Source organism: Eschrichtius robustus, chromosome 18, assembly GCF_028021215.1.
Source record: "Eschrichtius robustus isolate mEscRob2 chromosome 18, mEscRob2.pri, whole genome shotgun sequence".
NCBI lineage: Eukaryota > Metazoa > Chordata > Mammalia > Artiodactyla > Eschrichtiidae > Eschrichtius > Eschrichtius robustus.
In genome coordinates this window covers 541,470-604,676 of record NC_090841.1, presented here as the reverse complement: position 1 = coordinate 604,676, position 63,207 = coordinate 541,470, and the positions used below count along the sequence as shown (strand labels likewise).

The 63,207-nt window shown below is 47.7% G+C and overlaps 1 protein-coding gene across 1 annotated transcript; it reads right to left on the bottom strand.

Moving 5' to 3' along the window:
- Window positions 1–2,464: 2,464 nt before the first annotated feature.
- Window positions 2,465–24,197, bottom strand: ATP12A (ATPase H+/K+ transporting non-gastric alpha2 subunit). Its single transcript, XM_068526319.1, has 20 exons — window positions 24,081–24,197; window positions 23,201–23,314; window positions 22,113–22,247; window positions 21,869–21,986; window positions 21,339–21,607; window positions 19,986–20,184; window positions 19,742–19,851; window positions 17,977–18,111; window positions 14,445–14,637; window positions 12,620–12,795; window positions 11,774–11,910; window positions 8,941–9,091; window positions 5,771–5,939; window positions 5,522–5,676; window positions 4,251–4,374; window positions 3,975–4,120; window positions 3,434–3,567; window positions 3,204–3,305; window positions 2,707–2,798; window positions 2,465–2,622 (listed from the first exon to the last, which is right to left on the bottom strand). Exons 1-20 carry the CDS (start codon window positions 24,180–24,182, stop codon window positions 2,594–2,596), a joined length of 2,790 nt encoding a protein of 929 aa, XP_068382420.1. The 5' UTR covers window positions 24,183–24,197; the 3' UTR covers window positions 2,465–2,593.
- Between the last annotated feature and the right edge of the window lie 39,010 nt (window positions 24,198–63,207).

The window sequence follows — 63,207 nt, the reverse complement described above, 5'->3', positions numbered from 1 at the left end:
CCCTGCTCGCCACAACTAGAGAAGCCTGTGTGTAGCAACGAGGACCCAACACAGCCAAAAATCATAAACAAAAATAAATTTATGGAAAAAAAAGAGAGATGTGGTATAAGATTTAGTGACAAGATGCAACCTTAAAAAAAAAAAAAGGATGACCAGTAGGAAATAGATGAGCCATCCTACAGTGGGGATATGGTAAAAGCACTCTCAACGTGGAATAATGTGTAGTCATTAGAACCATATCCCCTCCACGTTAAATAAAAAGGCAGAATGGAAAACTTTATATTTCAATTCTGCCTAAAAATAAATATATGTATAGAAAAACCCTAAAGAAATAACTACTCTTGTTTAGGTATATAACTAGGTAGTGAGATTCTCGGTGGTTTTAATTTTCTTTTTACTCTTGGATATTCCAAATTTTCTAAAATGAGTTACAGTTTTATAATCAGAATAAAACAGATTGTTTTAAAAAATGCTCTATAAATCCAGCCTCATCTCTGTATCTCTGAGTTACTCTGCCACACCAATTAGATTAAAATTAACTGTTATTTTTTCTAAAAAGTGTCTAGGCCTTAGTGGGTCAATGAAGCAGTCTCTCTAAAACAACACAAAACAAAAACCCTCTGATATGAGATTTTATTGCCTCTTTTCTGTCTAAAACTTAATCAAGCTACTTGATATAATTTCTGTGGTTCCTTAAATTTGTTATTTATTCATTTTACAAACATTTGAGTGTCAGCTTTTTGTGAGGGTAGGTACGTACAATATGAAAGTTATTACAGACAGGGTTCCTGCTGTGAAGAGACTTCTACTTCAAATTTAACTCCTCTCAAGTGTAATCCAACCCACCATAAACCCCTTACAGCTTTGTGCTCTATTTACAGCCTTCTCCCACTGGCTCTGGCAGGGCCATGAGCTGCCAGCCATCACAGCTAGGGGCACTTGGACAGCCTGGCAGGGAAAAGAGTGAGGACAGATTATGCTTAGTTGAAGTTTAGGAAGCATTACTGCCCTGCCAGGACTGGAATGAGAAGGCCGTCATGACGCTGCCTGGAAAGGGTTCCGGTTCACTGAATTACTAACGTCAGATTAGTCTAGTGATAATTGTGGCTGAAGACAGAGATTAAAACCCTCGAGATTAAATACATTATTTTAACTTAAATATACACAGTGACACAGTACATTAAAATCTATTTACATGAAGTTACACTGATGGCCCCGAGAACACGGCAGAGAACCATGGCTCCCAGACTCCCTTTTCCTGCTCCAGAGACACCACCTAGCGCCGTGAGCAGCGGAATGTCCTTGCCTGCGTGAACGATGGAGAAGAGGTGGAGGGGCAGCTACTGAATGGGAAAAGCTTACCAAGTGTCATCCTGTCAAATCAGTTTGTGCTGGGCGTGCAGCTGACGACAGAAAGGCTGTGAAAACAGCTTTCTCTCGCGCGCTGCTGCTGACAGACCCTTCCACAGACCCTTCCACAGAAATTCTGCCTTAAAAGTGTGCGCATGTCAGAGAGGGGACAAAGCAGCGATGTTGGTGAGGGAAGAGTTCAGACCTTCCATGGAAAAGTAAAATGACCAGAAGAAGTAAAAAAAAAAGAAAATTGAAATCACATCTCATTTTTTTCTGTCCTATGCTGTGCATTTTAGACAAACTCAAATTAGTTAGAACACCACTCTCAGGCCTAGTTTTATAAAACATCTTTTACTTAAAAACGAGGCCACTCTGGGGTGTCAATATGGGTGTGAGCACACATGTTACACATGAATAAACCTAAGTTAAAGCATGAAACATAAAATTAGTGCTGCAGAGTGCTTTGCGACTGTCTTACAAGAAATAAATATTACGTGTTAAGTCACCATGGTCCTCCACCGAGGATGAGTCCTGGTAAATGCAAACCCCTTTGGGCCAGGGGAGCACCTGGAGCTAGCCTATGCCAACGCCCCGGGAGCTCCCTTTTGGAGCTGGTGGTCAGGGTGGGCAGCTCGGGAGGAGGGAGGGCATCAAAGGACCGCCAGGAGCTGAGAGGTGGGACGCGGACCTTTCAGCATGCCTCAGGGTCAAACTGAGGTCGTCCAAGTTGCTGTGATGTAAACGTGCCATCGCTTCATCCCTTGCAAACCTCTAGCTGAATTAGCCTTTTCTGAGCAAGGTGACTGTGAAGTAATAAATTCCCTGGGAATTCACAGGAATCTTAGGGAGGTCGCTGGACTTTTAATAGAGTGAGGAATGGAGGTTTGAGCAGTCCTGTCTAGAATTAAGGGACAGCGAGACCCCAGCAGATGTCTGGATTACCGGAGATTATCTAACACGACTGACCTTTACATACATATAAACATGCCATGCTTCCCTACACCGTTACCTTGAAATTCACATATTTTAAAATAAGGAGACAGATATATAAATTAAAATCATGTATAAACAGTTAAATCTCTGCTTTACATTACAAAACATTAGTGAGTATCTTTCCTACAGTTCTGTCATTTCTTAAACGCGTTCTGACGATGTCCCCACGGCTGCAATCGCCCAGCTGGCGGCCGGAAGATGAAGAACATTCTGACGTGCAGCTGGGGGCTCGGGAAGTAAGGTGGTCTTAATAGTACATGTTCTTATCCCACCAGCCTGTAGAGGTAGAAAACAGTAAGCTAGAAACGGAGGGGATTCTGTTGCACTAGGCAGAGTCCCCCAAATCATACTACTACTTACTTCCAGGGTAGAGTCTGATGGCAAGTTTCCGTACCTCGTCATACACCCAGATCAGAACAGCGTGTGGTACAGCCACGAACCAGTACTGAGGCCTGGGAGGGGGCAGAGGGAGGGAGGTGAGACCCGCGCACCGAGAGGGGGGCCCGCCCCACAGGCGGCCGAGCTTCCCGTTCACTTCCCTGCCTCACTGGGGAGAACGACTCCACTGTGTCACACAACGTGAAACCGCACTGGACTGTGGCCACTAGAAACAACGCCTGCCTGGGAAGTGATCCGCCGGACGAGGGTAGAGATGGGATGGTGAGGGATGGAAAACCCACCTCCTCTTCTGGAAAAAACTAGCAGGTCAAAGACTCAGACTGAATATAAAACCGGTTCCATTTTACCTCCTTCGAAAGACTTGAGGGGAAAGAGCCTCTGGAACCCTAGTGATTATTTAGGCCGTGACAGCAGGTCGGGGCTCGCTCCTCCCTCCCCACTGTTGAAGGGAACCTCACCGGAGCATCGTGAAGTTCAGGGCCACGATACTCCCGAGGCCGTAGGAGAGGATTAACGCGATGATAACCTGCGAGGCAATCCCCACCCAGATGACTTTATTTCTGTAAGACACAAAGGCGAACAGATTCTGAACTCCCGGGCTCAGCCCCACGCACCCAGCGCAGTCAACGCCTCACCATCCCGGCAGCAGAGGCCCGGGCTGAAGCACGAGGGTGGATGCCGGCAGTACCTGAAGAGACCCTGCTGGAAGATGGAATTCCTCCGGGTTTTCCTGATGATCAGATCTGCTATTTGCTGGATCATGATGCCAACAAAGAATGCTGTGTAGCCCGTCCATTCTAGGTATCTCCTCTGGTAGCTTGTCTGTCAACGGCCAGAGAAAGAGAAGACCATGAGGCCCCAGATGGAAACTTTAGGGAGGCATCAGCCCATTTCTGTAAGCCTCTACTCTCTTTCCCCCTCACCAAGACTGAGGGAGGATCACCTCCTTGTGTTTGGAAAGAAACCCTTCTTTCCTTTAACCTGGTGAGTAGGAAAAGACGCTAACTTAATGAATTTGGCCCAACTGTGGCACTGTCGGCTGGTCACTCTTACACACCTATCGCAAAGCTAATGTGAAAAGGTGAGCTCTAGGCACCTAACTCGAGAGATGAGCTGAGCCCCGACAGAGGCAAACCGCTGTGACCAAGGGGCCCGCAAGCCCTGTCAACCGAGAAAGCTGTCACCTGCTCTGTCCCCTTGCGGCCTTCCTGGGAGGGCCCCGCCCTTACCCACTCTTGTCCGTAGCTGTCTTCCAAGTCGTTGACGTAGCCCTTTTCCCACTCCACCCGGAGGTTAAGGAGAGTGCTGGGTCGAAAGCCCTCCTGTGCGTACACGGTGAAATATACAACAAAAGCTCCCAGGGCCTGCATGAGGCCTGAAAGAACAGAAGAGGTTCTGTAATGACTTCAGAATTGCCCCGACCTCATTCTCCTCTGGGTGCCTCCTCACGTCCCAACCCCGCCCCACAAGGCAAAAAGAATTCTCTGGGAGGCCCCTCCTCGCACCAATGTGCAGGTAGGAGTACACGGCAAGTGGCTTGTTCACCAGTCTGTCCTTCTTCTTGTGGCGAGGCTTCCTGTTCATAATGTCACTTTCAGCTTTCTCATAAGCCAGGGCGATGGAGGGAATCTAGAGGGAGAGAGACCCCGTGAGGCCCGGCCCTGAAACACTATGACAGAAGGGAACGTGGGCAGCACAGCCAGGGGCCGGGGCGTGGCAGTGGGGTTAGGGAACTGGTCTCTCCAGGGTGCAGGCCACGGGGTGCGGCGTCCGTAGAGAATTTCAGAATCAGTCTGCTTCTGATCATTGCCTTGCGCTTCCAGCTCTAAACAATGCTAGTTATAAAGCACTTTCCTCTGCTTCTGTCCTCTCCCGCTTCGCCCCGCCACTGACCAGTGGTTCTCTCACAGGTCCTACCCCCTGGAGGGCAGAGAATCTGCATTTCTAACCAGTTCCCCGGTGATGCCTGGAAGAACCACTAGAGTGGAGAAAATGAGCAAAGTTCAACGGCCTGGAAAGTGATCTGACTGCAGGCTCTGGGGCCTCAGCTCCCCACTAAGGTAAAGATACCCCCAGCGCCCTGCAGCGTGGAGGTGCCCTGCAGGTGTCCTATGAGACGAGGGAGGAGGCGGCAACTTGCAGGGCTATGAGTTCTGCTCACGGCCTGTCCCCTGTGTAAGCCAGAGCCACGGGAATAACCGCCACGAAGCTTTCTTAAAGGGATTCGTCCTAGAAGGGGAGAGGGTTTAGGTGACGTGACTGTAGGTCAGTGTGCAGCTTTACAGAGTGTTAATCATGGCTACTTCTTACTGTGTTTGGTGAGGGGCTTCCAGGTCACAGATTCCTTTACTTAACAAGGGGCGGCTGTGGGTTATCACTTCAGCCACTGGGCACCCCCAGCAGTACAGGGACTACTTTGGTGACATCTGCATCTTCTCAAAAGAAAAGGGAGGCGTGTGAGCCGAAACTGACCAGTGGCATGCTTTTTTGGAATGGTGAAGAACTTATGTCTTGAAAAGTTCTTATATGGAGTGCAGTGGTTTTAATTTTCAAACATATGACAGATCTCTCTAGTCTTTTGCTTTGAAGTGTGGTTGGTGGACCTGCAGACTCGGCATCACTTAAGAGCTTGTCAGAAAGGCAGAACTTCAGGCCCCATCACGTCGAGGTTTGAGACGCACTGATTTAGTGCATCTCTTGCTCTTGAAGGTAATGACTCTGAAGTTTCCATCACCTGGGGAAGTTATCAGACGCTGTTCCCTTTAGGGCTACTTACTATGTCTGTGCCCAAGTCGATGAACAAGATAGTAATGGTGCCAATGGGCAGGGGAAGCCCAGCAATGATGTAGATCAGAAAGGGGCAGAGCTCAGCGATGTTCTTGGTCAGGGTGTACGCGATAGTCTTCTTTAGGTTGTCAAAGATCAGGCGACCTAGGCAAAGACGTTACGTTTCTCCTTATAGGACTCGCTTCTGATTTCGCAGGTGGCCCCAGCCCTCGCTAAGACCCCTTGAGACCCCACTCACCTTCCTCCACCCCTGTGACGATGGACGCGAAGTTGTCATCCAGCAAGACCATGTCGGCTGCACTTTTGGCTGCATCAGAACCCGTTATCCCCATGGCGATCCCGATGTCTGCCTTCTTTAGAGCCGGGGAGTCGTTAACTCCGTCCCCTGTCACAGCGACAATAGCATCCTGTGGGGACACCAAGAGGAGGTGAGTGAGCAGCCTGGGCAGGGGCCACCCACTCCCTTTGTCTTGAGGCTGCGAGGTCAGCCAGAGCCAAAATGAAGGCCCGCTTTGGGTTTGGGGGGAAAGATTAAGGCAGGAAATCCCAGAAGCAAGAGCAACAAGCTCCAAACAAGATGTGTGTGAATAATTAAAACCAATGTGAATCCAAATTGGAAAGGAAGAAGTGAAACTGTCACTGTTTGCAGATGACCTGAGACTAAGCAAAGAAAATCCTAGACTCCACCAGAAAACTATTAGAACTAATAAATACAAAATTAGTAAATAGAAATCTGTTGCATTTCTATACACTAACAACAAGCTCTCAGGAGAAACGAAGAAAACAATCCCACATACAATCGCATCAAAAAGAATAAAATACCTAGGAATAAATTTAACTGAGGAGGTAAAAGACCTGTACTCGGAAAACTATAAGACACTGATGAAAGATACTGAAGATGACACAAACAGATAAAAAGATATACTGTGTTCCTGGATTGGAATAATATTGTTAAAATGACCATACTACCCAAGGCAATCTACAGACTCAATGCCATCTCTATCAAAATATCAATGGCATTTTTCACAGAAGTAGAATAAGTAATTATAAAATTTGTATGGAACCACAAAAGACCCCAAATAGGCAAAACCATCTTGAGAAAAAACACCAAAGCTGGAGGTATCACACTTCCTGATTTCAAACGATACCACAAAGCTACAGTAATCAAAACAGTATGGTACTGGCACAAAAAACAGACACATGGATCAATGGAACAGAACAGAGAGCCCAGAAACAAACCCACACTAATGTGGGCAATTAATCTACAACAAATGAGGCAAGAATATACAATGGAGGAAAGACAGCCTCTTTAATATATGATGTTGGGAAAACTGGACCACTTTCTCACACCATATACAAAAATAAACTCAAAATGGATTAAAGACTTAAATGTAAATATAAGACATGAAACCGTAAAACTCCTAGAAGGATACATAGGCAGTACACCTTTGATATCAGTCTTAGCAATATTTTTTTGGATCTCTCTTCTCAGGCAGGGGAAATAAGAGCAAAAGTGAACAAGTGGGACTATATCAAACCAGAAAGATTTTGCACAGCAAAGGCAGTTATCGACAAAACAAAAAGGCAACCTACTGAGTGGGAGAAGATATTTGCAAATGATATATCCAACAAGGGGTTAATATCCGAACTATACTAAGAGCTCATACAACCTGACGTTACAAAAATAAATAATCCAATTAAAAAATGGACAGAGAACCTGAATGGACATTTCTCCAAAGAAGATATACAGGTGGGCAACAGGCACATGAAAAGATGCTCCTATACCACTAACCATAAGGAAAATGCAAATTAAAGCCACAGTGATGTACCATCTCACACCTGTGAGAATGGCTGTTATCAAAATGACAACCAGGGATGTCCCTGGCGGTCCAGTGGTTAAGACTTCGCCTTCCAGTGCACGATCCCTGGTTGGGGAAGTAAGAGCCCACGTGTCTCGTGGCCAAAAAACCAAAACATAAAACAGAAGCAATGTTGTAACAAATTCAATAAAGACTTAAAAAAAGAGACGACCAATAGCAAGTGTTGGCGAGGATATGGAAGAAAGGGAACCCTTGTGCACGGTTGATGGGACTGTAAATTGGTGCAGACACTGTGGAAACCAGTATGGAGGTTCCTCAGAAATTTAAAGATAGAACTACCAGTGGATCCAGCAATTCCACTTCTGGGTATTTTTCTGAAGAAAACAAAAGCACCAACTAGATAAGATACATGCACCCCAATGCTCATTGCAGTATTATTTACAATAGTCAAGATATGGGAGGAACCCAAATGCCCATGAACAGGTGAATGGATAAAGAGGATGTGGTGTGTAAATATGCTGGCCATAAAAAAAAGGAATGAAATCTTGTCAGTTGCAACAACGTGGATGGACCTAGAGGGTGTTATGCTCAGTGACATAAGTCAGAGAAAGACAGATAGAGTATGATCTTACTTATATTCGGAATCTACAAAACAAAACAAATGAACCAACATGACAAAACAGAAACAGTCATAGATACAGAGAACAGGTGGTTGCCAGAGGGGAGGGTGGGGGGGTTGAGTGAAACAAGCATGCGGGATGAAGACACACTTTCAGTTACAAAATAAATGAGTCGCAGGGGTGAAATGTACATCATGGGAGACACAGTCAATATGTAACATCTTTGTAAGGTGACAGGTGGTAATCGAATAAATTGTTGTGATCATTTTGAATTGTAAAGAAATATCAAATCATTATGTTGCACACCAGGAACTAACAGTGTTGTAGGTCAATTATACATAAAAACAAACAAACAAACACATAAAAAAAGAGATCAGATTTGTGGTTACCAGAGGTGGGGGGGTGAGGGGAGGTGGAACTGGAGGAAGGGGGTCAAAGGTACGAACTCCCAGTTACAAGGAGTGCTGGCGATGTAACATACAACATTACAGGAAAGCTGTTGAGAATTCATCCTAAGAGTCCCCATCACAGGAAAAATTTTTTTTTTTCTTTTTAATTTTGTATCTATATGAGACGGCTGTTCATTAAACTTACTGTGATAATCACTTCATGACATACGCAAGTCAGATCACTATGCTGCACCCCTTAAACTTATACAGTGCTGTGTGTTGATTAGATCTCGACAAAACTGGAAGGAAACAACCCAGTGTGTGTGCAGGCGACAGTGGGCACCCTGTCTTACGGCTTTGAGCTTTCTGTCCTGCGTCCACTCACATCCCCCATAGCTCCAAACTTCCCTGTCGCAAGGCCCTTGGGGAGCCTGCAGCAAGGCCCCAAAGTGAGCAGACAGCCAGCCCCGACGGGTGGAGATGTGGGGTGGTGAGGATGGGGGCCCAGTGCTCAGCGCTGCATGCCCCCGCGGGATGGTGACAGACCTGGAAGGTTCCCCCCGCGCTGCGTCCACCCACCTGCCTCTGACAGCCCTCCACGATGATCAGCTTCTGCTGGGGGGACGTCCGGGCAAAGACGATCTCCGAGTGGTTGGCTAAGAGCTCGTCCAGCTGCGCCGGGCTCATGTCCTTCAGCTCCATGCCGGTCACCACAGCGGCCTTAGCGTCCCTAGAAGGGCAGCAGGAACTGGCTGAGGCCCAAGGTTGAAACACTGTTCTGGGCGGGAGGTGGGCTGAACCTCTTTGATTTTACCTGGAACCCAAAGTCCTGACACCCAGTCCTCTGGTGGGATAACCGGGCGTGTGGGTACTGGGGATACTTTGGTCTTATTTCAAGACAGTGAACTAAGGCTGACAAATAAGGCATTTCCTTGCGTCACTCAACAGTAGGAAAAAGCCAATTAGCCATTTCCTTCCAGGAATGTGTGAGAGGTGGTACTTCCTGGGGCAATGCTTTACTCAACAAGTAAAAGGAGGGTAAAAAAAAACTGCCTGTTTGTATGTTTTGGGTCCTGGAATCCAGCGTATGCCTAAACACATGGGTAACAATTCTTTATTGTTGTTTATTTCCTATTTATAGTGTCTGCTATGCCATGAGCTATGCAGGGAGAAAAGTTTACTGAGGTCTTCTTTGAGGAAAGCTTTTATCTGCTGACTATAAAAGTGAGGTTCTAGAAACTATTGAGTGTGCAGATCTGACTGTGCTGTCCCCTGTGAACACTCTCCCGAGGCTTCCGCTGTGCTTTGAGCAGACCCCGGAATCCCTACTCGGTCTGCAGTGCTTTGAGCAGACCCCGGAATCCCCACTCGGTCTGCAGGGCTGGGTGCAGCCCGTGCTGTCTGTCCCCTCTGACTCTTGCCCGCAGCCCACTGGGCTTCTCAGTTCTGAGCCCCCCGACTCTCCATGCAAAGGCCTCACATGTCCTGCTACATCGACTTCCCTTCCCTTGGCGAACACTCCACATTTCAGCCTTCTAATCTCAGCTTAAATATCCTTAAGTACAAAACACTGCATGCCTTTTTCATTCTTAAAGTTCTGAGCTTTTCTTCTTTTTTTTTAGGTCTGTTCTTTCCTATCGGTGCTAAATATTGGAATTCTAGCACTTGACTCAAACTACAGGTCTTCCTATATTCTGGTAAGAAAACGTGTATATATGGGGCTTCCCTGGTGGCACAGTGGTTAAGAATCCGCCTGCCAGTGCAGGGGACACAGGTTCGAGCCCTGGTACGGGAAGATCCCACATGCCGCGGAGCAACTAAGCCCGCGAGCCACAATTACTGAGCCTGCGCTCTAGAGCCTGCAAGCCACAACTACTGAGCTCGTGTGCCACAACTACTGAAGCCCGCACCGCTAGAGCCCGTGCTCTGCAACAAGAGAAGCCACCGCAATGAGAAGCCCATGCACCGCAACAAAGAGTAGCCCCTGCTCGCCACAACTAGAGAAAGCCCGCGCACAGCAATGAAGACCTGATGCAGCCAAAAATAAATAAATAAAAAAGTAAATAAATAAGTTTATTAAAAAAAAAAAAAATATATATATATATAAATAAAAGTAAGTTAAGAAAGAAAGGGTGTTTCCTTTCCCCCCAGAGCTGCAAAAAGAGTTATTCTATGATCATGAAGCTGGAGTTGATAAAGTGGACAATTGAAAACATTCACAAAGCATACACCCCTCTCTCCTGTGTGGTAACTTGTAGGAAAAAGTATAATCCTACTATTTAAAAAATCCAAACAGATAAACAAAAGCTCCAAACCTGTCTTCATAGATGAATGCTATTTACACAAAGGAGCAGTGGAAGACCCTTAGACTTCAGATATTGCTGCTGTGCCCAGAGGCTGTTCAACTGTTTGGTTGTCTTAACTGGTAATTTGTTGCCCTGGTAGTAACTCACTACCTGACAGCTCTGTGTTCCTAAAAGGCATAAATGCTTGGGTAAACTAGAAGAGGTTCTTTGGTTTTTCCCTTTTTTCCCCACATGCATGAAAGTATAATAAAGCCAATGACACTAATTTTCAAACTAAGACTCTGGAGCCTTTGACTCATTTAAATGATCAACAGTCCAGGCTCCCACTGCCAGCTCCTTTGTCCCTGTGCGTCCTTCACTGAACTTACCACATCACAAGTAATTTATTTTTCTTCCCCTCTGGCTCAATGGAAAGCTCCCCAAGTGTGGGGAGAGTGTCTGGTCTGTTTCTGCTATAGCTCCAGTGTCTGGCACAGTGCCTGGTACACGCTAGGCACTCAACAATCATTTGTTGAAAGAATACAGAATAAATGGACAGATGACTGGACTAAAGGATGAACATGATTTAAAGAATTAGGAGACACAAGAAGAACAGTCTTTCCTTACGAAGCTTCCATTCTATTTACTACCAAGTAAAAAGCAAAGAGAAGTATGTTTCCGTAGCTACACATTATGAAGCCAACGGAATAAATACGCAAGATGCAGACTAGGAGGGCACATGGAACGCAAAGGGTTCTCAATATTCCTGATTATACAACTGCATCAATGGCTGGTAGTTTCCTGTAAAGTCTTTGCTCCAGTTTCTTCACGTTAAGTTAGGCACTGAAGTTTTCAGATCTACTTCACTGGGCTGAAATTTCATACAAGACATGCATCCAGGTAACCCTCATGGTATCAGTACCATGCCTGGCACATGTTCGGTGCTCAATCAAATTTTGAGGAAGGAATGGATACATACGTTAGAGAGTAAAGCAGCCTCGCATAACCCTGAGAGGATGTCTGGCAGGAAGGGGGTTTTGCACCCACAGCACAGCTCTTTAGAGGCAACAGGGCCCCGTGGCTAAGAACCTGAGTTCTGCTTGGGGGGGGGGGGGTTCCGAGCTCACCGCCTGTTAACCTGCTCCACAGCAACGTTGAGGCGTTTTGCAATGTCTTCCACTGTCTCACTGTTGGCGGAAATGATACCTACACTCTTGGCAATAGCTTTGGCTGTGATTGGATGATCGCCTGTAACCATGATGATCTAGGACACAAACAACGAGAAGGGCATGTGGACGGTGAGGGACTCAGGTACCCGGGCAGGGACAGCTCGCCATCGCCTGCTCCACCACGGCCCCGTACAGCACGGCTAGGGGTGACTATGGTTTGCCCTAATGAGCCGTCCTTGATCTTTAGGTCAAAGAAACAGCTGTCTTTGAAGGGCACACTGATCCCACTAGATCTACCCTTGCTCCTAAGCTTCTTACATTTCCTCCTCTGACATCCAGCCTTTCCTTTGGACATAACTTTATCTGTGAAAGGGCTGACAGGATGTCTCCTTGGGCAGCTTCACGACGCTCCACAGCCTTGGAATTCACACGGTAATGGAATTCATATTTTGGCTTTTATATCATGAGGGAAATGGAGTATGGAAGCTGGACCTCGAGATTAAGTAATAAAACCTATTACTGTCTATCACAGTCTAGGGCAAGATGTGACCACCTCATGGCACAGGGACACGGCTTTCTGCTCACTGCAGTTACTCTTGTGGTTTATGCCACACAGACACAATCACCTTGCTTTTATGGGACAGTTACTGAAATCTTAGTACAGTGAAAGTGGAGACTAAAAAAAGGGGAATTATGACATTTAGTTGAAGAGACCTAAATACTGACTCTCCCATGACAAATGTTCCTAGAAAGGGATCCAACATCAATGGAGGACTTGTTAATTCAGGAATGTGTAAGTCCCACCTTGATCCCTGCACTCCGGCACTTGGTGACCGCATCAGGGACCGTGGACCGAGGCGGATCGATCATCGATAAGAGGCCCACAAAACAGAAGTTGGAAGTGGGAAAGTTCACTGTGTCTACATCAAATGAATAGGTTGCTGGAAACTCGTCTGCTGGCAGGTAGAGATGACAGAAACCTGAAATGGGTATAAATTTGGGAGTCAATGAAACTAGGATAAGAAATGACACAAGAAAGAAGGAACAAAAAAAAAAAAAAGAAAGAAAGAAGGAACATTTTCATACACTCTCAGTCCTTTGTCCTCAGTCCTCAGTCCTTGTATTTTACCAATACTTTAGAGTTTAACCAGAACTGTTTAATTCCTTCAGTTCCATAACACATGTTGTTTTTAGGAAAGACATGTTTCATCCCCAAATAATTTACTCTGTGCGCATTAGGTTCTCTGTTATGTTCTGGAAACAGAAAGCCCAGAAGCGGACAGCCTTTACTTCTCAAGAGGTTGCAGTTTAGTGGGGGACAGACATAAAGAGATGAAGAGCCCGGAGCGTGGCAAGCATCACAGAGCAGGGCTACACTCAACCACCCGAGAACAGGAAAGACTGCGCCAAGGAGGTCATGTGAGCTCACTCTTGAGCAAGGAGCCGGCTGTTTTCCGGGGAAAGAACGGGGGACGGGCGGTGGGAAGGCCCTTTTCGGCAGAGAAAACAGCGTGTGCTCCTGCACAAACCAGGGAAGGAACTGGGGCATCAGGGGAAGGGCATGGTGTTCAGCCTTCAGTCACGTGTGAGGGAGAGGTCAAACGTGAGGGTCCTAGAGCAACTCAGACGGGCAGCAATCCCGCCTTGAAAGACTACCTGGTGCTGTGGGGCACTCTTCAAGCATTATCAACTCATTTATGTATTTTATTTGCTTTACAGACTCAAATGTCCTGTAGAAACACACATTCCACAGATTCCATCTCTACTGGCAAGAGCTTTCACGATGTTTAATGAGCCTTATCGTCAGTATGAACTTCTGCTGCCTTGAGCCCATCCATCACCCTGTAGTTCAGAGCTGCTGTTTCGTCGGCCCCCGATTCTCCCAGCAGAACATGTCCTGTGATACCCCTTACGTTGCCACTGACAGGCTTCTGCCACGGTGGCTGTGCTTCTAAGGTTCCTTCCACCTCTAACGCCCCCTTCTCTCAGTTACTGGCAGTACTTTTCCCCTAACTGCTCAGTGGGAAACGTCAACATTTTTTTTAAACTTACTTTTCCCCTCTAATTAGCTGCTAAGTCTTACCAATTCTGCCTCCACAAAGTCTCTGTGTGTGACCTTCACGTTCCCATTGTCTGGGATCAAATCGCTTTTCGCCTGAGTGAGGGCAGCACCTCCTGCTGAGACCCACTCCGCTCCTGTCCCCGCCAAGAAGGGCGCTGCAAGCCGACCTCCACACGACCCTTCTAGCCCTGTTTCCCAGGACCGTGGTACCTCGTCCACCTGCAGCCTCGACAAGGCGCGCGCCACTCCATCCGTTCCCACCGCTCTGTTCTGGCCCGCGAGGTTCCCTCTGCGTGAGTGCGCGCCCTACCTCCCTCCAAGTTCCCTCACTCAAGGTCCAGAATGAAATGCAACCCCTCCCACGGTAACTTCCCAGATTTCCCTGATCTGGAAGGGACCGCCCCGCACACTATCCATCACACAGTGTCTCTTGTACGTTGACCATTTCTCCTTTATGACTCAAGTGGACGCCAGAGCTACTCCGCTACATCACAGGCCTGTCTCCTCGTGTGCCAGGGGCCGGCAGAGAGCCGCGGGCCTCACGGGCGGGATCAGGGTTCTGCTCACCCAGCACGCGCTCCCCCAGGCCGCCCAGCTCCATGTACGCCGTGTGGAAGGCCTTGGCCGTGCTCCTGTCCAGAGGCTGCTCCTGGCCGTTGACCATGATGGTGCTGCACTTCTCCAGGACCCGCTCGGGGGCCCCTTTCATCACCACGAGGAAACGCTTGTCACTGGGGTCGTCTGTCTCGTGTATGGAGAGCTGCGGGGGAAAGGGGTCGAGCATGTTCAGTGTGGCGTCGGGCAATGACACCGTCTTTACTACTGAGGGCCTGAACTGGACAGATCTTTAAATGAGCAACACGACAAGATTAAAAACACCCCTTTCTCTGTTGGCTACTGGTCCTTGATCTATAAAGAACGAGTGTTCTCTGCAGGCGCATTCTGTCCTTTCCACTTTGTGCCCAAGCAATATGCAGAGAGCTAGACTCTGTCCCAGCCCAGGGGGACACCCTGAATTTGAATCAGGGTGTCTCGCAGGGGGAAACTCAGTCTGTCTCTCAAACAGAAACTGGCTGCTTTAGGGAGGCCAGATGCGCTGTCATCCTGTGAAACCTTCTGCCTTGAACACCATCTCCTGGGGCGACCGTGGGGTCAGAGGGCTGGGAGCTGCCTTGTCTCACCTCCTGCCTTGACTGCCCTCCCTGCAGACCCGAGCCGTCCTGCACTCAGGCAGGCACGTGGGCAGTGTCACTGCCTGGATGTGACAGAGGACGCGAGGGCTGTGAGGACGGCCTCTCATGCACGGGCCTCCGGGGGGACAGCTAAGTAACAGGAATCACAACTTTATCATCATTACCCTTTGACCTCACAATTCTACTTCTAGATGCGCCCTAATAAGATAATCGGGAAAAATGTGAAAAAATTTATAGACAATAATAAAGTGGCTAAGTCTAGACCTTATTTTATACCAGGTACCCTTCTAAGCCCTGGAAAGAATTTCAGGAAGTTGGAGTGTTTGGGAGAGAATGAGTAAGTTACAAAGGAAAATTCTATCACTTTGGGTCTACCAGTTGATTCTAAACCCGTAGTTTATAGACTTTTGGATATCAGAGATGAGTACAAAAAAAAAAAAAAAAAAAAAAAAACCATAGAGGGCAAACGTAAGGTTGCAGCTTTTTTCACATGGCCAAGTAGCGACATTAAAAAAACCAACTAACCAACCAAACCAAAAACCTCCATCTACTGTCACTATCATTTTCTGAAAGGTAGGGCATTTTAGCATTTAAAGTAGGAATAATAAATACTTTTATTGTGTATACTGTTCTGAGTGCCCAGAAATTAAATGGACTCATTTAATTCTCAAAACTGCCCTCAAAACTATGGCCATGGGTACCATGATTACTGCCTTTTACAAGGAAGGAATCTGAGGTGTAGAGAGTTCAGGGACCACTAGCCGGGGGCTGAGCTGGGACCTGAATTCTGGCCAGCAGGCCCCAGAGTCCCTGCCCTAACCATGCAGGACATAAAGGATAATCTTCTAAATTCAATACTTTCATCTCCATATAAAATTTTATAAAATATTGTCCTAATTTTCCAATTTGCCATAAACTATGGAAAATATTTTAATGGACCAGTCTCAGTTTGGGGAACTGCTATTCTAAGACTGTCTACTTTGTTTCCTTCGGTTGAACGATGCCCCAGAGACCCTCCAAGGTCATGACCCCCAGCCACCTTGCTTAGTGCTGAGTGTTGCTCGTGTGTGGATATAAAATGGCACTAACAGCATCCCAGAGGCTCTCTGGCCGCTTCTGAAGGACCCTCTCCTTCCTAGACCAACTCTCTAGTGGGGAGTCCCCTTCTCCCTCATCATTCTGCACACGAGGCCTCACAGAACCCGCTTTTCCTCACATCTCACACGACGAGGGAGCCTTCCCTGGAGAAGACGGAGCCCCGGGCGACTCTAAGTCTCAGTCACGGTTGGAAGGCCATCCTGCCCAGTCCTAAGAGCATGGTCCCCTGGGTCCGCCTGAGTCCTGGCTCTGGCCCTTGCTGGCTGTGTCCTGTTTCCTCCTTCTCTGCTGCCTAACAGAATTGTTGTGAGAAGTGTGGAAATTAGCACATGATAGCTATTGTTACAATTATTATTTTAGAATTGCTACTCATTCTATTTTCACTATGTTTTGAACAGAGATCGAATTTCCTCTACATTTTACATCATACATTTTGTTAGTTGTCTGTTTTGCTAACCATGATTTTTTACTGGTCAATCATCCACAAAGATGTTTGCTCCACAGTTATTTTCCAGTCCTAAATTCCTTCCAAAGAAAATGTGTGGGTGAGTGGGACTTCCCTGGTGGCTCAGTGGCTAAGAATCCACCTGCCAATGCAGGGGACACGGGTTCGAGCCCTGGTCCGGGGAGATCCCACATGCCGCGGAGCAACTAAGCCTGTGGCCACAACTACTGAGCCTGCACTCTAGAGCCCGCGAGCCACAACTACTCAAGCCCACACGCCTAGGGCCTGTGCTCCACAACAAGAGAAGCCACTGCAATGAGAAGCCCGCGCACCACAACATAGAGTAGCCCCCGCTCACTGCAACTAGAGAAAGCCCGCGAGCAGCAACAAAGACCCAACGCAGCCAAAAATAAATAAATAAATAAATTAAAAAAAAAGAGAAGAAAATGTGTGGGTAATCACCAGAAACTTGTACACAAACATGGTTATCCTATTTATATAATTTACTGTTATGCAAAGACCAAGTCACGATGCCCCACTCTCAGCTTTGGAGTCTACAGGGAATCCCACCTGTGCCAGCACCTTGGGCTAGAAACTGTCCTTTGTCCTAACCTGACTGCTGGGCACCCCTGGCATGAGGGGTGACAACTAGGCAAGGATCGCCCTTCTCTTCCTGAGCCACGGGGGAGAGGAGATGCCTATGCACTGCCCGTGGGGCAGAACGGGAAAGCAGTGTGGCGGGTGCTCAGTGGTCTTCACGAAGGGCAAGGCTTACCAACATGGCCTGAACTGAACTGCCCACACTCTGTGTTGTGGTAGGAAAAGCATAGACTCAGGAGTCAGAGGTGTGAAAACTGCTTGCGCCACTTAGATGCTTGTGTGACTCTGTCGCCTCAGCGCTTTCTAAGGCCTGTTTCCTCACCCTTCAGTTGGGGTTACTTGGTCCCACCTCACAGGCTTATCATGAGGATTAAATGAGACAAAGCACGTAAAGTGCCTGACACAGACGAGGGGCAGCGCCGCTTCTCCCCACGCCCCACCCTTCTCTCGTCCTTTGGGATGTGGCCGCTGCCCCTCCTTGGCCGAAATTACCCAGTGCGGGTGCTGGTGCGTCTGTGCGCACGTGAGTGTGCACGTCACACAGACGGATCACGCATGGGAACGGCAGGACCTTCACCGTTCTTTTTCTGTACTTACTTCAGGGAAACCTGTTCTGGGTTTACCAGACATCCAGGCCCTGCATCTCTGAGGACTATTTTTGAAGTCAAGTGTCATTCACAATACATATTAACTAAAGGATACTTACACAGGTGGAAATGCCGTTCTAGTGATGATAAAGATTCAGTTGTGACGAAACACTCACCTGAAATTTGTTGGTCGAGTTAAAAGGTATTTCAGCTACTTTGCGGTTTCTTTTCCTAATTTCCATCACGTTACCCAAGATGACCTCCGAGAATTTCAAAAGAGCAGTTTCTGAGGCGTCTCCAACCACAGCTTTCTGCGAATCAAGAGATAAATAGTTGCAGCACATAATCTGGTTCTTCTCTGATCATTTGCAACAAACCAACACGTAACCTAAGCTTCCTGTCTACTGGGGAGAGAAAAGTTACCCCACAATTGGTGACTGACTTAGGACTGTTAACTGCAGGGCGCCACCTGCTGGCATTAGGGGAGTTCAGAAAAGTGAGAGCTCTGAGAGCTGGAAGTTTCCATGAGAAAAGCACTTATGAACTAGATCTTGAAAGACAGGCGGGGAGACTTCCCTGGCGGTCCAGTGGTTAGGACTCAGCGCTTTCACTGCCAGGGCCCGGGTTCAATCCCTGGTCGGGGAACTAAGATCCCGCAAGCCACAAAAAAAAAAAAAAAAAAAAAAAAAATGAGAAAGAAAGACAGGTGGGTTACCTACAGAGAGAGGAGCAGAAGAAAGCCTTCTAGAAACCAGAAAGCCATGAAGGAAGGCACGTGTTGGGGAAACTCTATCGCGAGTGCTGAAGCACAGGTGGACATGGAGGATGTGGCAGATGTAAAGAACCCCAAAAGGCAAGCGGAGACCTACACTCGAGAAGCAGAAAATAGAGACGCATGGAAAGTTCTTGAGCAAAGTTAGATGAAGTAGTCCATCTAACTAATGAAGTATTTAAGGAAAATTAGTGGCCCGCAAGAAAGACAGGGGAGGGATAAACCAGAATCATGGAGGCCAATTAAGAGGTTGGTACAATTGTTCCAATGCAAGGTATTAGTGATAACAGAAATGTAAAGTTAGATATTCTGAAACAAGAGTAATAGGCCTTGGTGACTCACTAGATATTTGGGAAGGAGAAAGTTAAAGATGACTTCCAAAAGGATGACAAGTAAAATGGTTATGGCATAGAAAAATAGAAAATTTGGGATATTAATTTGGAGCAAGTTTGGGTACAGGTGGAAGGTGAAAAACATAATTTGTTGAGTGTCTAGCATGCAAAACCTCTAAGTGGAAACACACAGCTAGCTGGAGATGCATGGAGTTTGGGTGAGAAATTAGAACTGGAGATAAGGACTTGAAAGATACAGAGAAGTGATTGGCCAATTAATGAGCTGGCTGATAAAGAAAAGCGAACAAAAAATATAAGTAAGAGTCAATGAAGGAAACAGATGGCAAACAGAAAAGCCAGGAGAACACAGATTCAGTGACTCCTGAGAGGGAGAGGGAGGAAAGGAGGGGAGGAGAGAGAGAAGTTTCGTATATTGCAATTATACAAGAGCTCCACGCAGCCCAGAGGAATACGCTCTAAGACCCCTCCTTCTATTTCTAGCCGATTACATTTTAACCATCAGTGAATGGCATTTATGTAATAAGGAACCTTGGATTATATCTTCTTAGCTGGTAAAGAAGTTAGGAGAGTAACTTAAAGGCACATTCATTTTCTGGAAAGAGACAGAATTTTCAAAAGGCCCACATGAATATTCTGAGACCTTTTAGATTTCTCGAAGCTAGTTACAGCGAAAAAAATTTTCTACGGGTCTTGTGATTAGACTTGCTCTTACAGTATAAACCCTTCTCAGCTGGAGAGATTAAGTCAAGCACCAAATCAGAAGAGAGAAAGTGCCTTGGCTCTGGCTGCAACTGAGACCGTGCGCAGGGCCTTCACCTTCATGATGGGGATGCTCTCCTGTCCTGGTCTGAACTCAGCGCGGTTACACAGCGTGATGATCTTTGACAGGGAGGCCCAGGTTGCAGAGCTTTGATCAAAGACTTGATCTGGAAAGAAGAACAGTGGATGCCAAGGGTGCTGGGCTCACACCCCGAACAGCACTATTCACCCCAAGGCTGCAGACCAGCCCCGCCGCTGAGTCCGCAATGCAGGGCCCGGCTGGATGCGCCCGAAGACTCACTCGAATGGTCTTCACTAGTGTCCGCCACGAAGACCTGGTTGTCGAACCACAGATGGGCCACGGTCATCCTGTTCTGGGTCAGGGTCCCCGTCTTGTCTGAGCAGATGATGGAGGTGGAGCCAAGGGTCTCCACTGCCTCGAGGCCCTTCACCAGGCAGTTCTTCTTGGCCATTCGTTTTGCTGTCAGTGACAGAGCCACCTAGACGGAGGAGAGAGGGAGAGGCTGGGAGAAAAACCACCCTTTTGAACTCGGGTTCAATAACGTAGAAACAGGTAGAGCTGGACTAGTGTCAGCTATGGTTACAGATGCAGTAAAGCTGCATCAGCCCCAGTGACTGAGAAAGCATACAAAGCCCTATACGTGGATATGCCACAGTCCTTTCTTCTATTAAATGTGGAACACTCTTCTGTCCCTTTGCCCCTTGAGGAAAATGATCCTAAAGCACCCACAGGTCGCAGAGCCAGGCAAGTCACGTGTAATTACAAAGGGGGCCTTGGCTGTCATTCACAAGCAAGAACGCATAAGACGGACTTCGGCCGCTATTTGCCAACGGGCTTGTCCCAAAGGGCTACCTTGTTGCTTTGGGGAATCACGAAGCATTTGTTTCACTTTAAGAGCTCCATATTTAAACATTCTTTGCTCTCTCTGAACCCTGCAGATCTCAGAGGGTTCTGTTTGCCTCCAATTCTGTCAAATTACTCTCTGCTGGAGTCAGAGGAGACCTGGAATCAAAAACTTCTGTCTTTGCTCAGGATGGCGCCAGGCCACCTTCACACAGGACTGAAGATACGAAGCCCTCTTCCCCGCCTGTAGGGCCTGCACCGCAGAGAAGGGCCTTGTTCAAGGGTGAGCTAAGCAGGGAGAACCAAAGCTGAACCTGGACGTAAGCACAGGAAAGGGCTGAACTGCTCCGCAGGAACACACGGAAGGCATTTGTGTGTGTCCGTGGAATCTGAGAGGGAAGAGAAGCGAGGTAAAAAGTGTGCTCAAGTCCCTCAGCTGTAGAAACTGCCAAAGGAGTTTTTGTTTGTTTTCCTTTTAAGAACAGTGGAAATGTGGGGGAAGGTATCCGGCTTCTAGAAGATCCGTAAATGGTGGTTCAAGACTGTCTTATCTAGATCTTAAGGGATTTGCAGACGGATCTCCTGAAAACGAAAATATAAGTTTTCAAGGACAGTGCATTCAAATATTAACAAACCACAGTGCTTTTTGTCCCTCTAAGAAACAGTCTGTTCAGAATGTACCACGGTCGCCCCTGACGGAGCAGACTCAGCCGAGGCGGGCGCCCACCCAGCACGGCAGAATGGCACGTTAGCAGGGTCAGGGTGCGACCACTAGTAGCGCGGACTCACAGTGACCGTGGCCAGGAGACCCTCAGGCACATTGGCCACGATGATGCCGATGAGGAAGATGATGGAGTCCAGGACATAATACTTCATGGACACCGCGATGATGAAGAAAAGGACGCCGATGGAGACCGCCACTCCTGCCACGATGTGAACGAAGTGCTCGATCTCGATGCCAATGGGCGTCTTCGCGTTCTGGACCCCCGAAGCCAGCGAGGCGATCTGCCCAATGATGGTGCGGTCGCCCGTGTGGATGACCATGCCCGTCGCTGTGCCTACAGGTGGAGCAGACACTTTATTCCAGGGGTCCTCAGCTAGGAGGGACCACAGCCTCACGGACCTCTCTTTGGTGGCTTACGTGGCCAGTCAGCACGTGACATGACTAAGGCCAAACACCAGCTCTCTGGGTTCTTCAATTCCGCGTTTTCTCTTGGAGAAGCCTTTGCAGCAAGTGATGGTAAAGAGAGAAAAACAAAGCCTGAAGACGGAGAAGTGCTATGAGTGGAACATGCGGCCCCGCAAGCAGCTGGACTTACCTTCCAGACAGGTTGTGGAGAAGAAGCTGATATTCTTTGTCTCCAGGGGGTTGTCATGGGTAAACTCACAGGAGCGGGGCTGGGGCTCAGACTCCCCAGTGAGAGATGAGTTATCTACCTAGAAGTTTTGAAACAAGTTCAGGATCAGGCACCTTGTCCCTTCCCCAGTTACACCGAGACCTGGAAAGACCACAGCAAGCCAGCTGGTCATGAGCACGATCCTCGGGGTGCCTGTGACACTCACCTTACACCCCTGAGCAGACAGCAACCTGATGTCCGCAGGGATCCGGTCTCCTCCTTTAATCTCCACTATATCCCCCACCACCAGCTGGTCTGCAGGAACTGTCTTCTTCTCTGAATCTCGAATGACAAGCGCTTGCTGTGAAAGAAAATCACGACCCAGGCCTCAGATTCCCTCCTGGAATGATGGTGGCCCTCCTGCACCCTCCCCAAACCTCAGGAAGGGAGGCGCTAGGATCCACAGCTGTCAGGAGAGCAGAAAATGAAACAAAGACTTTTACTTGGGGCCTGAAGACCCTAAGACTATTTTTTCTTGAGTAGGAGCTCATGGAGATATTCCTCGACCCAGAAAATTCTGCCATGGGAGGGTCCAGCAGAGCGACAGCCCTGGGCCTGGCGGAAAGGGAGACCATTAAGGATGAACGATCCTGCTGGGAGGTCCAGGAAGACTCCTGAAGGTTGAGCCAAAGGGTTTAATCATCTTGCTCAGGTCGGGAAAACTTTAATGGAGTGAGTGAGAGAAGGCTCTCCACTTCCGAGCACAAAGGATCCCACCCGGAGTCCCCTCTGTCCAGCAGCCCTGCAGACCAGCGAGGCTGCGGTTTTCCCGCCGTGCCTACAGCAGTGCGCAGTCTCCCCAGAGGACCCCTCCCGGGTTCCTGTGGGCGGAGGGATGGGGGGCCTCCCATACTGAGAGCACTTTGGGGCAACACGCGGGGAGGCTCAGAAATGGGAGCAAAGAGGGTGACACTTAAAGAATCAGAGATCGGCCTCCTCGGTTCACGCTCAGCACCACCTGCACTGCTTTTGTCTAAACAGTTCACCAGCGCTGAGGCGCGGCCACAGGAGAGGCTGTGCAACGACTCATGTTCCTGCCCCGCTTTGCTCTCGACTAAGCACTTTTCTCTATCTTATCTCACTGATCATCTCAAAACCCTGGGGGGAAACAGGGGCTCCACAGAGATTAGGTCACTTGCCCAAGACTTTGCAGACAGCAGGGAGGGGGCCCAGACCTCCAAGCTCCTCCACTCCCCCAGCCTGATGCTCACTTATCTCGAGTCTCGCAGACACCACGGAGGGTGCCGCACCCACCTGTGGAATCATCTGGTGGAAGCTGGCCATGATGTTGGTGCTTTTCGCCTCTTGGTAATAGGCAAAGACCCCGGTTAAAATAACGACCAGGGCAAGCACGGAGCCCAGGTACACCTGGGTGAGGAGGATAGGCGTCAATCAGAAAAACAAGCATCAGGAATGGGCCAGATCCTAGGGCCAGGGTGCTCCACGGCCAGTGAGAGAGATGGGCAGTAGTGTCCTGGTGTGACGTGCAGGCCCCACAATTTACCCATTTGAAGTATATAATTAAGTGATCATTAATAATGTACACGGTTGTGCAACAATCACCACAATCCATCATCCCATAAGTCCCCTTGAGCCCACTGGCCATCATTCCCCACTCCAGCCCAGCCCTGGCAGCCACTGACTGATCTGCTTTCTGAATCCAGGGCGGGTCTGCTCTGAACATTTCGCATCAATGGAATCGTACAGTATGCGGCCTTTCGCATCTGGCTTCCTTCTCTCAGCATCATGTCGGCCAGTACAGTTTTGTGTTTCAGTCCTCCGTTATCAGCAGGCACAGAAACTCTCCACAGTACAGGGAGAGAACTAGCTTTGAGGAGAGAAAGCCCAAAAACACTTCACGTGGATATCGATTTTTTTTTTTCCACGTAGGAACTTTTGTGTTTCTCTCTCTCTGAAAAATTCATGCTCATACTGCCTCTGAGACACCAGAAAGTCAGATATAACTTCTGTTTTGCACTTGGGAAAATGACTGACTTTCTCAAACTCATGTGGTGACTGATCAGTGGTGGACCCCTGACCCCAGCCCAATGCTCTGCCCTTGTGTTACGGTGCTGACCCCTCACCGCCCCCCGCCCCGTTACCAGCAAACCCAGGAGGAGCCCCAGGGCCTTACGCTGTCCAGGGAGGAGGACTTATCGTTGGAGTACTGAATCCCATATGCGATCCAGCACAGGATGGCTCCTATCCACAGGAGGATGGAGAACCCCCCCACCATCTGCTTGAGGAACTTGATAATCTCCGGGGTTTCCTTGGGGGGGGTCAGGGTGTTGGGCCCATCCCGAGCCAGGAGCTCAGCAGCCCGGGTGCTGGAGAGACCCTGAGAAAGCAGAGCCAAAAGAAACAGAAATCAGACGTTTCCCCCCGCCTTGGGTTGGATGTCACATTTCTGCAGAGGGTGGGTAAGGGTTACTATGTCCCAGCTCAATCACTGCGCCACCCAGGGAGCCTCGCTTGTCAGACTCCGCCGTTCCCTCAGCGTGCCCTTCGGCCTCTCACATGCCGCCTCGGGGAGCAGCGTGGCTGCTGCGTGCTTTCCTACAGGTCTGCCTCCCCCGCCCACTGCGAACTCCTGACACCCAGGCATCGCCTGCTCCTCACACTGCAGGTGTCCTTGTTGACTTGAACAGGTGTACCCAAATCTCCTGATGTTAAGACACCAAAACTTTTGAGATCTGAGATTTGAATTCACAGAAGGAAGCCCTAGTTCTGCGGTGGGAGATTTTATGAGGCACATGGTGTGTCCTGCAGCCTTGTCCCTTTCCGGAGGAGGCCTTGATAAGACCCTAATACGTCCTGGGCACAGGGTTTAAAAGCAACCCCTGACCATGACAACGAGGAAGCATCCAAACCTTCCTGGGGTCACCACAGCTTCGCTGCGGTCACAGTCAAAGAACTGTCTGCGACCAAGCGCACAGCTCAGCGGAGGGCTTGGCCAGGGCTGTGGTTCAGACGGGCCAGCTCCTGAGGGGAACCAGCCCTGTCTCGCATGGTGGGCATGTGGGGGGCTGGCATTCTCAAAGTTGCAGCTTTAGGTCACTCATTCTTTTCCACAAACCCTGAGCACAGTCCCGGGATTCTCCTCCCTGTCACTGGTTCTCTGATGACTTACCGTAGTGATGTTTGTACCATATTTTGTTTCCAATTCCTCATTGCTGAGTTTGTGGTCATCCTGAAGCCCATGAAAAGAAGAACAGAGTGAATTAGATAATTCCGAGACTCAAACCCTAAGCCTTGACAAGCCCATGAAAGCTGGGAGTAGCACTGAGGAAGGCAGAGGGGCCAGGGAGTGTGGGATGAAAAGAAGGAACCTTTGTCCCAGGGGCTACTGCAGTGAGAGAAGAGAACCTCGCTGCAGGAGTGGTCACTGGCCAGGGGATTTTCTGGCCATCCCTGAATAGTTCAGACTTAGCTTGCCATTTACCACAAAGTAGCTGTCCTTAGTTTTTCTGAGCAAAGCAGTGCATTTCACCTCAGTCTGGTCTCCAGCACATGCAAATCCTAGCACACCTGTTGTCCAGGCACCAGTGATCTGGACACTTAACTCAGACCTGAACTGTGGGATCAGTGGAGGGCTATGAGCAGTGCCGAACCACTTCATGACCTGACAGCTGTTACCCATGCAGCCCTCACTGGGCAGGCGGTCTGGTAGAGAGAAGCATGCCTTTCCTTATTCCAGTACTTGAGACTCAGTTCACTGTCAGAGAAGCCCTCAGATTAAAAACCTGCCAAGGGGCTTCCCTAGTGGCGCAGTGGTTGAGAATCTGCCTGCCAATGCAGGGGACACGGGTTCGAGCCCTGGTCTGGGAAGATCCCACATGCCGCGGAGCAACTAGGCCCGTGAGCCACAACTACTGAGCCTGCGCATCTGGAGCCTGTGCTCCGCAACAAGAGAGGCCGCGATAGTGAAAAGGCCCATGCATCGCGATGAAGAGTGGCCCCCACTTGCCGAAAGCCCTTGCACAGAGACGAAGACCCAACACAGCCAAAAATAAATAATAAATAAATTAAAAAAAATAAAAAATAAAAACCTGCCAAATAAATACCGGGGCCGGGGGGGGCGGCCCACACTTGCTAATTTTGCCACAGAATCATTAGGCTAAAGCAGAGTTTCTCAACCTTGGCATTATTGACATTTTGGGCCAATAACTCTGTTGTAGAGGCTTCTAGCCACCAGCGCCCTCCCTTAAGAAGTGATAACCATAAATGTCTCCAGACATTGCTGAATGTTCCCTGGGGAGCAAAGTCCCCCTTTCCTCTCCCTTTGAGAATCTCTGGGCCAAAGGATAGAAGCCTCTTCCTGTGGCGGAAAACCCAGGGCTAAGTCTTCCTCACCCCACCTAGAAAACCCAACATTCAGGATTCTAAAACTCTGATGTCTGAAACAAAAATTTATACTGTGACTGGTACCAGAACCATCTCTTTTCTCAAGTATATGCAAAAATGTTTCATGGTACAAAAGAGACTTTTTGCTCTCTCCTCAGCCAGATCTGCCTTGCTCATTCGTTCATTGTACCAATATCAACTGAATATGATATTGCTGGGGAGTCAAAGGATTAAGACACAGTTCTGTGCACAGTACACCAAGTCCTGGGCAGAGAAAAGTTAAAGGATGATTAGAGCCATTGGTTCCATGGATGGACCTCAGACTTTAAGGGGCTGTACTGCACTATCCTCTCCTGCTAGCCCGACTCTGGGGATGAGAGCAGGGCAGGGTGTGGGAGTGAACTCTGCTGGAACAGGTGGCTCAGACCTGAGTCACTATCCGCCTGGGCCTTCAGAAGCCAGGGATGCTATAGTTCTCATCAAGGTTCTAACTTGCTGGAGGGGTCGGGATGCAAGGGCATCCAAGTATGCAGTCACAAATTATAGGATTCTTGTGAGAAGGCTGTGAAAAGAGAGGGAAAGAAAGATGTATCTCAGCAAGGAAGCAAGGGAGCACTTTGGCCAATACTATGGAAATTATTTTTCTGTATTATACATCTTCACAAAATGCTCCAATCTCAAGGAAGGTTATCATTGTAATTTACAGGCATATGATACAATGGATATATATTCACGTTATGATTAGCAATTTCAAGTAAGACTAGTTATGTCTTCACCCCTGACTGCTAGAGATATGTAGGAAATAAGAATGACTATCTCAGTCTTTCTCCTGCTTTCTCTGTAACCCTCTTAACAACTCCAAGAGGTAGGTACCATTTTTAATTCCAATTTTTCAAGACAGGGAACTGAATTTCAGTCAAACTGGGATTTCAATTCAGGTCAGTCCAGTTCCAGGGCTGTGGTCTTAAGTGTCTTGAGAAGATACATGGACAAATGCCTAGTGGTGTGTGCTGTTTAATGAGCTCTCCAGGAAAAATAAATAAAGAGCTCCGATTTGTAGCATTTACTGATTTCTCACCCCAGTCACGCTTCACGCTACTAATACAGTTATCAGTCAGCTTGCCGAATTCCTGAGTGTTTAACAACTGGCTCAACAGCACACATGAGCACACACTACTACCAGCTGCTCAAAGAATCACAGCTTTAAGGTCTGCAGTGAAGCGCAGGGACAATCTAGCATAATCTCAAACTCACGGTAGAAGTTTCCCCTTTGGCATTCCTGAGATGCAGTGTCACATTTCAGTTCTAGGGCAGCTCTTTTCCAGGGCAGCCAGCTTTACTAGAAACAGGGTTGCACGTCCACAAAACACTTGCATTAAGAACACTCTCATTCTTATCTCACTTTTCCCCTGACAGACCCACAAAAATTGTTTATTTCCCATTTTACGTAAAGCAAATGCAGCTTCAGCGAAGCTGAGAAGTTTGCTCCGAGTCACAGACCAGCCACGGAGAACTGGACCTCAGCTGAGCCTCAGGTTGTCTGAAGCCAAGCCCAACTCTCTTACCGCTGAAATTCTTCCTCGTGAGGCAAACATACCCAGAAACCTAGCAAGCGCAGGGCCTTTGGTTTTCCTCCTGGGTGGTTCTGCCTCACATAGTTCAATCTTATCAGCTAGAATGTGGCAGCTGGCTGCTTAAATCATCTCAGCGAAGCCGCCGGGAAGGAGAGCGGTCTGCGCCATCCATGCCGGTGGAGACTGGAATCAGAGACTCCGCTCTGAGAGTCCCATCTGGGCGCGCCTACAGCCTGAATGCACGGAGCTTTCAGAGGCCTGACCCCCGGGCAGATATTATCACACCATTTTTTTTTTTAAAAACAAGGAAACAAGTCTCAGGGTTTTTCAAATTCTTGAGACTGAATTTTCTTCTGTGGGAGGTGGGTTATAGGGGCGAGCTCTCAGCGGGGAGGGCAGTGCCCAGGGGCACCCGTTTGGCTCAACTGACCAGATCGAGTTCTTTCTTAAGCTCCTCTTTCGGCTGATGCTTTTTGCGTTCCAAGCAGTTCTTTTTCAGGCCCCCGTACTTCTCGCCATCCCCCGTGTCCGTTTTCCCAATGTCTCCGGTTCCACTGAGCTCCACAGAGTAAATTTCTGTTTTCTGAAAGAGAAGCAGAGGTGCCGTGCTGGCCCGAGGTGGGTTCTCCGAAGCGGAGCTGAGGCCTCCCCGGCGGGACCGGCAGGGAAGACGCGCCGCCCTCCCTCCGGCCGCTCCTCCCGGGAGCTGCTCCCTCCCCGCCCCGCGAGCAGCGCCCCCCGCGCCGCCTCCCTCCTCTGCTGCGGTGCGCAGGGCTGGCTGGGCGCGCGCAGGGCTGGGCAAGTTATTTCCCCCAGGAGGGCAGGGCCTCCCTCGTGCCTGGTCCCCACGGGACACGCCAGCGCGCCGTTCCTCGGCGGGGGCGCCCACTGAACTCCTGGGCCTCAGAGGCCGGGGCGGCTTCCGGGCCACAGCGCCCCGGCGGAGTCCCCAGCCCCGCGCCGCCTGCGAATCAGGACCCCCGCGGCCCCTGCCCCGCGTCTGGCGTCGCGTCTTCACGCCGGCAGCCCTGGGTCTCCGCGCGGCGGAAGGAGCCGCGCGGAGCCCGCCCGCCCTCTCCTCCCGCCCCGCGCGTTCGCGCCCCGGCTGCGCGCACCGGCCTCATGGCGCGGGCGGGGGCCCCGGGGGCGGGCGGGGGCCGAGGCCGGCGGCGCGCTCCTTGCTCCTGCGGCAGCCGAACGCCTACCTGTCTGGCTCGGGCGGCGGTGCGGCCTTAAATGTGCGGCCCGACCCGCCCCGCCCCTCCAGCGGGCTGCGCGCCCGGCGAGCGTGGGCCCGGTGGGCAGTGCGGTTCCGCGCCCAGACCTGCCGTGCGCCCCGCCCCGGGGAGAGCCCCCGCCCGCCCGTCTCTCTGAGACCTAATTGCTCGCAGGTGGGGATTGCAGCTCCCGGTGTCCCGGCAGTAAGAAGCCCCGGACGATCGGAGAATCGGCTTCAGGGGGCGGTATGGGGTCAGAGCGAACCGGGGGATAACCTGGAGACCCTCCGAGGGGCAGCCCCGTTCCTCTGCAGGGTCCAGACGGGGATGGAGGCGCTGTGAGGCCCGAGGGCTCCGGACGAGGCGCCCCGTGGGGACGGAGCCTCCCCTCCTCCGCAAGGGCTGCCCCGCAGTCGCCATCACCCCCCTTCCCTTCTTCCCGAAAGGGCAGAGTTTGAACTCAAATCCCACCCCCTCAACCTCCCACTCCCCCCGCCCCCGTGCAGCAGGGCAACAGCAGTGAGTCACTGAGTCCTAAGGGACGGGAAGACTGCGGCGACATCTGGTTACAGATACACATCACAGGTTCTCCAGCGGCGCACCTCAAGCAGCAGTGTACTGCTGGGGAGGTCTGTGTAAGGAGATGCAAACTTGGTATGAAACTTGTTCCCACTTTGCTGGGAACCCGGGAGAAGGGGTCCTGCAGGCACACAGGGGCTGCTCCTGCTCTACGTTCTGGGACACGCGGAGTAGAGGACGCCTAGAGAGAGGCCCCTGGGCTCCAGTGGAGTGCACGCTCCTAGAGCAAACCCGATTCACACTGACTTGATGAGGGGGCCAGGAGAGAGGGAGGCGGGGAGAGGAGGTGGCGCAGGTTTAAAATGAGTAAGTTGGGGACTTCCCCGGTGGTCCAGTGGTTAAGACTCCGCACTCCCAGTGCAGGCAGGCCGGGTTCCATCCCTGGTCGGGGAACTAGATCCCACATGCACGCTGCAACTAAGAGCCCGCATGCCGCAACTAAAAAGATCCCGCATGCTGCGATGAAGATCTCGCTCGCGGCAACGAACACCCCGCGCAGCCAAATAAGCAAACAAACAAATAAATAAATAATAAGTGGAAGCAACCCCCTCGGAGAAGACTGCTGTTAATCTTGCTGGTGTCAAGTTTGGAGAAGATCTCAGTTCCCACCAGCTGCACGGCAGAGAACCCTGTCCTACACTGTATGGTCCCGCAGAGATCCCAGCTTCCGCCAGGTGTCTTGTCTCAGCCACTGCTGCTGTGGCCCCTGTGGCAGCCTCTGATGCCGTCAGGTGTCCTGGGTGTGACCTTTGCCACTGCCCCACACCCACCCTTACTCCAGAGGTACTGCTTCGCCGTTGCCAGTCACCTTGCCCCAGAGTCCCGCGAGGAAATGGCCTCCGGCTGTGTGTGATGCAGGCACCTGGAGTAGTCCTCACCTGAGAGAGACGCAGACTCACCTCTCTCAGGCCCCAGGGCCTAGCGACCCTGACCTCCACCCAGTCTGGTGACCTCTCCTGGGCTGGCCGGAAAGGCCAAGGTACAGCCTGGGACACCTTCTCAGCCCGAGCCTGCAGTAGCAGCTTCTACTGAAGCTGGGTTCTCCTGTCTTTGAAAAGAAGCATATCCACGCTGGGTCTCTAGGACTTTTCTGAGTGACAGATATTACATATTGGGACAGGCTGTCATAATATATGTAACTATTCCTAGCTCATTTTAATCAGTTAATGCGCTTAATGTATTTGAAATTGCACTAGACATAGGGGGTGGTTGGGAGAAATGGTCCTTGGTACCATTGAGTACACTTGAGTGCACTTGAGTTGAAGACCCAAACTTAACAAATAAACGACTGTAAGTGATCCCAGAAAGAACAGAATTTAGCACTAGATGGTATAGGTTCTAAGTGCTTTAGGCGTTTAAAGATGGGAAGATCTCATTACTTAGAATTAGTTATCCAGATTTTTTCTCTCCCTTAGCAGCCTCCATGAGAGGTGGGCGAGAGGCAGGTGGGCCTGTGTGTGTCAGTTACTCCTGGTCCCTGAGAGGCCCCTCCTGCTGCAGTCCTGGGGGACGGACCTCGCCCTCTGGCTCCCGAGGTGGAGGAAGAGGATCCAGGCGACAACTGGACGAGGAAGATTCCCTTCCGGCCTCACACCCACCACCCTCGTCTCCCATGCACACGGCAGCCCCCACACACCTGTGTCCACCCGCCCTGCCAGGTTATGACTGGACAGCATTTCTCCACCTGTGATGGCCTCCTGGAGTTGCAGTCAGAATGAAAAAACAAAAACAAACAAACCTTCCGTCAAGCAGGCTTCTGCACTGTTTCCTCATTTCTTCATTTATATGGGCGTATGAACATCCTGCAGAAAGGAAACTGGCTTCCAGAAATCAGCACCTGTGCTGTGGTTATCGCCCTGCCTGCGAAGCCCAGGGCCAGGTGGGCAAGATGCTCCTTAAACCTCCTGCGGGGGCTCAGGCGGGCTGGGGTCAGCCACACTCACCTTTCTCCTCGTGGATACGCTCCCCCAAATGTTAGGGCACTACGGCATTCGTTTTCTGTGACTAATTTTGGGTAATAAGAGCCTTTTTCAGAAAATTACCATTTTCCTTTTAATAAGTGGTTGAAAAATACTGATTGCATTCTGCAGTCTTTGATTTTTGTTTTTTAATCTCAGGGGGAACACAGATTTTCCCCACTTGAATCATCTTCACCTTTGTCATGGAAGTTATAACATATATACATATGTAACATATAAGACGCATAATATGTATGATATGAAGGATATCATTCATACAAATATGTTGGGCTAACTTTGCAGGAATTTGCCTCTTCTGATGAGTGAGGTGATGCTCTCTTGGCCACCAGCTCCCACATTCTTCAGAGTTAGGGAGCCAAACGCAGACACTTGATATTTATTTACTCCTGGAATATTTGCTGGAGGTTTGTGATATGTATGTCGCGTCACACCAGGTCCTTCCTGGGAAAGAGCTTTCCACCTGGTTGGGGAGGCAAGCTACATCACCCCAGGTAGAATATTCACACATGACAGTCAAAGGCCTGACGAGGTCCAGCACTGAGTCGGTGGGCAGAAGCCAGACTCCAGAACAGCCGAGGAAGGAGTGAACTGTGCAGTGGAATGATGGGCACTTCCTGAAGTGGGTTGAGGGCCAGTGCATTTTGAAGGCTGGGCCACCTGACTCAAGGGGGGCAGGGGAGGGCACTGGCTCCTGCACAGACATGACTGAGAGCGTTTCAGGGAGTAGCAGGAGGCCCCGCTGTCAGGGTGGGCTCCATCCGTGTGCCTTGGGGAACGCTTGACGATGAGATGGCATAAAGGAAATGACGTTTGGGGAAGATGAGAGGTTCTGCAGCAAAAGCGGAGGGCCGGGCTTGCAGCTTCCCCGACGACGTGAGACCTGAGCCCAGCTGCCCCCATCGTAGTCTCCCGTCAGCCAGCAGAGCGTCAGTGAGGTTTGAGTGTTGGCACCCTGACGCCCTGAACACGTCTAGGCCCTAAGCAACCGTTATTTCAGATATAATTTGTTTGTTCTGTCAAGAGTCTTTGAAATGAAACAAGGGAAGGAAGGGCAAACGATGGTCACCCAATCTAAGTTAGAGGAGTTTCTAGGCTCTCCCCTCTGGGTACCCCCCATAAATGTACATGTATCCTGTGTTTCCAGGGTGAACTGAGCTGTTCTAAGGTCTGGGGGGAGGGGAGCTATGGGAGTAAAGAATATCATAAGAGGCATGCTCCGTCTCATCCACAGAGATCAGCTTCAACCTCATAACAGTGATGAGGGGCTGTCATCCTTTACAAAGATCTCAGTTAATTAAAAAAGAGTGTGACCTTTCCCCAGGGATGTTCACAGAACTGTGTTCCTCTCCCCCAGTTTTCATGCCTGATCTGTCCCTGTGAGATGCCAGGCTCGGTTTTGGGGTGGGAAGAACGACCTGACCCTTACGGGGTCAGGGTTCCCCGTAAGCCAGGCACAGAGGACAGTCGCTTCCTCGTCTTGGTTACCTCTCGTCCTCTCTGATATACTTTAAATAACTGTCTGTGATAACCCAGCACCTTAAGTCAGCCTGAAGTAGGCTGGCCTAGCTCTATGAACGCATCTCTCCTGGGATCAGCGCTTCAAAATTCCAAAAGTTTACTCTAGAAGCAAACGGGAATAAAAGAGAAGGAAGACAGCCCAAATGCCCGGCTTCATTCACACCAGGGCCCGACTTAGTCCTTGCTGATCCAGAAAGGTGCACAGGAATGGGCCATCCACAATGTGGCACAGACTCCGCAACGTGGCTAGGCTGGGCGTTTCGTACACAAGCCTGAGGAAAGGAAAGCAAGTGAAGGAACTGAGAAACTGCTTTCCAGGGACAAGCGTGAGGAAACGGCAGCTGCTTGGCTGCATGTCCTACTGGGAAGTTCCCCGAAGCGGCGAGTGGGCAACTGAGGTTCTGAAGTTGTGTCTGCCGTCACGCGGGAAGGGGTCGGACCTGCTGGGTAACGTGCCGCTGGGCCCCGGGGAGAGGTGGAAAGCCAGGAGGAACACGAGCACGTTTAAGGACGTCCTACTGCTGCTGCCAAAGTGTCCCCTGAAGAAAGGAGGCCACCGGCTGCCGACGCACAGCTTGTGTGAATGAACCTGCGACCAGCGGGACAGCCGGGGAGCCTCGGGTCTGATGGCTCAGCCTTCACCAGCTTCCGGCCTTCTGAGACTCTGGACTGACCTTTCTCCTCATCTTAGTCTCTCTCTCCTCCCTCTTAGGGTTGCCAGATAAAACGCAGGCACCTGTTAGTGTTGCCTTTCAGATAAACAGTGAATACTTTTTTAGTATGTCTCAAATATCACATACGACATACTTATACTACAATTATTCATTGTTGAGCTAAAGTGCAAATGTAACCAGATGTTGTTTGCAAACGTTGACAACTGGCTCCCTCTGGATGCCGTGGGGCCCCTTACTGCTCATCAACAGGCACAACGGGGACCCTGGCCCAAGCTCTCCTGTCTTCTGTTTCTCCACCAGATAGGAAAATAAAAAATAAAAACATTCAGACATTCTCTTTTTGTCGTTCCAGTCCCGGATTCGTCTTAAGATGGTCAACTAGAATAGGTGTGGAAGTAAGTTTTTTGTTTTTTCTTTAATCACCTATCTGTTTAGCCAGAAAATTCTTACCACTGTGCAGGGGTCACATTCTTGGAACTGAGGGAATTCAGTGCCGTCTCAAGACCAACTGTCAATTCTAGAAGCGACCAGCAGAGGGCGCACATCCCACCACCACACCTGGTCTCGGCATCCCTGGTGAGCTCATCACCTACCACCAGGCCACCTGCAGTCGCTCAGGCACCAAGAATTTACAGAACACTCGCAGGCTTGGCTACTTCATGCCGAATACTTCATTTCCGATGGAGCGAAGGACAACTTGGTAAAAGACAAGTCCCAAACAAACCATTAAAAAAAGAACACCAGTAAAAGAAAAGAAGCAACAATAAAACTCCAGTGATAATTACCACAAAGAAACAGTGAACTACACCGTTACCAGAAAAAGCAAACTGTCACGGTTTCCCTACTCCTACGGCTGGATGGGATTTGGAAACAACACATTCAACCTTCCAAGACTTGCTTCTTCCCTGAGGCATTCTCTGAGGAGCAGCCCACCTCATCCGCCACCTTCTCCAAGGGGCTAATGCTTTCATAGTGTAGGGGAGCAGAAGTTGCCTCCCCAGATATGTCTCTTGGGCGTATTACTTACTTTAAGCTGGTTTTTTTTTTTTTAAAGAAATCTCCATTTTATTTAATTATTATTTATTTATTTATTTATTTATTTATGGCTGTGTTGGGTCTTCGTTTCTGTGTGAGGGCTTTCTCTAGTTGCGGAAAGTGGGGGTCACTCTTCATCGCGGTGCACGGGCCTCTCACTATCGCGGCCTCTCCTGTTGCGGAGCACAGGCTCCAGACGTGCAGGCTCAGTAGTTGTGGCTCACGGGGCCCAGCCGCTCCGCGGCATGTGGGATCTTCCCAGACCAGGGCTCGAACCCGTGTCCCCTGCATTGGCAGGCGGATTCTTAACCACTGCGCCACCAGGGAAGCCCCACAGTTGTGATTTTTAAGTGGCAAACATTTGGAACTATTCAAATATCAAAAAAGGGGCTATGACTTAAAATTATAGCATAGTAACATGAATGAATGTTATGAATTAATTGGGAAATATGGCTATCATGTAGAAAACATCAATATGAGGACATGCTTAAATGAAATAAAGTTAGGTGAAAATAGCAGAAAATAGGTTATGTGTACAATGATTACCGTTATGTGGAATTATATGTATGTACGTTAGCAAACATGAGAGAATTTGAATGAGGTTGCTGGTTTAGAATGCAATATTCATTGGGCTTTTTTTAACCCAACTACTCAAGTTTCTAAAAGAGAGCAAGCGGAAAGCCTCCCAAGTATGTGAAGTGGGGGCCGTCATTTCACGTACCTGGGGCTGGGCAAGGACAGACGTTCACGCCGGGGTCAGCTTGATGTGTCCGCTTGGCGAAACTGCAGTCTCGGGTTATTCAATCTAATGCCCTTGTCGGTGTTGTTGTGAGGCATTTGGAAGCAGGGACTGACGTCGAGAGTCAGTTGACTTTAGGGAGGTGGTCCTGGGTTATCTGGGTGGGCCCCGTCCAAGCAGACCGAAGGCCTTGAGAGCAGCTCTCGTGGCCCCCAGCCCGCGCCCTGATGGCCTTCAGGCTTGCCCTTCCAGCCCGCACGATGTCGCGAGCCAGGTCTCTCACTTACCTGTCTCTTACTGGTTTTACTCCTGCGGTTGAATTTGGACTAAGTTGCTAGAAGCACTTTAGAGGTGGCAAATGGAAACTCGGTGGGGAGCCCAGAGCACGTGAGTGACGGTGAGGACATTCCAGACCTGCAACCTGGAGTTATCTCTGCTATGCAGCCTCTTCTTCATTTTTCTGACTTGGGGCAAAAGGGAAGGGTGGCCTTGTTGAACCTTCTTTGTAAAGTTCCACAGAAAGCTTTATGAGAGCTGACGGAACTGCCTTTGAAATGCTAGAAACTATGTGTCCAGCCCCCTCCCCGCTTCACGCTTGGAGAAGAGCACAGGCTCTCGAGGGACCCATTTCACTGCTGCTCACCTTGGTGAAGGCAGGAAGCCACACCGCGGGGTCCCAGGACCGGACAGGCAGTGTCCCAGGGAAAGGTGGCAAAGAGGGATTCCAAGGGGGGCTGGCGGTTACAGCTGCGTAAGCTCGCTTCCCGCCTTGTAGCCACACAGGAAAGTCAGCGCCCACAGTCCCCAGACTTGACTGGATTGCAGGTGGCGGAAGAACAAGGCAGAGAGGAGTGGAAGCCGTGTTCTCACAGGCAACACGCAGCATTCTGTTCTCAGAAACCCGGAAAGCTCATTAACTCTAGAGGCAGGGAGATAGATTGGAAAGTCTTGGAAAGTTCCCTCCAGGAAAAATGAGTTTGTATGTAATGAAGCACTAAATTTATCCTTCCACGTCAGAGGGATATAGTTCCTCTCAAACCAGGTAAAAACCCTGGGCGTAAGTAAGAAGGGAGAGGACGCCCCAAGTATACATACTTAGGATTAAACTTTGTAGTTTCCTTATGAGTTCATCGTATCCTTAAAATAGAATTTCCATCTGTATTCTCGTAAAGTCTGTGTAAATATGGATTCTAACATAGGTTGGAAAATTATATCTTCAAGGCCAGATGTATGATTTGCAAGGAAGATTCAGTTTCCTCTAGTAATCCTCTCACTTGGGGAGCAAAGAACCAGGAAAGATGGAAAGACAGAAATGAATTTTATGATGGCCCTGACTGTATAAGGAAAGCTTGGCCTTTGTACAACATTTTTGCATGTTATATGTAATATGAGTAATTCTCTTTTTAAGTAAACACAACATACAATACTCTATGCTTAATAAAGCAGGGAAATAATTTATGTATTCTCCACCCTGAAAATTAAAATGCCATGTGTTAGACTGTAAGGTGTGAGAGCACTACGCAGCCTTGTTAGGTAATGAAGGAGGGCAAAGCCACAAAGATGGAAGCGGTGGGTGTAAAGTTGGGGATCGTGGGAAATTCTGTGGTTCAAGAAGGAAAACAGGTAGCTGAGGGCGAACAAAGATGCTCGGGACAAAGATGTTTGTGGGAAACTCTAACTGTGAAGAGGCGACTGGAATCATTGGTTAGTGTTCAGTTGTTTGATTTCCATGACAAGCATGTTAATAGCCTTAGACAAAAAATTTTCAGACTAGCATATTATTTCTCCTACTCCTTGCCATTTACGATAGAAAACTATGGGAAATCAGTAAGAAAATAATTTTAGGAATCACTTTATTAAAAAAATTCATTTCTTCCATAAAGTAAGATACATAGGGATTTCCCTGATGGCGCAGTGGTTTAGATTCCACGCTCCCAATGCAGGGGGCCCGGGTTCGATCTCTGGTCAGGGAGCTAGATCCCGCATGCATGCCACACTAAGGAGCCTGCCCACCTCAACTAAGGAGTCCACCTGCCTCAAATAAGACTTGTGCAACCAAATAAATAAATAAATAAATAAATAAATAAATAAATAAATAAAATATTTAAAAAAATGTTCTCAAAATAAAAAAAGAGATACACTTGTAATCTTTGGAAGCACCCGCTTAAGTATCAGATTTTATTTGAATTTATGTATTATGTTCTGTTGTTTAGAAGTTGTTAATATTTACATTAATTAATTGATGAAATACATGACTGGTGAGTCCAAATACTCTAAAGATTGGGCAGAATAAACAACAATAATAATAAAAGCGAATCTTCATTGGAAAGGACATAATTTCCTGTCTTGTAAGAATCATTGTTTCACATTGATCTTTCCACTGGTAGCTATCGTTTAGTGAGTGCTCTTATGCGATAGGTATACTATAAATATAACTTTATTAAAATTTTTTGAATTGAGATATAATTGACATAAAGCTCTTTTTTAATCAAAAATTTTAAATTACAAAAGTAACATAGCACTGTATAAAGTGCCACCCCCCTCCATCCTTGTTCTCAGAAATCATCACCTTGACATCGCTGGGGAAGACAATTTCAAGAGGCCACAGATTTCTGCCACTCATGGAGATCACCCAAGCTGTGGCATCTGTGACTGAGGGTAAGGCTCATGACCCCTGAATACTCATTGAGCACCAATAGTGTTCAGGTGGTGGGAATGAGACTCAGATCACAAACTTGGGCATGTGAGGAAAAGAACTTTATTTTCTATAACTAAGGTACAATTTCTCTTTCAAGATCCATTTGCCAGGTGGTGGAAAGCCAGTTTTGTTATGATGGGGTTATCCCAACTATCCCTGGTGTTGGGTCTGTGTAGCTCCAGGTTCTGTTCCTGGAGTTTTCGGTCCTCCTAGAGGGACACCTGCTGTTGCTTGAGGTGGGAGACGGGAAGCCCTGAGTTTGAATCGTTAGGGTTACGGGCTTGGTGGGGAGGCACCTGGGGACATGAGGCTACCACACAACTGCTCTCCTGGCCTGGATGGTCCTGGAGTCGTGACCTTGATGGTCTCATAGTGGAAGGAGATGTAAACCTCTGATCCTAATAGCTTTTTGCTTCTCTTTCTTTCTTTCTTTCTTTTTTTTTTTTTTTGGCTGCACCATGTGACTCGTGGGATCTTAGTTCCCTGACCACGGACTGAACCCAGGCCCAGGCAGTGAAAGCGCTGAGTCCTAACCACTGGACCGCCCGGGAATTCCCTAAATCAGAGGCCCCAACCTCCAGGCCACGGACCGGACCGGTACCGGTCCTTGGACTGTTAGGAACCGGGCTGCACAGCAGGAGGTGAGCAGCGGGTGAGAGAGCGGAACTTCAGCTGCGGCACCCTATCACTCCCCTTACCGCCTGAACCATTCCCCCCTCACGCCGCCATCCGTGGAAAAATTGTCTTCCACGAAATCTGTCTCTGGTGCCAAAAAGGCTGGGGACCGCTGCCCTAAATGCACTACTTCTAATGTTCACAGTTAGGTTTGATGTGTTTAGCACATGTCCTTAATCGGGTTAAAGAAATTCTTTTTTATTCCATATTTGCCAAGAGCTTTAATAAAAATAATTCATTTATTTATTCAGCAATAGTTCAGTAAATAGAAAGTACTATCTAACAAATAATGAATAATTGTTGAATTTTGATTATTTATGTGGCTTTTTGTGACTACGCTACTTTTTAGAATAGTTTTAGATTTACAGAGAAATTTTTTTTCCCCACATCTTTATTGGAGTATAATTGCTTTACAACGGTGTTAGTTTCTGCTTTATAACAAAGTGAATCAGCTATATGTATACATATATCCCCATAACCCCTCCCTCTTGAGCCTCCTTCCCACCCTCCCTATCCCACCCCTCTAGGTGGTCACAAAGCACGGAGCTGATCTCCCTGTGCTATGCAGCTGCTTCCCACTAGCTAGCAATTTTACATTTGCTGGTGTATATATGTCCAGGCCATTCTCTCACTTTGTCCCAGCTTACTCTTCCCCCCTGCCCCAGCCATGCCCTCAAGTCCATTCTCTACGTCTGTGTCTTTATTCCTGCCCTGCCACTAGGTTCATCAGTACCGCTTTTAAAAATTCCACATATATGCGTTAGCATACGGTATTTGTTTTCCTCTTTCTGACTTACTTCACTCTGTAGGACAGACTCTAGGTCCAACCACCTCACTACAAATAACTCAATTTCATTCCTTTTTATGGCTGAGTAATATTCCATTGTATATATGTGCCACATCTTCTTTATCCATTCATCTGTCGATGGACATTTAGGTTGCTTCCATGTCCTGGCTATTGTAAATAGTGCTGCAATGAACACTGTGGTACACGACTCTTTTTGAATTATGGTTTTCTCAGGGTATATGCCCAGTAGTGGGATTGCTGGGTCACATGGTAGTTCTATTTTTAGTTTTTTAAGGAACCTCCATACTGTTCTCCATAGTGGCTGTATCAATCTACATTCCCACCAACAGTGCAAGAGGGTTCCCTTTTCTCCACACCCTCTCCAGCATTTATTGTTTGTAGATTTTTTGATGATGGCCATTCTGACCGGTGTGAGGTGATACCTCATTGTGGTTTTGATTTGCATTTCTCTAATGATTAGTGACGTTGAGCATCTTTTCATGTATTTGTTGGCCAGCTGTATGTCTTCTTTGGAGAAATGTCTGTTTAGGCCTCCCGCCCATTTTTGGATTGGGTTGTTTGTTTTTGTGATATTGAGCTGCATGAGCTGCTTGTATTTTGGAGATTAAGGATTTACAGAGAAATTGAGCAGGTAGTACAGTACAGAGAATTCCCTTTACCCTCTACCCCACACATACATTTTGCCCTATTATTAACATCTCACATCAGTGTGGTACATTTGTGACAATTAATGAACCAATATTGATACATCATTATTCACTAAAGTTCATACTTCACTTGAATTTCCTTAGTTTTTTCTCAATGTCCTTTTACTGTTCCAGGATCCCTTCCAGGACACCACACTATACTTAACTGTCAGGTCTTTGTCGGCTCCTCTGACTGTGACAGTTCCTCAGACTTCCCTTGTTTTTGATGACCTTGGCAGTTTTGAGGCACAGTAGTCAGGTATTTTGTAGAATATCCCTCAGTTGGAATTTATCTGAAGTTTTTCCTTTCTTTTTTAAAAATTATTCATTTAAAAAATGAATTGTGATATAGTTGACATATAGCATTATATTAGTTTCAGATGTATAACATGCTGATTTGATATTTGTATATATTGTGAAATGATCACCATGATAAGTCTAGTTAACATTCATCACCAAACATAGTTACACATTTTTGTGTGTGTGTGGTGAGAACTTTTAAGATCTACTTTTTAAGCAATTCTCAAATATACAATACAGTATTATTAACTATAGTCACTGTGCTGTACATTACAGCCCCATGACTTATTTATCTTATAACTGGAAGTTTGTACCTTTTGACCCTCTTCATCCCTTTCCCTCATCCTCACCCCGCCTCTGATTCTGGCACCCACCGATCTGTTTTCTGTTTCTATGAGTTCAGTTGTTTAAGCTTCCACATATAAGTGAGATCACACAGTATTTGTCTTTCTCTGACGTATTTCACTTAGCATAATGCCTTTGAAGTCCATCCATGTTGTTGCAAATGGCAGGATTTCCTTGTTTTTTATGGCTGAGTAACATTCCATTGTGAATACAGACTACAGCTTCTTTATCCATTCCTCTGCTGTTGGACACTTAGGTTGTTTCCATGGCTTGGCTATTGTAAATGCTGCTATAAACCCAGGTGTGTAGATCTCTTTTCAAGTTAGTGTTTATGTTTCCTTCAGATAAATACCCAGAGTGGAATTGCTGGATCATATGGTAGTTCTTCCAAAAATTTTTGGAGGAACCTCTATACTTTTTTTCCATAGTTGCTGCGCTAATTTATATTCTCACCAACAGTGCACAAGGGTTCCCTTTGATGCTTTTTCTTATTATTGGACTGGGAGTATGGGTCTGGGGGGAGAAGACCATAAAGGTGAAGTGCCATCCTCATCACATCATATCAAAAGTACACACTGTCAATATGTTTTATCACTGATGATACTGACCTTGACCACATGGCTGAGGTCGTGCTTTCAGGTTTCTCCACTGTAAGGTTACTCTCCCACCCCTGCCATCCATTCTGTACTCTTTAAAAGGAAATCATTGTGTGCAGCACACACGAGAGGAGTGGGGAGTTATAATTCACTTCCCTGATGGTGGAGTAGCTAAGTAAATGATTTGGGATTCTTCTGCATGAGAGATTTGTCTATTTCCCCCATTTATTCATTTATTTCCTGGTATCTTTTTTTTTTTTTTTTTTAATATTTTGAGTACTGAATCAATTTCTTTCTATTCTTTTATTTTTCTATTCATTTTTTGGTTAGTTTTGGTAAGTTATACTTTATTAGGAATTTTTTATTTCATTGAAGTTTCTACATTTATTGACATAAAAGTCATTTGTAGTATTCATTTATGATTTTTAAAACTCTACTGAATACGTAAGTGTGTCACCCTTTTCATTCTAAATTTGTGAGATCTGTAATCTTGCAAAGGGTTTGTATATTTTAATACTCATTGTGAAGGACCAGCTTTGGTTTTGTTGATTTCCTCTATTATTTTTGTATTTTTAAATTTCATTACTTTTTACTCTTATCTGTATTATTTATTTTCTTCCTACTACTTTCTTTACATTGTTGTTCTTTCCCCAGTTCACTGTGTTTGTTTTCAGTTTTTCATGTTTTCACATAAATGCATATAAAGTTTAAATTCTCTCTATAGCTTGCCTTAGGTATTATCCACAGGTTCTTAAAATGCAGGCTTTTTTAAGTTAGAAATATTTCAAAACTTTCATTGTGTTTTTCTGTTGAGCCAATGATATTTAGAAGTGTGCTTTACAATTTCTAGATATAGGTGCTTTTTAAAACCATTTTTATTATTGATTTCTAATTTAAAGATATTATGATCAGACATATGGTTTGTGGAGTATCAAAAATTTTTTAAACTAGCTGCAGACTTCCTTTGTGACCTAACACAGAATCAGATTTTCTAAAACATTTCTTGTACGCTTGAAAAGAATGTATATTCCCTTATTCCTGACGCTGGGGTATAGGTTTCTACATATATTACTAGATTAGGCCAGAGACTTCCGAAACTTCTCAGCACCTGGTGTCTTGGTAATTTCCTTGCAGCACCCCTAGACCAAAAGAAATGCCTACTAGGTCTGTTTAAGTAGTTAGATCCAAATGACTTAATAAGTATTTGTGTTCTCACAACACGTAGCTGTTTGAAAAAATAATACATATAATTGAAAGAAAAAAAAATTTTTTTAACTTCAATCACCACGTAGCTTAGGAATGGGATGCAGCTGCCTGTTGGGCCTGCATGAGTTCTCAAACCCTGGAAGCAGACTGAACGCTGTTGCCACCCTCATTTCCCAGCCAGCTTTACGTTCCCATGGTAATTGGTTTTTATCACGACAAGTGCTGAAACCCCGGCTTCACAAAGATACGAGGTTGTGGAAAGAATGTCATGCGATCTAACGTTGAAACGGTGAACTCTCCCAAGCTCAGGCCTTGAGCGTCTGACCGGATGTTGAGTGTGGCTGTCTTCCTTGAAGCTTGAACTGTCCCAGGGCGTCCTCATAACTCCTCTTCTGCACCAAGCACCCTGGGGTGCCTTGGTGTAGAGTTTGGGAACCTTGGGATTAGGCTCATTAATTGTGTTGCTCAGTCATTCTATAATTTTATTATTATTTTTACATGTTTGATCTCTCAGTTTCTGATTTAGAGGTGTCTTAAAAATCTCCCATTATGATTGTGGATTTGTTTATGCTTCTAGTAATTTATGCCAGTTTTTGCTATATGGCTTAGAGTCTCAATAGCGCTACTATATCTTCCCAATGAATTTTCCCTCTCATCATTAGGTAGGCACCTTCTATCTTTATTAATAATTTTTGCCTTATATTCTATTTTTCTGGTATTAATATTGTGACACACTTTTTCTTTTGGTTGGTATTTGTCTGGTAGATCTTTTTCCATTAATTTATTTTCAATCATTGTCAATCTCTTTTAAGTTTTGCCTCGTAAGTGATACATAGGTGGGTTTAAAAAAACAACACAGACTGATAGTGTTTGATTTTTGTAGGTGAGTTTAGCCCATTTTATTCATTTTACTTTATTTTTATTTTTTGGCCACGCTGCACGGCATGCGGGATCCCAGTTCCCCTTCCAGGGATCAAACCTGTACCCGCCACAGTGGAAGCGTGGAGTCTTAACCACTGGACCACCAGGGAAGTCCTCTAGTCCATTTTATTTTGTCCAACTTATTTTGGCTACTTACATCTACCTTCTTACTTTGGAACTGCACCCTGTCCTGAATCACTGCAGACTCAGACACGCGGGAACTGTGCTGATGGATACATCTTTCCCAAGAAACAGGCAACGAGGAGGAAGAGGTGGGATGATGGCTCCTTTCCACCTGGCCTTTGGGTCCATGGACTTTTTCTGGCTAGAGTTGGGGCTAGGAATCACCCTCTCAACAGGCATCTTTATAGTTCGTTTGGGAAAATAGTTGTCCAGAGTCAAACATATTTGCCCAAGGGGTAGTTTAATATAGAGAAAAGAACACTGGATAAGAAACTGGGAAACCTGTGTTCTTCTGTCAGTTAGTAGCTGTGTGACTCACCCCGTTTCCTTCTGGAATAATACCTGCCTTGCCTAGTTCACAGGGTTGCCTGAGGATCAGATGAGACAAGGATGGAATGCTTTGTGTTCTGCAAGAGCTTGTACCTGGTGGGTGGATCCGTGGTCCTCAAGGCTGGCTGCGCACACATCTATCACCAGCCCTTGGCTTCTCCTCCTGCTTTTCCTCTTTGATTGTCACTCTCCTTTTGTGAGTCTCCTGTAGAGTGTAGCAAGGCTCGAGACCTGGAAGGGCCTGTTCACGGTGCTCTGCTGGGATAACTCTGGGAGTGGCTGACCAGGGGGAAGAGGGAGTGGAAGCCATAATAAAAATTGCTCGCATTTTCTTTGAGCTCAGTCACCTTACGGTTTCACCAAGCAACTCTTTGCATGGAGCATTCAGAGTCAGTTGTGTTACACATGCCCTCTCTTGTCAGCTGGGAGGAGAAGGAGCCAACAGCTTGCACTCCTAGGGCTACTGCATGGCCACCACTTCCACAGCGAGACTGGCCAGATGATCTGGGGTCAGGAAAAGGCTGGCTCTAGGGACTCGTGTCCTGGGGCACAAATGGTCTAAAACATTTACTGAGTTATTAGTACCCACAGGGTGTGGTTTGGGAAGGCTCTGCAGCTCTCCATTCCTCTCCAATATCTGTGAAGGGCTTGAAATCCTATCATTATAGTTTCCCCTTCATGGACCTTGAAGGCTTTTTGATTTCGAAGAGCCTTATTTGAAACATACATATCCTTCAGCGTTTATCAGCTGGTCATTTTAGAGGGACGCCAGTCAGCTGAAGACAAGACCGTGACAGGAAGGGTGAAGGTGGGGTCATGGGGCACAGAAGTGGGGAGAACGGACAAGATAAACTTTGCTTGCTTCCCAATTTTGGTGAAGGCTGGTCTTGGTCTTAGTTTGTATCATGTTAGGCAGGGGTCCCCCATCCCTGGGCCACGGACCAGTACCGGTCCATGGCCTGTTAGGAACCGGGCTGCACAGCAGGAGGTGAGCGGTGGGCAAGTGAGTGAAGCTCTATCTGTATTTACAGCCGCTTCCCATCGCTCGCATTACCGCCTGAGCTCTGTCTCCTGTCAGATCAGCAGCGGCATTAGATTCTCATAGGAGCGCGAACCCTACTGTGAACTGTGCATGTGAGGGATCTAGGTTGTGCACTCCACATGAGAGTCTAATGCCTGATGATCTGAGGTGGAGCTGAGGCGGTGAGGCTTAGCACTGCGGAGCAGCTGCAAACACAGATTATCACTGGCAGAGAGGTTTGACTGCACAGAGCCCATAATAAATCAATTGCTTGCAGACTCATATCAAAACCCTATCAGTGAGTGGCAAGTGAAAACAAGCTCAGGGCTCCCACTGATTCTGCATTATGGTGAGTTGTACAATTATTTCATTATATGTTACAATGTAATAATAATAGAAATAAAGTGCACAATAAATGTAATGCGCTTGAATCATCCCAAAACCATCCCCCCACCCCCGCTCTGTGGAAAAATTGTCTTCCACGAAACTGGCCCCTGGTGCCAAAAAGGTTGGGGACTGCTGAGGTAAGGTACTTCCCACTATGTCCACAAAAAACAGCACTGAGACACACAGAGTGGGGATCAGGGCAGGAGCAAGCCCGCTTCTGTGCTCAAAGACTCGTGGTCTGGCAGGCATGAGACTCACCCTTGCCGTGATGTGGGCTTCTGGAAAGACTTTGGAATGCCAAGCTGCCGGTACAAATGCATATAGTGGCAGCGCAGGGTGGCCATGAGTTGTCTTGGAAGATGCCCTTCATGTTTGTTCAGTGGCAGAGGGGGTAACACCGCAGGAGTGGTGATCCTGGACCACTTCCTGTTTCCATGAATCTCAGCCCTGCATCTCTCTGACTTAAGCAAACTGTTAAACTGGTCTGGAGAGGCAATTCCAGAATAGTTAGCATAATTCCACACTGAGGTATGTTTATGGAGGAGAAAGCGGGTGAAAGGTCTTGGGATGCCCATTAAATCTAGCAACTGTGGAAAGACCCGCCCCTGCTGACCTGGACCAGGCTCCATCCAGCCTCGCCCAGCCGGTGGCCACTGGGAAGCTGGAAAATCTCAGGGCTTTTACCTGGATCTTTGGCTTTCTTTTTTTAGTCCCATCTTTTAATTTTTTTTTAATATACATTTGTTCACTTTTAATCTTTATTTTTTCAGTTTCAGCATTTTCTTTCTTACATTTTCTTGCTCTTCATTTTCAGTCCTCTAATTTCACTTTCCCTTTTTTTTTTTTGGCCACACCATGCGGCATGCGGAATCTTAGTTCCGCAACCAGGGATCGAGAACCCATGTCCCCTGCAGTGGAAGCGTGGAGTCTTAACCATTGGACCTCCAGGGAAGTCCCCCCATTGTTTTTTTCTTTACTTGTGGGGGACATTTGCTTATTGTCTGTATTCTCAAAGGCACCTGTCGTGACTTCCCTCGTGGCGTAGTGGTTAAGACTCTGAGCTCCCAATGCAGGGGAGCTGCAACTAAGACCTCTCATGCCACAACTAAGGAGCCCACAAGCTGCAACTAAGGAGCAGGCAAGCCACAACTAAGGAGCCTGTGAGCTGCAACTAAGCAGCCCGCCTGCCGCAATTAAGACCCAGCGCAACTAGAAAAAAAAAAAAAAAAAGCCACCTGTCTGCATGCTTGGAACAGACATGTGCTTTAGCAGGGAAAATTGTATCCAGATCGATCCATCAATGCATGCATGTTGTACGAAACTGCTACTGGGAGATACTTGTTAGAATTTAGATGTGATGATATGACATTCCCCCTGGACACTCCAGATATGTAAAATAAGTATTAAACTCTTTCCTTGTTAGAGCTCACTGTGTTTTGAAAGGTTTACGGTCATGTTTCTCAGTGGAGGAGATGAAGAACTGGAGAACTGCATAGTCCACCAAAGGCTTCCCAGCCAGGCTGGCAGTGGGGCTCTTGGATAGCAAGGCCTCAACTCTCGTATTTAAAAATTTGCAGCTGTAGAAAGAAAGGGATCCTATAGGAATCGTTTCATTGAGAATCTATGTCCAGTCGACCAGTTGAGCAGTAATCAAACAAGAAGTTTTGCTGAGGGCCTATTATATACGCTAGGCCTGTGGTAGATAGTTTACAGGTTACTAGAGAGATCCAGGCAATCTTCAGGTATATTACTAGGGCCGGTGAGCTGTAGGAAAGTATGAAGACTGTACTACGGGAGATTACGTTTTCTTACTTAGCGCTAGTGGGTGGATGTGCAGGTTGGCATGGGCCCCTCCTCTATAAAGCTCTCAGAGGACTGAGGCTGATAGGGGTACTTCTACCCTGAATGTGTGGCATCCAAGGTTGCCGCGGAGACCGTGTCCGTTCCAGCCAGCTGGACAGGAAGGGCACACTGATGTGCAGGCCAGGCCCAGAGGTGGCACGTGTAGTTTTATGCTCGTCGGCTAGGATTTAGTTACGTGGCCACATTTGACAGCAACAGATGAAATGAGTTCCAGCTGTGTGGCCCGGGAGGCAAAAAACATGACTTTTGGCTGGCGGCTGGCAGTGTGTGCTGCCCCAGTGAAAGCATGGGTTGTTTTTCTTTCTTTTTTTTTTTAATTTAAATTTTAATTTTTTAATTGAACTACAGTTGATTTACAATGTTGTGTTTTACACTTTTATTGATTTCTTTTAGATGAGAGAGCTTTCGCACATTTGTTTTGCTCTTTTTTTTTAATGATATGACATGTTATTTATTTATTTACTTATTTATTTGGCTGCACTGCGCGTGCGGGATCCTAGTTCCCCGACCATGGATTGAACCCGTGCCCCCTGCAGTGGAAGTGCAGAGTCGCAATCACTGGGCTGGCAGGGAAGTCCCCCATGGGTTGTGTTTCTAAAGTGAAACTATGGATGATTTAAATTAGCTTCTTTATATTTTCCTATATTTTCAGTTTATTATTACATGTATTACTTTTTAATCAGAAAACAAGCAAGACATCTCAGTTAAAAAATGTAATCCACACAAGGAAAACATGTTTTTTCTTTATTTCTTTTATTTTGTATCTATATGAGACATATCTATATGTATCTATATGAGATAATGGATGTGCCCTGAACTTATTGTGGTCATCATGTCATGATGTTTGTTAAGTCACATCATTATGTTGTGCACCTTAAACTTACACAGTGCTGTGTATCAATTATATTGCAATAAAACTGTAAAAGAATTAAGAAATTAAAAAAAAGTAATCCAGGTGTTTGGAACTTAGATCGTTATTATTTTTTTCTCTAGAAACAGTTAAAATTGCTGTTTGGATCCCCAGGCAAGACCATAAAATTCTATATAATCTACAAAGTAATTGAGAATATAAGGCTAATCTAGTTATTAGCTCTGCCATGTTTCTCAAAGGGATTTCCGTCTCCCTATGGAGCGGCCTGAAATCTGCTCCAGGAGAAGGAGGACGAGGTAGAAGTGGGAAGTGAGTGACTGAAGGAGAAGCAGCAGGAGTGGAAACGTGGAAATCTGGGTCCTGCTGTTTCCCACTGCGGGCTCTTCCCTCCCGTTTCCCTACAGGCCTCCGGGCCGCTGGCGCCTTGCCCAGCAGTGCCTGCTTTCTCATAATCCCTCTCCAAAATGACCTCTTCATGTTTCCCAACAAAGTGCCTCTTCTCTCACTGACCGCACTTAGGGCTTGTGGGGAAAACCTTATTTGAATTAATTCCGAGAGAGAGAGAACGCAACCACTTAGATTCCTCAAAGTTGCTGCAGATTACAAGAAGAAAATTCGTTAAGCCAAACGCCTCTGTCATTGGTAGGATCTTGGGCAGAGTGACGGACGTGGTCAAGGTTCTCCCATCGGGTGGGGGAGATATTTTGGGTCAGAGGTCCCACCCCAGGCTTACACGGGAGACTGTCTCCCGAGCAACTTCTTGAGGCTCTTTTGCCTTGAGAGGCGGCCGGTACCCTTCCCACATCCTACCTGTGCCCCGTGCCCCAGTCTCTTTCCAGTCACGTTGCCCATGTGACAGGCAGTGCTGCTGGGCTGCGTGGAGGCCGGGGGCCACTGGGTAGAGCAGTTAGGAGCAAGTGTGAGCCTTCAGCACGCCCTTCTTTCATCTGAGTGGCTGCATGTGAGGACCTGGGGCAGCAGAGGCGCTGGAGGAGCTGCCGAAGAGGCCGCCGGACCCACACCTGGCGTGGCATGACGCGGAAAACCCTTTGTGGTGCTAGCTGGGAACTCCTTGTTTCCACGTGGTAGAGCTTGTCCAGATCGATGATTCGGGTGCACAGACGATGGGGTGTGGGATCTACTGGGGGTGGAGAAATGGAAACGGCAAGGGCTTCTGTGGGCCCAAGTCAGGTCACCTTGTTGTGACACTTAATCTGAGGAAGGCTGGGAATGTCCCTTAGGAGAATGACAGCATCATTGTCAGTTTGTGAGCAGAGGAATAACGGGGACAGATTTGTTTGGATTTAGAGAAAAGGATGCCTGGAGAAGAAAGGAAATAGAGCCAGGCAGGTCAGTTAAAGGGGAGAGAATTTCTCTGACTTCAAGTACTTCTAGTTGGAGACATCAGGATTAACCAGGATTATTAACCTCATGAAATACAACTCAAGCGACTGTACAAATATTGACTGAGTGGTACAGAATGTAGCAGATATTTGTAAAAGGAGAGATTATTGTAGGCTGGGAGGCCAGGAAGAGGGAAGACTTCACAAAGAGTGGGGATGTGAGACGGTTTCATAACATAGGCCGAATTTAGAAAGAAGGGGAGAAGAGAGTGGGCCTTCTGGGGGAAGGACTGATGTGCACAAAACTTTGGAGGCCAGAAAATCGTGTTAGACTAGTTTGGAGCGTACTATTCCGGGAATGCTGCATGACTGGGAGGTGAGACTTCAGAGACAGATGGAGGACACGTGGTAGAGAACCTCAAATGCCATGGGATACCTTTCAACTTTATCTTGAGAGATTGCTCTTTCAGTGTCACAGTGAAGAACTGGCGACAACCCAGACGGCTGTCAATCAGGGGTGGTTAAATAAGTTAGGATGCTGGCCATCGAGGGCACACCATTCATCAGCTGTGCAGATTGACTTGGACCTAGGTGAACTTACATGGAAAGATCTCCAAGGCATTGTTGAGTAAAACCATCCGGAGTAAGTAACGCCAGGGACTTCCCTGGTGGTCCAGTGGGTGAGACTCCGCGTTCCCAATGCAGGGGGCCTGGGTTTGATCCCTGGTTGGGGAACTAGATCCCGCACGTGTGCCGCAGCTAAGAGTTCACAGGCCACAACTAAAGATCCTGCATGCAGCAACGAAGATCCCACATGCTGCAATTAAGACCCGGCACGACCAAATTTAAAAATAAATAAATAAATAAAATAAAATAAAATAAAGGGAATGCTTTAAAAACAAAAAAAGAATAAGTAACGCCACTGTGTAAAGCGGGCCATGCCCGTCCCCGCAGCACTCCTCCGTACTCTTGAAGGTATGTGTGATCAACACACTACACAGATGTAAGCGAATGCATCCTGGTTCTGGAAGGATACACACAGACTGAGAACAGTGGTCACGTCCTGGCAAAGGCCTGGGACTGGCCACAATCCTGCCTGCTCTGGAGGGTCAGAGCCTTGTCCTTGGAGAGTTTTTCCTAACGAGATCACTTACCCAGACCCAGCTCAAGCTGGATCTCAACTGGTGTTATCATTTAGGTGGACCAGACTGGACTTGCTTTCCTTCCCGTCAATTAAAATGCATTTATGGTAATAGGAAGCAGTAAATATTCTTGCAGAGATAGATGCACAGAGCTCCCTTTTACCTAAAATTACCTTTACACTGAGGAAAAGTATTTCTGGTCAAGAAACACTCTTATGAGAGTGATAGTTTTGTTTTCCTGTATGAGAAAATCTTTGATATCTTGTTTATAACCTATTTTCAAGAAAAATCTGAAGTGGACAATAACAGTAAAATACATTAATTAAAACCACAGGATAAAGCAGAAGCTAACACACCATTGTAAGGCAATTATACTTCAATAAAGATGTTTAAAAAAAAAAAACCACAGGATAATTAAAATATTTTAAAAGAAAGACAGAAAAATATTTAGATCACACACCAATGGGAAACACACGAATTATTCAATAGATGATACAGGAAAAATTAGCTATAGGATAAACTATATTTTGCTCAGTGGGGCTGGCGGCCGGCCGGGACTCCTGGCTCCTCGGGCCGGGGGCTGGGGGCGCCGGCCCGGCTGCTGCAGCCTGCGGGCTGTGACACAGGCTTCCTGGTGCACGACAGCCTCGCCCAGAGGGAAGACCCTCGGACGGTGGGCAGCATGACGCCGCCCACCGGTGCAGCCGTGGACCAGCAGTCTGGAGCACACACACCTGGGCCGTACCTGCTCGTGTGCTGGATTGGATTTGATTCAGAGGATCCTCACCAGGGTTTCGGGCAACCTCATCACCGTGATGGGAGTTACAGACATGGGTGATGAAGTAACCAAAGAGCCAACGAGGGGCTTCCCTGGTGGCCCAGTGATTAAGAATCCGCCTGCCGATGCAGGGGACACGGGTTCAAGCCCTGGTGGGGGAAGATCCCATATGCCGCGGAGCAACTAAGCCTGTGCGCCACAACTACTGAGCCTGCGCTCTAGAGCCCACGAGCCACAACTACTGAGCCCGTGAGCCACAACTACTGAAGCCCACGCGCCTAGAGCCTGTGCTCCGAAGCAAGCCATCACAATGAGAAGCCTGCGCGCAGCAACGAAGACCCAATGAAGCCAAAAATAAACAAACAAACAAATAAATAAATTTACTAAAAAAAAAAAAAAAAGCCAGGGCTTCCCTGGTGGCGCAGTGGTTGGGAATCTGCCTACCAGTGCAGGGGACCCGGGTTCGAGCCCTGGTCTGGGAAGATCCCACATGCCGCGGAGCAACTGGGCCCGTGAGCCACAACTACTGAGCCTGCGCGTCTGGAGCCCGTGCTCCGCAACAAGAGAGGCCGCGATAGTGAGAGGCCCGCGCACCGCGATGAAGAGTGGCCCCCGCTCGCCGCAACTAGAGAAAGCCCTCGCACAGAAACGAAGACCCAACACAGCCATAAATAAATAAATAAACAAATACTTTAAAAAAAAAAAAAAAAAAAAGCCAGTGAGGTGTGCATATGACCCGCTTCTCTGGACGGTCTTCATGAGGATGATTCTAAACCAGACACGGCAGCCTTGAAGGGTCTCCCTCCCGCGTGTACCCAAGGGTGACTGGAAACATTCCCGGGTCACTGCTCTCATGGAGGAACACTTGCTAGTGGGCGCGCTTACTCACAGCGAGAGGCCACGTCCAGGTCCATCTGCGGCCCAGAGGCGACAGGTGGCCAAGCGGCTGGGGCGGCCCGGCCCGGTCCGGCCGGAGCCCAGGGGCCCCCGACGACGCCCGCGACCGCCCCGCGGAGCAGCAGAGCCCCCGGAGCTGTTCGGGCCCCTCCTCGGGGAACGCAAGGTTCCACCACTTCCGGTGCCGTGTTTCGAGGCGGCGGCTGGTACCCACCCAGCTGGGATGCGTTTAGCTTTTCCGCCCACCCAGGGCGAGCCCTTCCATCGGCGCCGGCGGCGCGGGAATTGTTTCCTACCTTCTGGACACTTGCACGCGAAAGACGAAGAAGGAAAAGTGTCCACGTCACTGAGAACTGCCTCACGACGAAGGTCCTGCTCGGGACGGCCCTCGCCCCCGCCGCCCTGGAGGCAGCGGCGGCTCGGCGAGGCCGAGCTGGGGGGATCGGGGGATGGGGACCCCGGGAGCAGAGGGCCGCAGGGGCCCAAGAGCCGGTGCCCCAGGAGCCCCCGTGTCCGGCGCGTCCCGTCCTACTCGGAGCGGTGCCTGGAGGCGGCGGGGATCCCTCCGCTGAGCGGCGGCTGGTTCAGGGCGGGCAGCCCGGCCGCCCTGCACAGCGGGGCCGAGGAGCCGGTCCGGTTCCGGCCGAAGGTCCGGCGGTCCGCTCTGGTCGCGGGGAGACCCCGGCTGGGCGCCCCCGCTGGACGCGCGGGCCCGCGGTCAGCTGGAAGGCCGCATCCACGTGGGAACCGCTGGACCTGAGGACAGAGGCCCCGAACCAGGGAGCCGAGGACGCGTGAAGCGAAGGCCACAGGCTCACTCTGTGCTTCCTTAAGTCACCATAAAAGCTTTATATTAAAATAAATAGACAAACAAACAAACTATATTTTGGTTTTCACCTCACACTATATGCCCAAGTGCATTTCAGGTATATTAAAATCACTATCAAAATGCAATAACAAAAAGCAAGCAAAAATGAACTCAGAATTGTATTTTTAAAAATGAGCAATAAAGTTACAAAAGTGATACAATGTCAGAAAATCTTCAGTGTAAGTCATCACTTTGGCAAATTAAAAGAGAAAAAAAAAAAACCATAGTGTTATATCAGAGGATGTAGAAAATGCACTCAAATATCCAATTTTTGCTCATATAAATAATCTCTTAAACAGTAATGCCTCTAAACCTATAGCAAACATCATACTGAATGGTGAAATCTTAGAAGAGTCTCAGAAGAATCAGAGACGTGACACCCCTTTTATCGCCTCTGCAATTTAACATGACACTGGAGGATCTGGCCAGTGTAAAATTTGTACTGTCATATGAAATACTTACCCATAGGGAAAATCTAAGAAAATCTGGTTATGAACCATGGCTACTAATAAGTGAGTTCAACAATTTGTTGGATAGATATTTTATGAATTGAATAACAGAAAGATATTTGGAAAATCCCCCAAATATTTTGAAATTAAGCAACATACTTCCTTCTTTTTTGAATTTTATTTTATTTTCTTTTTATACAGCAGGTTCTTATTAGATATCTATTTTATACATATTGTATGTATGTCAATCCAATCTCCCAGTTCATCCCACCACCACCCCCCCCCCCCAAGCAACAAACTTCTAAATGACCCATGGGTAAATAAAGTCACAAGGGAAATTAGGAAAATACTTTGAAATGAATAAAAATGAAAATTAAAATCACAAGGTATCATTTATGGGGTGCAGCATAAAAGCAGGAAATTTTTAGCTTTAAATGTTTATATTAGAAAAGAAAAAAAAGGTGTAAAGTCACTCTCTAACCTTCCAAATTGAGGTGCTAGGAGAATAAGTTAAACCCAAAGTAAGTAGGAAGGGAAAAGTGAAGACAGGAATAGAAATCTGAAATACAAAACAGACAAGCAATACAGAAAATAAAACATAAAGCTGTTTTTAATTGATAAAAATGGGTAAATCTAGCTAGACTGGTTAAGAAAAAAGAAAAGGATGATAGATATTAAAATTTAATACTTCTGAAAACTTAAATGCAGTGGATAAATTTCCTGAAAGATTCAAATCAAATCACTAAAGATTCAAATTGCCAACTGTTAGCAAAGATGTGGAGCAGCTAAATGGCATTACAGGTGGAATGTAAGATACGACAACTGTTTTGGAAAACAGTTTGGCAACTTTTTGTAAGTTAAGCATATTGCCTAGCAATTCCACTTCTAGATATTTAGTCAGGAGAAATGAAAATGTTTGCTTATGCAAAAAGACTTGTACATGAATGTTCATGGCAGCTTTATTTAAAATAGCCTAAAAATGGAAACAACCCAAAAGTCCCTCGATAGGTAAGTGGATACACAATTTACAGTACATCTACACAGCAGAAGCAATGTAAAGGAATTAACTACTGATACACACAATCTGGATGGCTTTTAAAAACATTACGTTGGGACTTCCCTGGTGGCGCAGTGGTTAAGAATCCACCTGCCAATGCGGGGAAAACGGGTTTGAGCCCTGGTGGGGGAAGATCCCACATGCCGCGGAGCAACTAAGCCCATGCGCCACAACTACTGAGCTTGCGCTCTAGAGCTCAATTGCCACAACTACTGAAGCCCGTGCGCCTAAAGCCTGTGCTCCGCAACAAGAAAAGCCACCGCAGTGAGAAGCCTGCGCCCTGCAACAAAGAGTAGCCCCCGCTCGCCACAGGTAGAGAAAGCCCACGCGCAGCAATGAAGATCCAATGCAGCCAAAACAACCCCAAAAAACAAACAAAAAAAAACCATTATGCTGAGCAAAGGAAGCCAGAGACAAAAGGTATATGCTGTATTATTTCATTTGTGTAGAATTCTAGCAAAGACAAATCTGATCTGTAGTGCTACAAAGCAGATCAGTGAATCTGTGGTGCTCCGGGTTATGGGTAAAGATTGGGAACCATTATGAGGCGATGGAAACATTCTGTATCATGATTGAGATATCGATTACATGAGTGTGTATGTTTGTCAAAACTCATCTAACTGTACTCTTAAAATGTGTGCATTTTATTTTGTGTAAATTATACTTTAATGAAGTTGGTTTTAAAAAATTAATAACACCTTAATGCAATAACCAAATAGAAAATATAGTAAAAAAAAAAAAAAGACAATAGCAACAAACTACAAGGTACTTCAAATTAAAACAAACAAAAATGTGCAAAAACTTTATGGAATCAATTATTAAATATTATTGAAAGACATGGAAGATCCAAATAAATAGAGAAATAGGCCAGGTTTCATGAATGTAGAGATCAATATCCGAGAAATGTAGATTCTACAGAAATTGATCTGTGGATCCAATGCAATTCCAACAAAAATTCCAACAAATTTTTGGTGGAATGTCACCAATGAAAGAGTAAAATATCTAAGAATAGCTAAAATGTTTCTGAAAAAAAAAAGAATTAAGAGGAACAGCTTGAATTATTGGATGTAAGAAATTATCATTAAGCTACAGTTTTTAAAACACAGACGTATTGAATCAAAGTAGGCAAATGAAAGACAAGAGATCAAAAAGAGATCAATGGAATAGAAAACATATGTGTTTATATAAGAACTTGATGTAAGATAGGGAAGGTGTTAAAAGTAGAGGAATAATATTACATGTAAAAAAATGAAATTAGATTCCTACCTCATACCATACACGAACAAAGAAACAAAAAAATAGACAATAGGACTAACCTTGGGGTAGGGAAGGATGGGATAAGCAATGGAAGAGACCACAAAAAGAAAACATCAATAGATTTGTCTATACAAATTTTAAAACTTCCAATGTCAAACATTAGAAGGGAATGTGCTAGAACACATTATTAAAGTTATCTGTAAATTGTGTCCTGTTTTTTCTTGAGAATGTGGAAACCAGGCTAGTGGGCCCAAAGAGCAAGTGGAAAGTGGCCTCAGAATAAACCCGGGTCTCTCCTTGATTGAGTTGGAGGATCTGGAACAGGCCCCGTTATGCGCCAGGAGGAGGACGGCAAGCCGGCACAGTGACAGCCTCGGTGGATTTGAACCTGCGGCTGTGATGGTGCTCGAAGGACGTCCGCACTGCTTGTCCCCAAAGGAGCCTGGGGGCACCAGGACCAGGCTGAGGGGGAGCCTGCAGCGCGGGCAGGTGCGGGCGGTTCTCAGGACGGGGCGTGAGGAGGTGAGGGCTGAGCAGCGGCTAGGCAGGGCCGCCAGGGGTGCTCTGTGCAGAGGCGGAGGGAAACGGGGCCGAGCGGGCAGGGGCAGGACCCCTGCACCCCAGCGGGTGGCGAGCCTCTGTCACTTGGCGGATGGTGCTGGTGTGGGACGATGGGGTCGCCTGCTTCAGGGTTGATAGTAAGATACGGAGCAGAACAGAAGGGGTGGTAACCAACCCCCCCCCCCCCCCCCCCCCCCCCCCCCCCCGCCCACCGTGGCGCAACGGTGCGCCACGCCAGCCCTGGGACCCAGCCTCCACTCTCCCCTTCCCAGCTCTCCGGCGGCCAAAGTCGTGGGTTTGCAGAGAGACTGAGGGTGCGTGCTGTAACTGCTCAGTGGTGACCCCCGAAGTGAAAAAAGCCGCTCTCTGAGAGCTGGCTGTTTCAGGAATGGGGAGAGTCCACATGAGCAAACACCCACACCCACCCGGGGACACAGGCCAGCGCAAACCGGTCCGGGGCCTCCTCGTCCCACGGACAGGCCTCCAGGCACCTCACCTCCCTTCGCTTCCCTGTCCACCCACTTCAGGGCTCAAGAGATTAAACATTTGCGTAATGTTCACAAATAATTATTTACCGGCAGTGTTTTTCCTCTCCAGTTCTCACCCAGTTAAATCCACAGCAGATTTAACTGCTCTACCCTCAGTTTTTATAAAAATAGCTTCAAACCCGAGGAATGGCCAGCGAATAGAAGCTGATTTATGCTTCAGCCTGTCCTGCTGTCTGAGTTGGTCCGGTCTGCGCTCCGGGCGGGGGCGCTGTGTAGACGGACGGTGCTGGGCTGCCCACCCTCTAGGTCGGCCTCGTGACTGTGTCGTGACGCACTGTTGACTGAACAGAGTAGAACCAGCGGACGATCGCGCAGGAATGGCAGTGCTTCCTGGCCCACCTGCTTCAGGCTTCACTTAGGCAACAGCGATCTCCGATCTGCAGCACTGCCTTCCTGCGGGCCGTTCTCCCTGATGCAGACAGTCCTGCGAGGCTGCACATCACCCCTCCCACTCAGTCCTCTGACCCTTGAAGACTCGGGCGGATGAGGGAGAAGCCCACAGTCCCTGGGGCTGTGGGCCGAGATGGCTCACTAGATGAGCTGAGATGCTCATCTAGCCCGAGTGAGATGGGAATCAAGCGTTTTCTGCAGTCTTTGTGTTTTGCCGTGTATACATTCTTTCCAGGCCCAGACGGTCGTGCGCCGTGCCCAGTGGAGACAGCTCTTTCACAACCTAACGTCCTCACCTGCACAGGGGCCAACGTACTCACCTCCCTGGAATGTGTCAGCACACGGTCTGGGAGGTAGTGAGCGCTCGTCAATGTAGCTATTATTGTGTCCTTTCTAGACTAGTAACCTCTGTTAAACATACTCCAATATCTGATACAAAAGAGGTATCACTGGGAATATGTCCATCTCAGAAGATTTGTGTGTTAAATGGCAGCAGTTACTTTATATATGATAGTGATCTTATCAGTTTGTTAATTGACTTCAGAAAGAAATGCTTTCTCTTACTGGAATCCTAGTCATATAAATGGAAACACATTTATGTGCAGTCATTTAAACATGACTAAAGCACTCTTTAGAGGCCAGTTTGGGGACAATTACATATTTATAGTCTAGTTTTAAAAAAAATTTATTTATTTTACTTATTTATTTTTGGCTGCGTTGGGTCTTCGTTGCGGCGAGCGGGGGCTACTCTTCGTTGCGGTGCGCGGGCTTCTCCTTGTGGTGGCTTCTCTTGCTGCAGAGCATGGGCTCTAGGCACACAGGCTTCAGTAGTTGTGGCGCGTGGGCTCAGTAGTTGTGGCGCATGGGCCTAGTTGCTCTGTGGCATGTGGGATCTTCCCAGACCAGGGCTCGAATCCGTGTCTGACCCCCACTTCATAGTAGAGAAAGTGTAGCCGTTTTCACTCAAGCCTTTTTATTAATAAAAGTAACCAGTGCATTTTCCCACAGAAAGGGCTTGTAGGCACAATTGTCATCGTTACATAATTTCTCCTGTTTGGAGAAGTTGTGGCTTCTCTGCACGCCACAACTAGAGAGAAGTCCACGTGCCGCAATGAAGAGCCCTCCCGCTGCAACAAAGATCCACATGCCACAACTAAGACCGGACACAGACAAAACAAAAACAAAAACAAAAACAAAAACAAACAAAAAAAACCCTCAAAACCTGTCAGCAGCAATGTGTCCAGACTTGCAGGAATAAAGACCATTAATAATCACAGTAGGAGCCAAGTGAGTATAGCAAAGAGGAGAGCCACCTTCCCAGTAATAAAGATTTGGTAAATGCTAATGAAAATGTTATTTTCATTAAGCCATGCTACTTTTCCCAGCCTCTTCTCCCGTGCACATTGCTTTATTCTTTCCTGACACCCAGACTCAGCGGCTCCTGCAGAGAAAGCCCCTCCTCCACTCCTTTCCTTTCCTGACCCCTTTCCCACCTTCCTTTGCTTCCTCCCTTCTTCCACCTGGTTGCCTTCCTGAAGCTCCTTTTACTCCAATTCCCTTCTCCCTCCCAGTTCTGCTCTCAAGGTCTGTCCTGCTGATGACAAAACGGAAATTCATCCTCAGTGAACAGAGATACACCTGGTCAACAGCAGGACTGCAGTTTTGAAGTGTGCTTCCTTTTTTCTTCACTTCCTCAGTTAGGATTTCTACTTACTTATACTGTTTTGGACTTGAAGTTCTTGAATCTGAAGATTTAAGAAACTTGTCTGCCACTGTCTCTCTGTACGTGGCCCCTTCCCTGTTCTCCAGGGAGGTACCTGTGAGTGTGATGGGCTTTCTCACTCTGGTTCCCACGTCTGTCCCGTCACTTGCAGATTTTTGATCTCTTTGCTTTTCTCTGCTGCAGTTTCCCTAAAGGCACCTATCAGTTCTACCAAATCTCTCTTTAGCTGTGTATATTCTGTTATGTGACCCTATGTTTTTCATTTCTGAAAGTTCTATTTGGTATTTTTTCAAGTCCCCCTCCCCCCTTATTTTTAAATAGGACCTTACTCTTTTTTAGAAACTTGATTTTTAATGGTTCAACACATTTTTACATTCTCTTCCACGCTGCCATTCTATTACCTCCAGTATTTACTGCCATTCTATTACCTCCAATATTTACTGCCCTAATCTTGCTGTTCATTTTGTGTGCTGTCACTCACATCGGCTGTTTCCTCGTGTGTCTTTTCATTTTTGGTCATGAGCTTGTTTTAGTGGGGCTTGTTTCCACCATGAAAATCCCTTGAAGCTTTGTTGTGAAAGTCCTCCCAGACCAGTTTTGCAACCAGTTTTATGATAATATCATGGCTTGGGGATCCCAGGGTAACATACATTCAAGTTCCACCTCTTTTTGAGGAGAAGGCCTGGGGTCCTGAATTCTCAGGGAAACATTTCTTTCACCCAGTGCCTAGAGCAGATACACTTCTTTCCAGCAGCCTGTTCCTAAGCACGTGAGTTTTTCCTCTGATGTGAGGAGGGGTTTTGGAACTAAGTATTGTATAGGCTGTGTTCTCAGCTCCAGTTACCTTTCTTGCGAGAATTTTTTTTTAAAATTTATTTTTGGCTGCGTTGGGTCTTCGTTGCTGCACGCGGGCTTTCTCTAGTTGCGGCGAGCGGGGGCTACTCTTTGCTGTAGTGCGCGGGCTTCTCATTGCGGTGGCTTCTCTTGTTGCGGAGCACGGGCTCCAGGCAGACGGGCTTCAGTAGTCGTGGCTCGCGGGCTCTAGAGCGCAGGCTCAGTGGTTGTGGCTCACGGGCTTAGTTGCTCCGCGGCATGTGGGATCTTCCCCCACCAGGGCTCGAACCCGTGTCCCTGCACTGGCAGGCGGATTCTTAACCACTGCGCCACCAGGGGAGCCCTCCTTGTGAGAGTTTAAATCTCGTTTTCTGTTCCAGCTCTGAGGGGACTGGGACGACCCTGCCCTGAGGGCGGCCACAGCTCAGCTCACACACTGCCTGCTCCAGTTCTCAGTTCCTTCCTAGTTTATGGCACCTGGGACTTACCCTGCCCCACCCTGCCCCGCACTTCCGTGTTTCAAGATCAGCCTTGCTTAAAGGTTGCTCTATTTTTAGCAGTCCTAAGAAGTTTAGGCAATTTAAGTCAGCTGTATCGCCAGACATAGAAACCTCACCAATAAAGTTGGATAAAGTGTATGTATTATGGCTGTTTCTGCTTATCAGGGGTGATCGGATTGACGGGCCAATCCAGGTGATTGGATTGAGCTGCCGGTGTTTTAAAATCATGTTTTGCATCATTCTACGCTATAAATGCTGCACGTCTGTATCTATTCAGGTCGAGATGCTGATACACAAGCCAGCTTTCAGGAAGTGTTGAGGACGCCCTCCCCTGTGCTCCTGCCGTGCCCTGGGGAGGTGGCCGGGCGCCACAGCAGCTCAGAGCAGAGGTGCTGGTGTTCCTCACCTCCGGGTCTCAGCCCCAGGTCTGTCACTAATCTTGCTTGAGATTGTGGGCTGACTGTTTTCTGAACTTTGGTCTTCCCAGATATGAAATTGGGACAATAACACCAGCCTTACCTGGTCATGGTGAGGATGAAATGCGATCCTGCATATAAAGTGCTTGGAACACATGGTGCCTTCACACGGGTCAGCATGGCCATCATCAAAAAGTCTACAAATAACGAACGCTAGAGAGGGTGTGGAGAAAAAGGAACCCTCCTGCACTGTTGTTGGGAATGTAAGCTGGTGCATCCACTGTGAAAAACAGTATGGCGGTGCCTCAGAAAACTAAAAGTAGAATTACCATATGATCCAGCAATCCCACTCCTGGGCATATAACTGGACAAAACTATAATTCAAAAAGATGCATGCACCCCCTATGTCCATAGCAGCACTATTCACAAGAGCCAAGACATGGAAATAACCTAGATGTCCATCGACAGATGAATGGATAAAGAAGATGTGGTCAATGAAATACTACTCAGCCACAGAAAAGATCAAAATAATGCCATCTGCAGCAACATGGATGGAACTAGAGATTATCATACTAAGTGAAGTCGGAAAGATAAAGACAAATACCATATTGTTACCCGCTCTGCTCGCCGCACGACAGGCCAATGAGTCGGAGGTGCTGAGGCAAGGAAGATGACTTTGTTCGGAAAGCCGGCTGACCGAGGAGATGGCAGACTAGTGTCTCTGAAAAACCACCTTATTGGGGTCTGGATGCCATTTTCTTTTACAGACTCAGAGAGGGAGAGGTGATGAGGAAGTAAAGTAAAAGGGCCATCAGTCTTGCAAAACATCTCCTGGAATGACCAGCCTCTGTGAGGGGATGTGTTAGTTTCTTTTTTCTTGCAGCCATTCACAGGTGGCCAGGGTTCCCTGAGGCAGGCCATTTTGTATGATTATAATAACAAAAGCAACGAAAAGCAAAGGTTAAAGTCAAAGAAACAGATAGAACATGGAGTCCGATTTAGCTCTTCCCTGTTATAACAGGATATCACTTATATGTGGAATCTAAAATATGACACACATGAACCTATCTATGAAACAGAAACAGAATCATGGACATAGAGAACAGGCTGGTGGTTGCCGAGGGGGAGGGGTTGGAGGAGGGGTGGATTGGGAGGTTGGGGTGAGCAGATGTGAGCTTTTATATAGAGAATGGATAAACAACAAGGTCCTACTGTATAGCACAGGGAACTATATTCCATATCCTATAAACCAAAGTGGAAAAGAATATAAAAAAAAGAATGTATCTATATGTATAACTGAATCACTTTGCTGTACAGCAGTAATTAACACAACATTGTAAATCAACTTTACTTCAATTAAAAAAAAGAATATATGGTGCCTGGATATAGTAACTGCCACCAATAAATGGTAAGTATTCTTGCCATTATTCCCTCTCCTCCCTTGAGACTAAGACCGGTGATAAAACCATCTCTAAGCTCAATAATGTCTCAGTTTTATAGTCCAACTTTCTGACTCTCCTCTGCTTTATCTGTCTTCCGAGTCATCCAAGGTAAGTGTGGGCGATGAGGAGGTCACAGGCTTTAGGTTCAGAGCCTTGCTCGGCTGCGTGCCGGCTGTGGTACGGGACAGCCTCCCCAGGCCTCGCCTTCCTTCGCTGCACCCTGGGGACGGAGCCTCTTGCTTTCGGGTGACTCTGCAGGACGCGTGTGGAGGGGCCCGCACGGCTCTCTGCCAAGTCTGGGCCAAGCACAGGACTGCACGCCCTCGGCAACAGAGCCCGGGACCCTTCACACCTTCCGGTGCCACCCCAGTCTGGTGAACACCGGGCTGAATGGATGGAACCAGGGATGAAACCAGGAAGGAGAAATGAGACACAGGGCAGTAGGAGACAGTGGCAAAGCCTGCAGGAACTGATTTTGTGTGTGGCCACAGGAATGGGGACATTGTT

Excerpts from the sequence above, each read along its gene's own strand:
- ATP12A (XM_068526319.1), bottom strand. The coding sequence starts at position 24,182 with ATGGTGGGGGGGTTCTCCATCCTCCTGTGGATAGGAGCCATCCTGTGC. Across the intron at positions 5,677-5,770 it reads CGTCACAGGGGTGGAGGAAG|GTCGCCTGATCTTTGACAAC; the intron begins GTGAGTGGGGTC and ends GTCTTTGCCTAG. Across the intron at positions 4,375-5,521 it reads TCGACTTGGGCACAGACATA|ATTCCCTCCATCGCCCTGGC; the intron begins GTAAGTAGCCCT and ends CTCTCCCTCTAG.